The following is a 71923-nucleotide window of genomic DNA, read 5'->3' as shown; positions in this document are numbered from 1 at the left end:
CAATTTTATCCCTTAACTATCCTTTTGCTATTAATATACCTGTGGATGCTTTTACTATCCATCACCTTGAATGCCAACGTTACCTCATGTCTTCTTTCAGCTCTCCTGATTTCTTACGTAAGTATTTTTTTGCAACGCTTGCAGAGTTATTTAGGCCAGTTAGAAGAGTGGGTTGAACGATGGCAGATGGAGATTAATGCTGATAAGTGTGAGGTGCTACATTTTGGTAGGAATAATCCAAATAGGAAATGCATGGTAAATGGTAGGGCATTGAAGAATGCAGTAGAACAGTGATCTAGGGATAATGGTGCATAGTTCACTAAAGGCGGAATCTCATGTGGATAGGGTGGTGAAGAAATCTTTTGGTATGCTGGCCTTTATAAATCAGAGTATTGAGTATAGGAGTTGGGTTATAATGTTAAAACTGTACATGGCACTGGTAAGGCCGAATTTGGAGTATTGTGTGCAGTTCTGGTCACCGAATTATAGGAAAGATATCAACGAAATAGAGAGAATCCAGAGAAGATACTAGAATGTTACCTGGGTCTCAGCAACTAAGTTACAGGGAAAGGTTGAACAAGTTAGGTCTTTATGCTTTGGAGTGCAGAAGGCTGAGGGGGGACTTGATAGAGATATTTAAAATTATGAGGGGGATAGACAGAGTTGACGTGGATAGGCTTTTTTCCATTTAGGGTAGGGGAGATTCAAACAAGAGGACATGAGTTGAGAGTTAGGGGGCAAACGTTTAATGGTAACACGAGGGGGAATATCATTAATCAGGGAATGGTAGCTGTGTAGAACGAGCTTCCAGTAGAAGTGGTAGAGGCAGGTTCGGTAATGTCAATTAAGATAAAATTGGATAGGTACATGGACAGAAAAGGGATGGAAGGTTATAGTCTGACTGCAGGTCAGTGAGACTAGGTTAGAGTATGCGTCTGGCACAAACTAGAAGGGCCGAGATGGTCTGTTTCCGTGTTATAATGTTTATATACTTATATGGTTAATATTCGGTGGGACATCTTGTTGAGGCAGCGAAAGTGTGGAACGGGCTTCCAAAGGAAATGGCGGATGCGTGAACGATTTCAACATTGAAGAGGAGATTTTATCCGACATGAATGGGAGGGTGGTGGACGACATGGTCCAGGTGCAGTGTCCACGGGACTAGGGAGAGGATCAGTTCGGTGCTGCAGGATGAACAGAAGAGCCTGTTTCAGTGCCGTACTGCTCGATGACTCTGTGACCAAATGCCACTGCGGGATGTTCCCCAGCGGGGTAAGGGTACTCCCGTCAGGCTGGGTGTGGCGGGGCATCAATATGGGACCGCTGACCATTTCTCTCAGAGTCTGTTGTAGCCAGAAATAATTACCGCATTTTTGAGCAATTCTACTCACTGAGTAAAGCAGTGATTTGGCAAAACAACAAATAATATTCCACAAAGCATCTTGGATTTATCCTCTGAATTTGGCGACTCTTGATTTGGCCTTGAGTAAGCTCAGAAACTCTGGTGACTGAATCACTGAGCGACCGGCGCGATGGTGAAAGAACTTATCATGTAGGCAGCATCAGGAGAGGAATAAGGACAGTTGCCTTTTCGGGTCCGGACACTTTATCTCGACTCTTCACAAAATCCATGGCATACAGATCTTCGAGGAGGGGATCGCTGCGCACAATTAGCCATTTTATTCTCATGCACATAGAAAAGGGTTCGACAATTAGTGCCAAAATCCTCCCTGATTTACCATCAATCCGCTTTCCCCGGCACTCAGATAGTTGCGCGGCTCTAATCTGAAGCCAGTGCACGCCCGGAAGCTCAGTTCTTGATGCTGGTTCATAATGCTGCGTTCTTTCCAATGCGTCTCTCCTTGGACCGTCACTCTGTTCCTGATGTGCTGTAGCGGAAGTGACGCAATTGGCCCGTTGTAAATCATATTTCATGAAATGCCAAGGAACCCCGGCCTCCTGATTCTCCATGTTTCTCTATCTAAACGCGAGAACAGCGTGCTTCAGGAATAGGTCGGTTTAATTATGCCGATGCTTTGCTGTGTCCGTGTATTTATGCCCCATTACGCAGTTCATCTCTGTTTAGCTTTTAATCCGCACTTTTTCCCCGAATCAATTTCTTTCTCAAGTTCAACTTCGAAAATCATTTCGTGACTCTGTAACATATTTAATATCATTACTGCTATTTATTTGCATTAAAACCGGTGTTGATACAATATATTCTGTTTTCTCTGTCTGCTACAGCAGTTGACAATGTCTGTAATGCTGGGGTCATTGGTTTGCATTTCGCGCTGCATACTTGCCAACCTCTGTGTTTGCGACTGACTCCGCTAACAGTGCAAACAGTGAGGGTTTGCGCCAGAAATCATTCATGTTAATGTCCATTAAAATTCAATCTCCGCAAGCAAAGTGACAGTGAATCACATGAAAGGTGCGTCATCACGGGGAATTAACGAGACAGAGACTCCACTCGCAATGTGAGAGTGGAATCAGCGCTGATGAGGTGGACTCACCCACAGGATTACAGACTACTGTCGTCACCAGCGATGCGCAGATAATTACACGGAGTAGTTTGAAAACCTCGCAACAAGTGTTGCGATCCCAGCATCGGCCGTCTCTTGAGGCTTCATGACAGGTGTTGCGTTCAGTTCAATGAAATAAGGCGTGTTATTTCCCCACTGGCATTACGGTTCGTTGGAGCAGAAATATTTTTGCTAACTAGCGGTAATTAGCACCAGTCACTGTACAAGTTGTTTTCATTATTGGTGACCGATTTTCCCATAAAATACGACATTCTGAGCTTCAGTTACATTGAGGACGGAAACATCCAGACGCGGTGGACTCTCAACAACGTGTAATCGGTGAAGAGTTTTACCCTGCAGGCGCGAACGAAATTTGCTCTCTGGGCTTTGTTATAACTGTTTGAGTTCATTTACTGGCTATTTTCAACTTTTATGAAGTTTAGAAATTGACAACATTCCAAACAGAACAGCCTTGGATTAACAATGTTTCCAGACAGGGCTATTTGTTACACTGTCATTATAATTGTCGGTATCCCGGGTAAGTACCTTTCCATTACTGATACGGAAGCAGAGACCTCACGCCGCTCTCAACTACTGATGAGTGAGTGAGTGAGTGTGTGTGCCTGTCTGTGAGCTGCTGATTGTGCATCTGTGAACAGTGGCAGGCATGCAATGATGTTTGTCCAAAGGAGCAAATTATAGGAGGTTAGCGTGACGTGCTGGGGAATTAGCTCAAATGGTAGAGCGCTCGCTTAGCATGCGAGAGGTAGCGAGATCGATGCTCGCATTCTCCATCGACATTTTGTATTCAGAGGATTCGTCGCATCAAATCTCTGAACTTGGAATGCACAAAAGATGCGGTTGTGCGGAAAGTGCCTCTGTCAAAGGGCCGGGAGAAGATGTCGTAGGTTTGCTGATTGAAAGCAGATAGGAGGAAAAGCCGGCTGGCAGCTGGTGTTTCAGTAATGGATGAGCTGCAGGCGACGATTCCGGCATAAATCAGGTGAGTGGTTAGAAGGACATTGCCCTGGTTACTGGGTGAAAAGAGAAAGCTGAGTAACCTTTGATTTGAACGGGCGAGGACGATCAAAGAGCTGTGTTGGAATCGCAGTGTCCCGAGAATTGTCAGAAGCGCGGTGAGAGGCGTCATCCCGTGGCCTGTGGCCCCCAGTGCTGGAAGGACGAGATAGTTGCCACAGGCAGGCTTTTGCCATCGGTCGACAGATGCCGGGCTGAAATCTGCAGAATGATTGTCGGTAGGAGCCAACGTGGAGAAACTCGGTGTCGCTTTTCCTTCGATAGCTCAGTTGGTAGAGCGGAGGACTGTAGAGGAAACGGAGTCATCTTTAGGTCACTGGTTCGATTCCGGCTCGATGGATCAGGACTTCTTTTACTGCGCCCGTCATGAATTCCATACCACAGCCTCGCCATGATTGAAATTCCCCCGCGAACGTGGCATTTGTGGACAAGCAGCTGAAATTTCCTTTATACCATGTTAACATCATTTTAAAATTATGCTAAAATCTTTCGACATCTTTAGTAATATTATAATGAAATACTCTGAATTTAAGTGCATTAATGAATATAATCCATAAATGTGTTAAACACTAAACGTATCACATTTACAATGAAAAATTTCAGCTTCAACGTATGTGCATTGTCATTGTTTTCAAGATACAACACTGTCACAAATGGTCACAATAAAGACAGAATAGAAGTCTTACTTTTAAGAAACCACCAACGTCGTCCCGTCAGGACATTTCACTGTTGCATCCTCCCTGTCAATTGTGACTGCCTGACAGTGTCTACGTGTGTTGTGTGTTACGTTTGGTCATCGTTTGACTTGCATATTACAGATTTAAAAAACATTACAAGTGCAGAGTACTTTTAAGACCGGGTAACAATGTTCTGCTCAGAGCAATGGTTTGTCCCCGAAGCAGTAAAATAAAACAGAGGGAAGGTTGCTGCGGTGCAAGATCTTGGTTTCAGAATCTGACCTTGCAATCGAATAGTAACTCAGACTTTCGGAAAGAAGCGTAGATGCGCACTTCAATTACACTACCTCTCTCCTTGGAGATACCGCGCTTGGAGTTCTGTGAACAGTCTTGGCCGCCCTGTGATAGGAAAGCCAGAAGTCCGCTGAAAAGAGTGCAGTCGGTATTTACAAAGATTTGCAGGGACTCGCGGGATTGAGTTACAGGGAGAGGTTCGGCCGAGTGGCATTTTATTGCAAAAGGCAGAAATGTAGTTGGATTCCGAGCGACCTTTCCTCACATAGAAGTTGCTGTGTGCATTGAACAGCCTGACAAAGGAAATGGGCCTTACAGAGTCGTTACTAATATTTGAAGTACACATGAATAGTTTGACGAATCTGATCCAATCACGGAAAACGGTATCAGATGTCCACGTCGGTCAGTATGGAGATATTGGGCCGAAGGACCCGTTTCTGTGCTCCATCATTCTTGGACTACTCCTCGCTGCTGCATCGGTGAACGTGAAGAGATTAATGTGAGCATGCGCTACTGCCAAACGCTTTGTGCTGCGGTCACGTGTTCAAACAAGCAAAGCATTTTTTTACTTCCACTGATAAAGTCCAGCAGAGATGAACGATGGATTTTACCTCAATCGAACAAATGACTGCTGTATTTCTAAAAAAAAAAATGCTTTTGATTTTCTTTAATCTTATTTTTGGTCTTTTTTGATTCACTGCAGTTAACCTTGTGGCGATCATCATTCTCAGCCGAGGAAACTGCGGTCTCTCCAAATGTGTGACGCGGTACCTGGTGGCGATGGCTGCGGCGGATCTAATGGTGGTGATTATCGAAGTCCTGTTCTACCAGATGGGTCGAGTATACAGATTTCCTTACAGAGTCCTGGGCAACGCTCCGTTCTGCCTTGTCCACTACGTCCTGTGTCACGTGGCCGTTGTTCCGTGTGGTTTACTGTCGCTTTCACTTTCGATCGCTTTGTGGCCATTTACTCCGCTAATTTTAAAACGAAATACTGCATCCCAAAAATTGCGGGTTTGGTGATTGGCGCAATATCGATCGGTTTCTGTTTAAAAAACATACCATTTTATTTCGTATACATGGAATGGGCATCGTTGTTGGTGAGTGGTCACTGGGTCTGTTTCGATAGGCCCGTACTTCTTTTCTCGGGATCGTTTGAGGGGTTTTATTGGGTGAACCGTCTGTTGAATCCGCTACTTCCTTTCTTCCTCATTTTGACCCTCAATACTCTGACCGCCAGTCAGATACTGGCGGCGAGCAGAGTCCGCAGGGGACTGAAGGGACGGGGAAATTGCGGGAAACAGCGAGATCCGGAGATGGAGATTCGGAGACAATCCATCATTCTGCTCTTCAGCCTGTCGGCGAGTTTCCTTCTCTGTTGGGCGACAACCACTCTGGTCTTCATTCTCATGCGATGCCTCTACACAGACCTAGAAATGTCTATCCGGCTTTTTCAGGCACAGGTTTGGGGTTCAGTGATTCAGAATTTCAGCAGCTGCACAAATACTTTTATCTACGGAGTAACCCAGACCAGATTCAGAGAACAACTGAAAGTTCTTCTGCTCTCGCCGGCTACTTTAGTTTTGAAATATTTTAGGTCTGTACCGCTCAGATGATAGGATCAAATAATTTACAAATTTTGAAATAAAAAACCTGCACTGAAAGCATATTAGTGAATTGAACTGCCTGAAAGTGTTGCTGTTCCCAGCAGTTATGCCTTTATTTCAGAGGGAAAAAAATCCAAGTATAGATTGGATTGCTTGGTAATTTCCGTCCTGTAAAATGTATTTTACCTTGCACGTTATATCACACTGATGCCCGGAATTGAAAACACAAAGATCCACTGTCGAAGTGTCCATTTTCTAAACCTTCCTAGTGACCTGGCCGTGTCTGCCAATCCCGACGTCCATTCTCTTTCCTTCTCGTTCGGCGTTTTCCCTTTATTTAAAGTTCTGGTTTATCTCCTATACCAGTATGTTGCTAGGAGAATAATTGCCCTTTCTCTGTATGGCTGAAGCTTTCCAGTTTCAGCAAACATCGAATCCTACAGTACAGACGCGATGTAGTTCTTCATCGGCCCAACTTGTCTCTAATCTGACAACATATCGGGACACATTTCCTATTGGCCTGAGAGTATTTTCAAACTGTAAATATAAGTTAACCTTGCTAAAGCAGGTTTGCAGCACGGCCGTTTACAGTAATGATGAGGAAAACATGAGGAAAACAAGAAACAAGTTAAAAGAATTTTCGTTTTATAATTTCAATAATGTTAAAATGTATAACTTCACAATTCACAAGAGTGGGCTCCATCATCTCCACCCCTCTGACTCTCAACACATGAGCCCCTTAGGGCTGTGTACTAAGCCCCCTCCTTTACTCCCCGTATACCCATGATTGTTTCGCTACCCACTGATCTAATCTGCTAATTAAATTTGCTGACGACGCTAAAATGGATTGGACTTAAACAATAACGAGGTGGCCTCCAGGGAAGAAGTCATCTCCCTGACAGTGTGGTTGCAAGGAAACTAGCTCACCCTCAATGTTGCAAAAGCAAAGAAGCTGGTTGAGGATTACAGGAGGAATGGAGGCGGGATAATCCCTGTTGACATTATTGGATCTGGGGTCGAGAGGGTGAACAGCTTTAAGTTCCTCGGCATCCACATCACCGGGGAACTCACGTGGTCTGTGCACACCAGGTGTGTTGTGAAAAAGGCACAACGGCGCTTTTTTTTAGCTCAGACGGTTGAGGAAATTTGGTATGGGCCCCTAAATCCTAAGAAATTTCGAAAGGGGCAAAATTGAGAGCATCTTGACTGGCTGCATCACTACCTGGCATGCGAACTGTACCTCCCTTACTCGCAGGATTCTGCAGAGTGTGGTGCGGACAGCCCGGCACATCTGTAGTTGTGAACTTGGCAAGACTCAGGACATTTACAAACACAGGTGAAAAAACGCGTCCAAAGGATCATTGGGGAACAGAGGCACCCCAACCACAAACTGTTCCGGCTGCTACCATTCGGCAGCATCAAAGCCCAGACCAACAGGCTCCGGGGCAGCTTCTTCCACCAGGCCATCACACTGATTAACTCACGGTGAGTTTAGCAGTATGAAGGGAGATCTCGTGGCAAACTACCGAACATTGAAACCTCTCAATACAGAGGATTTGAAAGGACGTTTCCTACAGTGGGATAGTCTAGGACCAGAGATCAACGCCTCAGAATCGAAGGACATCCAATTAGAACACAGATGGAGAAAATTTCTTCAGCCAGAACGCAGTGAATCTGTGGAATTCTTTGGCTGTGCAGCCCAGGATATTAGTTATACTTCAGGCGCAGTTTGCACAATTAAAGACGACGAGGAGAATCCAGGAAAACAGTCTTGAAATGGATAATAAACGAGTCATAATGGAATGGCGGAGCGGTCCAGATTGGTAGAATGGCCAATGTCTGTATCGCGAATATTTTCGTGTTATTTTGCTCATCGTTGAGGAGACTGTAATAATGGATTCGAAAGTAGGAAATACGGGGCATTGCCAGCTAAGTGCGGAATGTAAATGGAAAAGCCCACATGAGGGTGCAGAAGTGGGGTCAGTAACAGAGTCTGTTGGGATTTCAACTTCTCGCAAAGGCACTGCGTGTTCCTGATCAGGTTAAATGAAATAATTCGAAATCAGAGTCATGATTTGTACCCCGTGACTGCCATTGCCACACACAAGAACGACCTTGATGAGGCTTGGAACTGTTTGTGGAATCCTGTGGAGATCACTTATGTATTAAACCTTGCTTGGGTATGTGGTGTGGTGATTCACTAGAAGAAGATTCCCCTAAAAGCAAACACGAGGAAATCTGAACTTCAAACAACAACACACACAAAATGCTGGTAGAACACAGCAGGCCAGGCAGCATCTATAGGGAGAAGCGATGTCAACGTTTCGGGCCGAGACACTTCGTCAGGACTAACCGAAAGGAAAGATATTAAGAGATGTGAAACTAGTTGGGGGGAGGGGAAATGCGAAATGATCGGAGAAGACCAGAGGTGGTGGGATGAAGCTAAGAGCTGGAAAGGTGATTGGCGAAAGTGATACAGAGATGAAGGGAAAGGATCATGGGACGGTCGGCCTCAGGAGAAAGGAAGGACGGGGGTAGATGGAGAACAGGTAAAGAACTAAGTATGTCAGGGATGGGGTAAGAAGGGGAGAAGGGACATTAACGGAAGTTAGACATTTTAATTACACGTCCCATTCCCATTCTGATATGTCTATCCATGGCTTCCTATATTGTCAAAATGAATCCAAACTCAGGTTGAAGGAATAATACTTTATCTACCGGCTGGGTAGCCTCCAACCTGATGGCATGAATATTGTCTTCTCTAACTTCCGTTAATGCTCCTCCTCCCCTTCTTACCCCATCCCGGACATACTTAGTTGTTTGCCTGTTTTCCATCTCCCTCTGGTGATACCCCCTCCTTTCCTACTCTCGAGGCCTCCCGTCCCATGATCCTTTCCCTTCTCCAGCTCCGTATCAGTTTCGCCAGTCACCTTTCCAGCTTTTAGCTTCATCCCACCCCCTCCGGTCTTCCATCATTTCGCATTTCCCCCTCTCCCCCACTACTTTCAAATCTCTTTTCTTTCGGTTAGTCCTGACGAAGGGTCTCGGCCCGAACCATCGAGAGCGCTTCTCCCTATAGATGCTGCCTGGACTACTGTGTTCTACCAGTATTTTGTGTGTGTTGTTGATCCCTGTGACAAGTCACTTTCGGTGATCATTCGTACGTGGATTTGGAACGGCGACGGGTAAAATCTACGCCGACTGTTATCTCATTTTACCACCGTGGTACCTATGGAATTCAATGTAATTGCCTTCTCTCTGTATTTGCCCTGGATTACAAATATCTCTCTCCCATCCCTTATTCCGTGAATGAACTTAACTTTCACACTTTGCCATCTCAAGATTCTAAGCATTGATCCAAACACCCCCCCACCCCACCATCCAAAACCGAGCTCAATATTTTGGGAGTTCTATGTACACATACATATACACACTTATCTTGCTTAAGTTATTATATTGTAAGTAGATACGAATAAAGATAGTGGTTTTAGACAATAGACTATAGACAATAGGTGCAGAAGTACACCATTCGGCCCCTCGATTCTGCACCGCCATTCTGAGATCATGGCTGATCATTCACTATCAATACCCAGTCGCTGCCTTGTCCTCATATCCTTTGATTCCCCTATCAATCAGATATCTATCTAGCTCCTTCTTGAAAGCATCCAGAGAATTGGCCTCCACCGTCTTCCGAGGCAGTGCATTCCACACCTCCACAACTCTCTGGGACAAGAAGCTCTTCCTCAACTCTGTTTTAAATAACTGACCTCTTATTCTCAATCCATGCCCTCTGGTACTGGACTCTCCCAACATCTGGAACATATTTCCTGCCTCAATCCTATCAAATCCTTTAATTATCTTAAACGTTTCAATCAGATCCCCTCTCAATCTCCTCAATTCCAGAGTGTACAAGCCCAATCTCTCCAATCTCTGCGTAAGACAGCCCTGCCATCTCAGGAATCACCCTAGTGAATCTACGCTGCACTTCCTCAATTGCCAGAATGTCCTTCCTTAAACCTGGAGACCAAAACTGTACACAATATTCCAGGTGTGGTCTCACCAGGGCCCTGTACAAATGCAAAAGGATATCCTTGCTCTTGTACTCAATTCCCCTTGTAACAAAGACCAAGATTCCATTTGCCCTCTTCACTGCCTGTTGCACTTGCACATTCATCTTCATTGACTGTTGAACTAGGACTCCTAGGTCTCTTTGCATTTCTCCCTTACCTAACTCTACACTGTTCGGACAATACTCTGCCCTCTTGTTCCTGCTTCCAAAGTGGATAACTTCACATTTATTCACATTGAATCGCATCTGCCAAGTATCTGCCCACTCACCCAGCCTATCCAAGTCTCCCTGTATTCTCCTAACGTCCTCTTCGCATGTCACACTGCCACCCAGTTTCGTATCGTCAGCAAACTTGCTGATATAGTTTTCAATGCCCTCATCTAAATCGTTGACATAAATCGTAAAGAGCTGTGGCCCCAATACAGAGCCCTGTGGTACCCCACTAGTCACCTCCAGCCAGTCCGAGAAACACCCATTCACAGCTACCCTTTGCTTTCTATCTGCCAACCAGTTTTCTATCCATGTTGAAACCCTGCCCTCAATGCCATGAGCTCTGATTTTACTCACCAGTCTCCTAGGTGGCACTTTATCGAATGCCTTCTGAAAATCTAGGTACACTACATCCACTGGCTTACCCTCGTCTAACATCCTTGTTACACCCTCAAAAAACTCCAACAGATTAGTCAAGCATGATTTGCCCTTGATAACATCAAAAACCTGTTCGTCAGAGTAGAAATAGGAGGATATTCCAGATGAATACGTGGCTTGAAAACTGGTGCAAGGGGGAGGGATTCAAATTTCTGGGGCATTGGAACCTGATTTGGGGGAGGTGGGACCGGTATGTCTGCGCCAGGGTTGGACTGGAACCAATGTCATAGGGGGAGCATTTGCTACTGCTGTTCACGAGGATTTAAACTAATGTGGCAGGGGTATGGGAACAAGTGCAGAGAGACAGAGGGGTGTAAAATGAGGGTAGAAGAAAAAGTAGTAAGGTGAAATGTAAAAGTGGCAGGCAGGCAAATCCAGGGCAAAAAGCAAAAAAGGCCACTTTTCAACATAATTGTATAAGGGCTAAGAGTGTTGTGAAAACAACCCTGAAGGGTTTGTGTGTGAATGTGAGGAGCATTCGGAACAGGACAGATGAATTGAATGTGCTGATAGTTATTAATGAATCTGATATAGTTGGGCTCACAGTGACATGGCTCCAGGGTGACCAAGGATGGGAGCTCAACATCCAGGGATATTCAATATTCAGGAGGGATAGACAGGAAAGAAAAGGAGGCGGGGTAGCATTGCTGGTTAGAGAGAGGATTAATGCAATATAAGGGAAGGTCATTATCCTGGATGATGTGGAATCGATATGGGTAGAGCTGCATAACACTAAGGGGTAGAATACGCTGGTGGGAGTTGTGTACAGGCCACCTAACAGTAGTAGTGAAGATGGAGATGGCATCAAACAGGAAATTAGAAATGCGTGCAATAAAGGAACAGTAGTTATAATAGGTGACTTCAATCTACATATAGATTGGGTGAACCAAATTGATAAAGGTGCTGAGGAAGAGGATTTCTTGGAATGTATGCGGGATGGTTTTCTGAACCAACATGTCGAGGAACCAACCAGAGAGCAGGCCATTCCAGATTGGGTATTGAGCAATGAGGAAGGGTTAGTTAGCAATCTTGTCGTGCGAGGCCCCTTAGGTCTTGTCGTGCATGACCATTGTTACGAAGGATGAACAGCTTTGATGGACAGAAGGGTGCAGGGTTGCCCATGTCCCCTCCTCTGGGAAAAAATCACAAACTGTTACTGTTACCACGCTGCTCATGAGAGGGAATGAGAGAGAGACACAGATAAGAGGAAAACAATTTGGAACTTCTGCTGCTGATAACACCGGGGGAGTGAGACCATATTATGACTCCTGTAAGACTCACGGCTCCGGAAAGGGCTGTTTACTTGGTACTATTCTGTTCATTAGAATTCCTCAGTGGTCAGCCGGAGTGGGCTGGTTTGATGGGCTAAGCCATTCAAAACTGATTGACACCTGAGACCCCGTGAGAAGGGATAAAAGTGAGGTCTGGGCAGACACCCCTCAGACGCACCAAGAGACACACTAGTGAGCACTGCTTAAGTGTTGGAACCCAAGAGAAAAGTGGGGGCATCTGAGACCGAACGGAAGATCGGTCAATTTTAACTCACAGTGTTTATATCGAGGCTGGTGGGGGCTTGTGTGTGTGTGTCCACTCTTGCCTGGGTGACGAGTCAACCATAGAAGAACGGTCTAGCTAAAGGACAGAGGGATCATACCTGAATGGCCATAACAACACATCAACGGATCAAGAAAATAAAGGAAGGTTTGAATGACTGCAGCTGCCACTTCTCTCTGTCTGTCTCTCTCTCTCTCTCTCTCCCCCCCCTCTCTCTCTCTCCCCTCTCCCTCTCTCTCTCTCACTCTCCCTCTCTCTCGCTCCCTCTCCCCCCCCCCCTCTCTCTCTCTCTCTCTCTCTCTCTCTCTCTCTCTCTCTCTCTCTCTCTCTCTCTCTCTCTCTCTCATTCTCTCTCTCTCTCCCTCCCCAACGATTATGACAACACATCGAACACAAGAACCAACAACTACCTCAGCCTACATGAACTGAACTGAACGTTATACTCACATATGATAATTCCTTATCCCCTCGACAACGATAGAGCTTGTTTATTATTGATTATTATTATACCCACACTTTTAGGTTTAGTATTGCTAACGTGCATTATCTGTATATTTGCATTGTTGATATTTATTCATACATTTTACTAATAAACCCTGTTTTGAAAATAGTGCCAGACTCCAACGGATACTTTTATCTTTGCTGTTAAGGCACCCAGTTACGGGGTACGTAACTCCATAATATGGTGGAATTCTTCATTCAGATGGGGAGTGACATTGTTAATTCTGAAACAAAGGTTCTGAACTTAAAGAAGGGTAACTTTGAAGGTATGAGACGTGAATTAGCTAAGATAGACTGGCAAATGATACTTAAAGGGTTGACGGTGGATATGCAATGGCAAGCATTTAAAGATCGCATGAGTGAACTACAACAATTGTTCGTCCCAATTTGGCAAAAAAAAACAGGGAAGGTAGTCCACCCGTGGCTGACAAGGGAAATTAGGGATAGTATCAAGTCCAAAGAAGGATCATATAAATTAGCAGAAAGAAGCGGCACATCTGAGGACTGGGAGAAATTCAATGACCAGCAGAGGAGGACAAAGGGCTTAATTAGGAAAGGGAAAAAAGATTATAAGAGAAAGCTAGAAGGGAGCATAAAAAACTGTCTGTAAAAGCTTTTATAGATATGTGAAAAGAAAAAGATTGGTCAAGACAAATGTAGTTCCCTTACAGTCAGAAACAGGTGAGTTATCATATGGAACAAAGATATGGCAGACCAATTGAATAACGACTTTAGTTCTATCTTCACTAAGGAGGACATAAATAATCTTCCGGAAATAGTAGGGGACCGAGGGTCTAGTGAGATGGAGGAAGTAAGGGAAACACATGTTAGTAGGGAAGTGGTGTTAGGTAAATTGAAGGGATTAAAGGCAGATGAATCTCCAGGGCCAGATGGTCTGCATCCCAGAGTGCTTAAGGAAGTAGCCCAAGAAATAGTGGATGCATTAGTGATAATTTTTCAAAACTCCTTAGATACTGGATTAGTTCCTGAAGTTTGGAGGGTGGCTAATGTAACTCCACTTTTTAAAAAAGGAGGGAGAGAAAAACCAGGGAGTTATAGACCTGTTCGTCTGATGTCGGCTTTGGGGTAATGCTAGACTCGTTTATCAAAGATGTGAAAGCAGCACATTTGGAAAGAGGTGAAATCATCAGATAAAGTCAGCATGGATTTGTGAAAGGAAAATCATGTCTGACAAATCTTACAGAATTTTTTGAAGATGTAGCTAGTAGACTGGATAAGGGAGAGCCAGTGGATGTGGTATATTTAGATTTTCAAAAGGCTTTTGACAAGGTCCCACACAGGAGATTAGTGTGCAAGCTTAAAGCACACGGTATTGGGTGTACGGTATTGATGTGGATGGAGAATTGGCTGGCAGACAGGAAGCAAACAGTGGGAGTAAGGACCTTTTACAGGATGGCAGGCAGTGACTAGTGGGGTACCACAAGGCTCAGTGCTGGGACCCCAGTTGCTTACAATATATATTAATGATTTAGATGAGGGAATGAAATGCAGCATCTCCAAGTTTGTGGATGACATGAAGCTGGGCGGCGGTGTTAGCTGTGAGGAGGATGATAAGAGGTTGCAGGGTGACTTGGATAGGTTAGGTGAGTGGGCAAATTCATGGCATATGCAATATAATGTGTATAAATGTGAGGTTATCCACTTTGGTTGCAAGAACAGGAAAACAGTTTATTATCTGAACGGTGGCCGATTAGGAAAAGGGGAGGTGCAACGAAACCTGGGTGTCATTGTACACCAGTCATTGAAGGTGGGCATGCAGGTACAGCAGGCGGTGAAAAAGGCAAATGGCATGTTGGCATTCATAGCAAAAGGATCTGAGTACAGGAGCAGGGAGGTTCTACTGCAGTTGTACAAGGCCTTGGTGAGACCGCACCTAGAATATTGTGTGCAGTTTTGGTCACCTAATCTGAGGAAAGATATTTTTGCCATAGAGCGAGTACAGAGAATGTTCATCAGATTGATTCCTGGATGGCAGGACTTTCATACGAAGAAAGACTGGATCGACTAGGTCACTAGGCTAATATTCACTGGAACTTAGAAGATTGAGGGGGGATCTTATTGAAATGTATAAAATTCTAAAGGGATGTTGGGGAAGTGCTAGATGCAGGAACATTGTTTCCGATGTTAGCGAAGTCCAGAACGGTGTCATAGTTTAAGGATAAAGGGGAAGCCTTTTAGGACCCAGATGAGGAAAAACGTCTTCACATAGTTAGTGGTAAATCTGTGGAATTAACTGCCACATGAAACAGTTGAGGCTGGTTCATTGGCTATAGTTGAGGAAGTTAGATATGGCCCTTTTGTCTAAAGGGATCAGGGGGTATGGAGAGAAAGCAGGTACAGGGTTCTGAGATGGATGATCAGCCATGATCGTACTGAATGGCGGTGCAGGCTCGAAGGGCCGAAGGGCCTACTCCTACACCTATTTTCTCTGTTTCTATAACCAGACTCTAGGTTCAGTCTGTTCCTGCTGTTGCGTTTCTAAAGTGTTATTTTTCCTAACAAAATGCTAGAATCTATCCTGCCATACCCTGTGATCGGAGCGTATAACTCTTACCCCACCAGGTGCTGTATTCAACTAAACCTCTTGTCATGCCAGCTAACAAAAACTGATTCTTGGAAAACTCAGTGAGTTAGAAGGTGCAAGATAATACTTTATAATGAAGTCAAATGTTACAGGAAACTTTACTGATACACTGTACATCTTTGACTGAGTCAAAGTAAGAATGATAAAGCTCAATTGTTTAATCACATATAGTGTACCGTTTTTTTTTTATTTTCGGGTGCAGTACTGCTTTGTAACCGGGAACACACACGCAGCATCCACCCAAATGTGATTTCTTAAGTTTGGCCGGGTGGGCAGGAGTGGGGGGTAAAGCTTTCAACTCCTAGTTTAAGCTGATAGCCGAAGCAAGAGTTACATAAGGTTAGATGAATAAGCGAATCGCTTCCCAAATTCACAGTAGGTGAACAGTCTCTCCCCGGTATCAAGTCAGTGATGCACATTTGGTTGATTTGGCTGAGAGAATCTCTTCCCAAAGTCCGAGCCTCTCCCCAGTGTGAATTCGCTGGTGTCTCAGTAGTTGAGACGACCAAGTGAATCCATTCCCACAGTCTGAGCAGGTGAACGGCTTCTCCCCAGTGTGAACTCTCTGATGTACCTTCAGTTGAGATGGCCAAGTGAATCGCTTCCCGCACACGGAGCAGGAGAACGGCCTCTCCCTGGTGTGAACTGCGTACCAGAGGGAAATGGAGTACATTCAAACAACTAAATATATCAGGGATGGGGTAAGAAGGGGAGGAGGGGCATTAACGGAAGTTAGAGAAGTCAATGTTCATGGCATCAGGTTGGAGGCTACCCAGCCGGCATATAAGGCGTTGTTCCTTCAAACTGAGTTTGGATTCATTTTGACAATAGAGGAGTTTATGGATAGACATATCAGAATGGGAATGGGACGTGTAATTAAAATGTCTAACTTCCGTTCATGCTCCTCCTCCCCTTCTTACCCCAATCCTGACATATTTAGTTGATTACCTGTTCTCCATCTGCCCCGCCACCTTTCTTTTTCCCGAGGCCTCCTGCCCCATGATCCTTTCCCTTCTCCAGCTCTGCATCACTTTCACCAATCACCTTTACAGCTTTTAGCTTCATCGAACCACCTCCGGTCTTCTCCTATCATTTCGCATTTCCCCCTCTCCCCACTACTTTCAAATCTCTTACTATCTTTCCTTTCGTTTAGTCCTGTCGAAGGGTCTCGGCCCGAAAAGTCGACAGAGCTTCTCCCTATAGATGCTGCCTGGCCTGCTGTGTTCCACCAGCATTTTGTGTGTGTTGTTGTTTGAATTTCAGAGGACCTCGTGTTTGTCACAGGGATATCGTCTTCAAGTGAATCACCACACCACATACCCAGGCAAGGGTTAACACAAAAGTGGTCTCCACAGGATTCAGCAAACAAAATCCACTCCTGTGGATTATTCCTGTTGACAGGCACCCATTCGGTGTGCACTGGATCGATAATCAAACCACCCTTGTGGGCACAGGAGAGTTCCAAACAGTGACCCTTGGCCATTAGTTTCCTTGTCTAAATCCTTTTGTTCTCTTTCTTTGTCTCCTTCTGACTGTGTCTGTGTCCTCGCTTAAAACTAAACAAACTGGGAGTAATGAAAACAATCTGCAAGTCAGACCGTCCCGCCTCCTTGATCTCTCTCTCTGTAAAAATCAAAAGTCAGCTGAGAAAGTCAGCGGCTGACGTCATTGTTAGTCCCCACCTCACTCAGGCTCTCTCTTAAAGTGACAGTCCACAGCAAACGAAACTTAGGGATTCATAACACATCCCCTCCCCCCAAATAATTTATTTTTGTTCTAAAAGCGAAGTTTTAACTGCAAGCTGCAGTATGTAAAATAATGAATGTACGGTTACCATGGAACACATTGCAGAATCGTATACAAATACCAGATTCTGCTTCACTATTAAAATTGTAAGGTCAGCATCTGGAAAGACAATCGGCAATGATATTGTCCGTGCTTTTCATATGCATTATCACAATACCATATTCTTGTAAAATCAGACACTAGTTTAACAATCATCTGGTTTTGCCCTTCACCTGAATCAAAAACACCAACATATTATGCTCAGTATAAACTACCAGAGGTTTCTTCTCAGGACAAACATCAAAATGCCGCAATGACAAGATGAGTGACAACAACTCTTTATCTAAGAACCATAGAACATTACAGCACAGAAACAGGCCTTTTGGCCCTTCGTGGCTGTGCCGAACCATTTCTCTGCCTAATCCCACTGACCTGAACCTGGGCCATATCAACCCAAACCCCTCTCATCCATATATCTGTCCAAGTTGTTCTTATATGTCAAAAGTGAGCCCGGTAAGGTGGAATAATTTATTTGCTGCTCGTTGAATTTTCGCGAAAAGTAAGATACAGGCTGTTCAACATCATCATCATCTTTCTGTAATAACACTGCCCCGGCAGCTTCATCACTGGCATCCACAGCTATAGAAAACGGCTTTGTAAAGTCAGGTGCCCTGAGCACAGATTGATGACATAAAAATGGCTTTCAATCGATCAAATGCCTCCTGACAAGGCTCGGTCTAAGCAAACTTTCACCCTTCTTCAGGAGATTAGTCAGAGGAAGGGCGATATCAGCAAAGTTCTTGCAGAACGTACGATAATATCCAACCATTCCCAAAAACCTTCGAAGAGCCTTCTTACCAGTCAGAATAGGAACTTGAGAAATTGCCTGGACTTTTGCCTGAACAGGGGCCCACTTGCCTTGACCTCCAACAACACCAAGATAGGTCACAGTGTCATGGCCAAATTCACTCTTTGCCAAGTTAACTGTAAGGCTGGCCTGGGAAAGCCTGTCAAACAGCTTCTCCACTGGAGTGATATGTTCTTCCCAAGTGTCACTCCCTGTGACTAGGCATCAATATAGGCATCTGTGTGTTCTAACCCTCGAATTACAGAATCAAACATACCCTGGAATGATCCTGTACTATTTTCCATTCCAAACAGCAAAACATTGTATTAATACGACCCAAAAGGTGTCACAAATGCAGAAATTTCTCTCCCTCTGTCCATCAATGGAACACACCAATAACCTGTCAACAGATCAATCTTTGTAAGAAATTCAGCCTTTCCAACCTTATCAATGTAATCATCCACCCTAGGGATAGGATAGGCATCTGTTTTTGTTACTGCATTTACCTTCCTACAATCAGTGCAAAATCTAACACTACATCAGGTTTGGGCACAATATCGCAAGGTGAGCTCCAATCTGATGCTGAAGGATTGATAATACCATTTTCCAGCATATAGTCAATTCCTTGCTCCAGCAATTTACACTTTTCTATGTTCATGCGATATGGGTGTTGTTTAATCGGTTTGGCTTGACCAATATCTACATCATGTACTGCGAAGGTGGTTTGCTTGGGAACATCGGGAAATCAATCTTTAAACTTCAGAATTAATTTCTTCAGCTGTTGTTGCTTTGGCTGCAGATGAGCCAACTTGTTATCAATGTTTTCTGGAACAACCGAGTTCATTAGCCTAACTGGGACCATGTTTGGCTTGTGAAAAGTCTCAGACGAGTCAATCGTTCCATTCTCAGGGTTGCCAGATTCATATGTTTTGACAACAGCACTCACAGATGGTGCCTGCTTATCAAAACAAGGCTTTATCATATTTACGTGTACCAGCTGTGTTAGCTTACGTCAGTCGTGTGTTGTAATAACATAATTCACATCATTAAATTGAGAGACTATTTCATACAGTCTATTGAATTTCACCTGAAGTGGATTCGTCAACATAAGGCAAGCACCTTATCCCCCACCCGGTATTTTCTTTCACAACCCTGCTTATCAAACCAACACTTCATTTTGTTTTGAGAAACCTTTAAGTTTTGTCTCGCTAGACTACAGGATTGTTGTAGTTTATTTTTGAACTTCAAAACACAGTCACAAGTTAACATGTACATCCCCAGCAATCCACCGCTCCTTTAACAAGGTCAAAGGTCACCTCACTCTGCGACCAAATACGAGTTCAAATGGAGTAAAGCCCAATGATTCCCGAACCGACTCTCTTCCTGCGAACGAACACAAATGTATTCCTTCATCCTAGTCGTTTCAATTTTCAACACAGTATGTCTTAATCATTGTTTTGAGGGTAGAGTGAAATCTTTCTAAAGCCTCTTGTGATTCCGGATGGTATGTAGATGATGTAATTTGTTTTGCTCCCAGTACATAAACTACCTGCTGGAATAACCCAGATGTAAAATTACTTCGTTGATCAGACTGGATTTCTTGAGGCAAATCAAATAAAGTAAAAAAAAACTCGGTAAGAGCCTTCGCCACAGTTTTAGCTTTAATATATCTGAGAGGTATTGCCTCTGGGAATCTGGATGCAGTACACATAATACTTTGTAGTTACTGATGGCCAGCTTTAGTCATTGGCAATGGGCCAACACAATCCACTATAACATTGGAAAAGGGTTCACCGAATGCAGGTATAGGCCGCAGTGGGGCCACTGGGATGACCTGATTAGGTTTACCAACAACTTGACAAGTGTGACAAATCCCAGCATTAATTTCTGGTTTACCCTGGTTATCCCTGCTACTCTGTTGGAAACTCTTATTCGGGGTAAAATTAACCTTATGAGTTAAAGCAAACTGATCTGCTAATCTAGCAGACTCCTGCATAGTGGCAGCATCATTTCCATCTAAATACGTCTTTATGTCATTAGGGATGCATTTTTTGAATTCTTCAATTAAAACCAACTCTTTCAAGCTGTTAAAATCATCATTTACATTTTTATATGTGCAACAGTTTGCAATACACACAAATTTCTCATAAGCAAATTCCATATAAGTCTGGTTCACAGATTTCCTCAAATTTCTAAACTTTTGCCTGTCTGCTTCTGCGATCAACTCGTAAGCTTTGAGCACAGCCTGCTTCATGAGGTCATAATGTGTGGTGTGTGGCCAGCTGGTTAAGTTGTTGAACTCGCGATCTGAAGGTCATGAGTTCGAGCCTCAGCCGAGGCAGCGTGTGTGTCCTTGAGCAAAGCACTGAACCACACACTGCTCCGGCACGTTTATAGCCCAGTGGCGATGATTGGGGGGTGGGGGGGGGGGGGGGGGGGGGCGCATAAATAAATAAATAATCAGCTGCTGCAGCAACTGTCAAAGCTGTATAGACTTGTTAACCCTTCCCCTTAATTACACTTTGTAAGAGAATTTTCTGTCTGCTTTTCTGCCTCTCTAGCCTGAATCTGCCTCTGCCTTTCCGCAGACACCATCTTGAATTTTTCTAACTTCTACTGGAGCTCAAGCTCACGAGGTTTACTTTCAGGAAACACCTCCAACTCCTTCACTTTAAACACTCCCTCAGACACATAATGTTCAGCTATTATCCTCTGCATCAGTGCCCCCCTCAAAGTCAATTTCACCTTTGCAAGTTTTAACGTTTTAGCAATACTCAACAACTCAATCCTTCTAGTGTCTTCTAATGCCTGAGAGATTGACCCTTCCAGATATCTATGAAAATCCATTGCTGCTGATTTTCCAGACACAAATAAATCAAAAGGGATTTCCAAATGATATCAATAATAAATCAATCCTTAAATTTGTTCATTTCCCAGACGTAGCCCCATTTTGTTACAAACCGTAACACTTATAAATGAACCACCAGCAACAGATTACTCCCAGTGGCCACATATTTTAATTCCACATCCCATTCCCATTCTGATATGTCAATCCATGGCCTCCTCTGTCAAAACGAATCCATACTCAGGTTGGACGAACAGCTAGGTAGCCTCCAACCTGATGGCATGAACATTGACTTCTCTAACTTCTGTTATTGCCCCTCCTCCCCTTCTTACCCCATACCTGACATATTTAGTTGTCTGCCTGTTCTCCATCTCCCTCTGGGGCTTCCCCCCCCCCCCCAACACTTTTCTTTCTCCCGAGGCGTCCCGTCCCATGATCCTTTCCCTTCTCCAGCTCTGTATCCCATTCGCCAATCACCTTTCCAGCTCTTAGCTTCATCCCACTCTCTCAGGTCTTCTCTTATCATTTCGCATTTCACCCTCCCCCAACTACTTTCAAATCTCTTACTATCTTTCCTTTCAGTTAGTCCTAATGAAGGGTCTTGGCCCGAAACGTCGACAGTGCTTCTCCTTATAGATGCTGCCTGGTCTGCAGTTTCCCATCAGCATTTTGTGTGTGTTGTTTGAATTTCCAGCATCTGCATATTTCCTCGTGAGTGTTATGTGTATATATGTGTGTAAATATAACTCCCAAACTATTGAGCTCAGGGCTTGGAGTCTTGAGATGGTAAAGTATTTAAGTTCAGTTCAACCATAGAATACGTGATGAGAGAGAGATATTTGTATTTCCAGGGTAAATGTTGAGAGAAGGCAATTCTTTCGGATTCATGGTGGGAAAATGAGAGAACAGTTGCTGTAGATTTTATCCATCGTCTTTACAAATGTACATAAGAATTATCACCTAAAGTGACCTGTCATAAGGGGTATCATCTTCAAATGAATGACCACATCACAGCCAGGCAAGGGTTAACACATAAGAGGTCTCCACAGGATATCCCAAATCAGATCCACTCCTATGCATCAAATGAGGGGACAACAACACATTCGATGTATGGTGAACTGATAATTAACCCACCCTTATGAGCATAGGAAACTTACAAACAGTGACCCTTGGCCTCTGGTTTACTGGTTTTGAACCTTCCATTTTTCCTCCTTCATCTCCTTCTGACTCTGAGTGTCTGTGTCCTCGGTTAAAACTAAACAAGCTGCGAGTGATGTAAACAAGCTGCAAGTCAGACTGATTCGCATTCTTAATCTCTCTCTCCCTCTTGAAATGAGTCCACAGCAAACAAAACCCAGGGATTCATTACAATGGCCACTCCCCATTGTCAACTGACAGGTGTGTCAGTAGGTGCAATGACTGAGTGAATCCCTTCCCACATTCTCAGCAGGTGAATGGCCTCTCTCTAGTGTGAACTCGCTGATGTCTCTGTAGGGTGAATGACTGAGTGAATCCCTTCCCACAGACTGAGCAGGTGAACGGCTTCACCCCAGTGTGAACTCGCTGATGACTCTGTAGGTGAGATGACTGAGTGAATCCCTTCCCACATTCTGAGCAGGTGAATGGCCTCTCCCCAGTATGAACTCGCTGGTGTCTCTGTAGGTTGTAAGAGTGAGTGAATCTCTTCCCACAGACTGAGCAGGTGAACGGCTTCTCCACAGTGTGATCTCGCTGGTGACTCTGTAGGGTGTATGACTGAGTGAATCCCCTCCGACAGACTGAGCAGGTGAACGGCTTCTCCCCAGTGTGAACTCGTTGGTGACTCTGTAGGGTGGATGACTGAGTGAATCTCTTCTGACAGACTGAGCAGGTGAACGGCTTCTCCCCAGTGTGAACTCGTTGGTGACTCTGTAGGGTGGATGACTGAGTGAATCTCTTCTGACAGACTGAGCAGGTGAACGGCTTCTCCCCAGTGTGTACTGGATGGTGTTTCTGCAGGTCAGATGACTGAGTGAATCCTTTCCCACATTCTGAGCAGGTGAATGGTTTCTCCCCAGTGTGAATTCGCTGGTGTCTCTGTAGGGTGGAAGAGTCAGTGAATCTCTTCCCACATTCTGAACAGGCGAACGGCTTCTCCCCAGTGTGAATTCGCTGGTGTCTCTGTAGGGTGGAAGAGTCAGTGAATCTCTTCCCACATTCTGAACAGGTGAACGGCTTCTCCCCAGTGTGAATTCGCTGGTGTCTCTGTAGGTGGGATAACAGAGTGAATCTCTTCCCACATTCTGAACAGGTGAACGGCTTCTCCCCAGTGTGAACTCGCTGGTGACTCTGTAGGTTTGATAACTGAGTGAATCTCTTCCCACAGACTGAGCAGGTGAATGGCTTCACCCCAGTGTGAACTCGGTGATGACTCCGTAAGTCGGATGACCAAGTGAATCCTTTCCCACACACTGAGCAGGTGAACGGCCTCTCCCCAGTGTGAACTCGCTGATGACTCTGTAGGGTGGAAGAGTCAGTGTATCTCTTCCCACATTCTGAGCAGGTGAATGACTTCTCCCCAGTGTGAACTCGCTGATGTCTCTGTAGGGTGGATGAATGAGTGAATCTCTTCCCACAGCCTGAGCATGTGAACGGCTTCTCCCCAGTGTGAACTCGCTGGTGTCTCTGTAGGGTGGATGAATGAGTGAATCTCTTCCCACAGACTGAGCATGTGAACGGCTTCTCCCCAGTGTGAACTCGCTGGTGTCTCTGTAGGGTGGATAAATGAGTGAATCTCTTCCCACAGACTGAGCATGTGAACGGCTTCTCCCCAGTGTGAACTCGCTGGTGTCTCTGTAGGAGGGAAAACTGAGTGAATCTCTTCCCACAGACTGAGCAGATGAACGGTTTCTCCCCAGTGTGAACTCGCTGGTGACTATGTAGGTGGGATAACTGAGTGAATGTCTTCCCACAGACTAAGCAGGTCAATGGCTTCTCCTCTGTGTGAACTTGCTGGTGTCTCTGTAGGGTGGATGAGTGAGTGAATCTCTTCCCACAGTCTGAGCAGTTGAACGGCTTCTCCCCAGTGTGTGCTGGATGGTGTTTCTGCAGTTCGGATGACTGACTGAATCCTTTCCCACAGACTGAGCAGGTGAATGGCTTCTCCCCAGTGTGAACTCGCTGATGTCTCTGTAGGGTGGAAGAGTCAGTGAATCTCTTCCCACATTCTGAGCAGGTGAATGGCTTCTCCCCAGTGTGAACTCGCTGGTGACTTTGTAGTTGGGATAAATGTGTGAATCTCTTTCCACAGACTGAGCAGGTGAACGGCTTCTCCCCAGTGTGAATTTGCTGATGTACCAGTAGGCGGGATGACAGTGTGAATCCCTTTCCACAGTCTGAGCAGGTGAACAGCTTCTCCCCAGTGTGAACTCGCTGATGTACCAGCAGAGTGGATGACAGAGTGAATCCTTTCCCACAGACTGAGCACGTGAATGGCTTCTCCCCAGTGTGAACTCGCTGGTGACTCTGTAGGTTGGATAACTGAGTAAATCTCTTCTCACAGACTGAGCAGGTAAACGGCCGCTCCCTGGTGTGAACTTGCTGGTGAGCCATTAAGACAGATGACTGAGTGAATCCTTTCCCAGAAATTCAGCAGATGACCAGCCTCTGCCCGGTGTGCTGTGAACTGATTGTTGTGTTCGCAGGTGGGATGTCCGACAGAATCCCTTCTGACACACAGAACGTGAATGGCCTTGCCCAGTGTGAACTTCCTGATGAACCTTCAATTGTGATAACCGAATGAATCCATTCCCACTGAGTAGGTGAACGGCCTTTCTCCTGTACAAAATGATGTTCTTGCCAGTTGGTCAAATGATCGAGTGAATCCCTCCCCACAGTTTGAGCAGGAAGGATGGTCAATTGAATCCCTTGCTCCTTAAATATCTAGACAGAGACAACCAAACTGGTGTGCTGTGTTTGAGCTTCCTGGAAACCAATTTCTTCTCGTTTTTAACCTGTAAAAAGATTTACAAAATCCATCAATGGGTGTCGGACAACATTACAGATGAGATAACTTGAGTTGCCAAGCTTTGATCCGGTACCACACTGTTACAATGAGGTTCAACCCAAGTTGGACAGAGAAATCATCTTTTGACTGGGCAGAATGCTGGTATCTGGAATGACTATCAAACTCTCTGATGCTCTTCCTGTCTGTATAAGAAGGGGGCATTTCTGCCATCTCCAATTTGTTACCGGCTCAGTTTGACTCTCTCCATTGGTATTATTCCCTGTTTCTGCTGAGCAGCATGGGTGCCTGGCCCCACAGTAACTGAAACAGTCTCACACAAATAGGTTTTCTTGATGTGCAACTGGGATCTTCTTTTATGTATTATTAACTTAAAGTGCCACAGTTTTAACGCCACATAAAAATTCCTGCTGAAGTGACTGGTTAGTCCACACAGCTGTTAAAAGTACTTAGAGTGATTTTTTGTATTATTTCAGGTTGCTGTCACAGTCATAGAAAATTTTAACACAGAAACAGGCCCTTTGGGCCATCTAGTTAGTGCTGAACTATTTAAACAGCCCACTCCCACACCTCTGCCATCCAGGTACCAAACAAACCTCTTAAATGTTGAAATCGAGCTCGCATGCACCACTTGTGCTGGCTGCTCATTCCACAGCCGGATGACCATCTGTGTGAAGAAGTTTCCCCTCATGTTCCCCTTAACATTTCACGGTTCACCCTGAACCCATGGCCTCTGGTTGTTGTCCCACCCAATCTTCGTGGAAAAGGCCAGCTTGCATTAACACTATCTGTGCCCCTCTATCACAATCAAATCTCACCTCAATCTTCTGCATTCCAAGGTATAAAGTCCTGATTTGTTCAATCTTTCCTTATAACTCAAGTTCTCCAGACATGGCAACATCCTTGTGAATTTTCTCTGAAATATCTGAACTTCGTTTACATCTTTCCTGTAGGTAGGTGACCAAAACTGCACACAATACTTCAAATTAGGCCTCACCAAGGTCTTCTAGAAGTCAACATAACATCCATCTATTGTTATCAGTACTTTGGTTCATGAAGGGCAATGGGCTGAAATCATTCTTTCCATCCCTATCTACCTGTGATACCACTTTCAGAGAATTAAGGACTTGTATTCCCAGGTCCCTTTCATCCACAACACTCCTCCGTGCCCGACCAGTCACTGTGAAAGACCTCCCTTGGTAGGTCAGACCAAAGTGCAAAAACTCACACTGGTCTGCATTAATTTCCATTTTCCATTTCTCAAACCATTTTGCCACCTGGCCAAGATCACACTGCAAGCCATGATAGTCTTCTCGCAGTCCGCTAAACCCCCAGTTTTGTTGTCATACACAAATTTGCTGATCCAGTTAATCACACTATCATCCAGATTACTGATATAGATGACAAACAACAACAGATCCAGCACTGATCCCTGTGGCAACCACTAGTCACAGGCCTCCAGTCAGAGAGGCAACCATCTGCTACCACACTCTGACTTCTCCCAAAGACAGTGTCTCATCCAATTTACTGTCTCGTCTTGAATGCTGAGTGACTGAACCTTCTTGACCAACCTCCCATATGAGACTTTGTCAAGTGCCTTGCTAACGTCCATGTAGACAACATCCACTGCCTTGCCTTCATCCACTTCCCTGATAACTTCCTCAAGAGACTCTATAAGATTGGCTAGAGCCATGCTGTCTATCCTTTATCAGTCCACACCTATCCAAATACTTACAGTATATACCTGGTTCCTGCACCCAAATTGCAATAACTTTCCCAGTTCTGATGTCAAGCCCACCAACGTATCATTTCCTAGTTCATTTTTACAGCCTTTCTTGAACAGCAGAACAACATTGTCTGTCCTCCAATCCTCCAGTACCTCACCTGTCACTAAGGATGATTTAAATATCTGTGCTAAGGCCCCAATAATTTCTGCACTTGTCTTCCGTAGGGTCCAAGTGAACAACTTGTCAGGCCCTGGGGATTGATCCACACTAATTTGCCTCAAACCCCTCCACCTCTGTAATCTGTACAGGGTCCATGAAGTTGATGCAGCTTTGCCTCACTTCTATAGACTCTGTGTTCATCTCTTGAGTAAATACGGATGCAAACAAAAATCTCCCCAAGTCTATGTTATCACTTTATATGGATTACCATTCTGATCTTCCAGAGAATTATTTTTTTTTCCCTTGCAATCTTTTTGCTCTTAACATATCTGCAGAATCCCTGAGGATTCTCCTTCACCTTGTCTGCTGGGGCAACCTCATGCCTTCTTTTATTTCTTTCATGAGTGTTCACTTGAATTTCCTGTATTTCATAACTACCCCATTTGTTCCTATCTGCCTGTACCTGGTATGCACCTCGTTTTTATTGATCTGGGAGAGGAAAGCCAAAGAGGTGATAGATCTGCATGGTGGGAGGTGGGGGTAAGGAGGGTTAAACTAAAGTTGCAGGGGGAATGGGAGTCTGAATAACAGAACAGATTGTGGAGAGGTTGTGGAAACAGATGTTGTTCAGGCCTCAGACACAGTCAGGAATGAAAAAGTTGAGCATGGTGCAGTGAATATGCTGAGACCTGTATATTTCAATACAAGGAGCAGCGTAGGAAAGGTGGATGTGTTCAGGACATGGATCAACACCTGGAATCTACACTAGGACCTGGCAACTGTGGACTGGGACAGGCTGCTTTATGGCAAAGGTGTGCTTGGTAAATGGGAGGCCTTCAAAGTGAAATTTTGAAAGTAGTAAGTGGGTATGTCAGAATAAAAGGTAAAGATAGAAACTGTAGGTAAACTTGGATTGCACGAGATATTGAGACTCTGGTAAAGCACAAAATGGAATTGCATAACAGGGATAGGCAGTCAGTTTCTTATGGAGTATAAGAAATGCAAGAGAACACATAAGAAATCAATCAGGATGGCTAAAAGATGGCATGAGGTTGCTGTCACAGAAAAGGTGAAGGATAATCCTCAGGGATTCGAGTGATAGATTAAGAGCAAAAGGATTGCAAGGCACAATCCGGAAGACCGGAATGGCAATCCACGTGTGGAACCAAAGCAGATGGGGGAGATCTTAAATATTTTTCAAACTCTATTTACTCAGGAGATGGACAAAGGGTCTGTGGGAGTGCGGAAAAGTGGCATTAACCATTTCAACCCTGGGAAAAAAAACACTTCTCTGGCCACTCACACGCTCAATACCCCTCATCATTTTATACACCAAAAAATGTCTCCAAATATAAACAAGGAAATTATACATTGCACAATCTACTTTCCATGATTCAGTACATTTACATGGCCAGGTGTGTAAAAAGGACCCAACGAATATCAGGGACAAACAGGCCCAATTCACCACAACCACAAACTGTTCCTGCTGCTACCATCCAGGAAACGGTACCACAGCAAAAGGACCAACAGGCCCCGGGACATCATCTTCCACCAGGCCATCAGACTGATTAATTCATGCTGATACAATTGCATTTCGATGTTATATTGACTGTCCTATGTACAAACTATCTATTATAAATTACTATAAATTACACATTGCCCATTTAGATGATGTAAGGTAAATATTTCTACTCCTCATGTTTATGAAATAGGAATTTAATAAAGTCAATTCAATTCACCCTCTCCACTATCTGATCTGTCATTCTGGCTCCCATTCCCCCTACAACTTATTTTAACCACATCACACCCTCCCCTGCTCACTACAACTAGCAAGCCTTACCACTAGGATATTCGTCCCCTCTTGTTCTGTTCCTCTGACTAACGAATCCCCTATCAGTCTTTTGACTTTCCTCTGCCAGGTAATTCCCCCCACAGCTTCTGAAGTGGTCCACTTGTTGTTGTGTGAAATGGCCACAAGAGTACTCTGCGATGCCTATTTAACCTCATTCCCCTTCCTGACTCTCACCCAGTTTCCTGTGTCCTGCACCTTGGGTGTAACTCACCTCTCTTCATGTCATATCTATCACCCCCTCCAACTGCTGGATGATATGGAATTCACCCATTTCAAGCAGCTCATTGAAGTGCAGGGTTACAAGCTGCAGCTGGATGCACATCTTGTAGGGGAGGGCATTAGGGACACTGCAGGTCTCCCCTCCTTCCCTCGAATACCCCTCTAATTTGTAATAACCAGTGTGCAGATAAATCTTGGACTGTGTATTTTTTACCCAGTGACAAGATGTGCACAGTGAATTTTATATAGAGAGGTATTCATTTTCACAGCTAGCAAATCACTGTCAATAGGAACTTTGATCTCCTCTGGGTTTGATCGAGTTCATCTGCACTCTCACACAACCTATGTAGCAGGCCTGTAACAGGAAATGCAGGAGTTTCTCACCAAAGCTTTTGCACATTGTCCATATGTGGTTTGCTTGCTAAATTACGCTTTAAGAAGTCAGATTTCCAAATATCACTCCACTTCTTCCCACTTGCAAATTCTCCAGCAACTTTTGCATCACCAAAATGCAAACAGGCATCACTAGTTTCTGTGTTCTACATAAATATTCCCCCTGAACCCGTCCCCAATGACTGACGGTGGTGAACTCAGTGAATGAAATCCCAATGAATATGAAGGGATGGGCAGTAGTCTGTCTCACTGGAGTCTGGCACATTTGTGAAGTGAAAGCTACTTGTTGCCCAGGGCAAAGGTGTTTGATATCATAATGTACCCAGAGAGAATGGGACAAAACATGTTCTCACCGGTAGAAAAGTCCAGAGCAAGAGGAGGTAGAGGAAGCAACACACACAAAATACTGGAGGAGCTCAGCAGGCCAGGCAGCATCTACGGAAAAGAGTACTAATGCTGAGTTCCACCGGCATTTTGTGTGTGTTGCTTGGAATTCCAGCATCTGCAGATTTTCTCTTGTTAGTGATTGGAGGTAGAACAAAGGTGATTTTCTCAACTGCTGATGTAAAAGATTGTGTTCCCTTTCTCCGAGTTCCTAATCCTTGCATTTAGATAGCTGGAGCTCAGCTCTGTCTGAGAGATCCATCGGTTCCCATTCCCTCATCAGCCAGAAGCTCCCCGGGGCCCGTGTACGGATCGTGGGGCTGAGAGAGAGGGAAGAGGACAGGACTGTCCCGGGATTGCTGCCCACGGTGTCCGAAATTCAGAGGAATTATCCTGAAGTCGGTATTTAAGATAAAAACACGGTTAATCGCTCGTACCTGCAACCGACATTTTCAAATCCTTCTGTGCACTGCGCGCCTGCGTGAAACTCAGGGACGGCCTCAGCCTGACGCCTGCGCATTTCATCGGCGCTTCAGCGCCGGCGAAATTCTGAACGAATTGCCCTATGGGTAATCACGGTGCCATTAAACATTTCTGCAAGCACCAGTTCAATGTCCATACCTCATTTTTTTTTTATCTTGGGTATAGAAAAAATCTGCAGCTGTTTTAACGCAGAAAGCGGCTCCCATAAGCAATATACTCAATATGAACGTGTATCTAAAGCCAAAGTAAAATGCAGATATAAAACATAGGAGATTCTGCAGTTGCTGGAAATACTGAGAAAACATTTTCTATGTATTCCTCTCCAAAATTTCTGCCTTATCTGTTGATTTCCACCTGTGTTTTGCAGAAATTAACCACCTTTTTTTTCAATCAACCAGTTTCCAAATGCTTCTAATCTTTCACTTTTAACCACATCGTTCTGGTCTTATTCGTCCTCCTCCTTTGGACACCATCTCTCTCTGGAGCCCCTGACTCAGGCTGGCAAATCTTCGGTTTCTGACTCTGCATATCGAAGATTCACTCGCTAGTCTGCTGTCAGACTTTAGAGGTGAATTGTGTTACGAGAACGCATGTTCGTTTACTGTGAGTGTCGCTTTAAGTGCCTGAGTGAGGCGGGGCTGTGACGTCAGACACAAGCTGCGGCAGCCTGAGGGAGCGGGAGCGGGAGAGGGAGACAAGTTGTTGGAAATTCAGCGTGTGACTGCTATAGGCTGCAACTCTTCCATGCCCAAAAGGTTGAGTTGATCTGATCATCGGCACGCAGTGCACAACGGATGTGTGACTGTCAGTTCGTATCATCCATATGTGTGGATTTGCTGGAGTATCGTGTGGTATCACTTTTGTTGGTCCTTACGTGGAATCGGGGTGTTCTGTGGTCACCACTTGAAGACGATTTTCCTGTGACTGTCACCTGGTGATATTTCTAAGTGGATTTCGGAGCTAATCGACGGATAAGATCTTCGGCGACTGTTATTTCGTTTACCCAGCGTGGAATGTGTGTGGAATTCTTCGTAATTGCCTTCTCTCTACATTCCCTTTATTAGTAACTACGCTATACAGCAATATAAATGCAGATATATCAAACAGGTTAGCAATGATTGTGTGTGTGTGTGTGTGTGTGTGTGTGTGTGTGTGTGTGTGTGTGTAAATAGGAAAGCCAAACTTCTTCACGCCTCGGGGTGAATGGATACCGTCTGACGGTGATGAGTGAAGTTCGGTTCAGTTCGTGGGATTGAGTCGAGTAGTGATGGAGAGAGAGAGGGAGAGTTTTGAGTCTTCAGGTAAGCTGACGCCGTCGATAGTCCCGTCGTCCTCCGAAATCCTTTGGATGTCACCGACTGTGACACTACAAACGGGACCGTTCTTCTGTGGTGGAGTTATTAACCCAGGCGAGGGATGGACACACGAATAACTCCCCACCGGTCACAGCCTTTTCACACTGCGAGAGCCACGGATCGATGCTCCGGATCGATCTTCCAAAGCCCAACTTTTTCTGTGGACTCAACAAAGCTCATTCAGTGTCCAAAACCATGTGTCTGGAGGTCTATCAGCGGACCTCCTACTTATCTCACCGTGCTGAGCCCCAGCTGTCCATCAAACAGTTCCTCCCTTCTCTCTCTGTAAGAACACAGAAGCTGACAGTGTCCTTGTAAAAGTGTCAACAAGCTTGCAGAGAAACCATAACACCATCGCCGAGGTCTTCCCCCCCCCCCCGTCTCTCTCTCCCTCCCTCCCTCCCTCCCTCCCTCCCTCTCCCTCTCTCTCGCTCTCTCCAACAAGGTGTTCGGTATTGAACAACTCCCTCTCTCTTTTCAAAAACACAGTTCATAGGGGTAATTCAGGACCCCGTCACAATACTAATAAAGATAATTGTTTTAACATCGAAACCAGACTCCGTTAGTGATCTATTGCTGCTGGTATGTAACAATTGCAACAACCCAGCTGTCTGAGGCATAGTCCTTTAAAATTGGTGAAAATGGCCCAAAATATTGAAAAGAGCAGGGAAGAAGGAGTTTAACCAACTTCGTCCGGAGCCCTGAAGAACGTCACAACCACAGTGAGCTCATCGTCTTGTTCAGCCCGGAGAAAATCATGCAGGAAATTCATGCAGGTGGATAAGAGGATGAGAGCCATTGGTCGTGTGGATAGCCAGAGGCTTTTTCCCGGGGCAGAAACGGCTAACACGAGGGGGAATAGGGTTAAGCTGCTTGGAAGTAGGTACAGAGGACATGTCAGAGCCAAGTTTTTTAAACAAAGAGTGGCGTGTGTGTGGAATGCACCGCCAGTGACGGTAGTAGAGGCGGATACAATAGGGTCTGTTAAGAGACTCTTGGATAGGTACATGGAGCTTAGGAAAATAGATGGCTATGCGGTAGGGGAATTCTAAGCAATTTCTAGAGTAAGTTACATGGTCGGTACAACATTGTGGGTCAAAGCATCGGTAATATGTTGTAGATTTCTGTGATTCTATTAAACTCAAGGGAAATCTCCTATCCCACAGAGTGGTGACTAGTTGCAATCTGTCATCTCAGGGAGAGTGAGAGGGGAACGGCAGGGATAGATTTTCATATACTGAAATGGAACAGAAACATGGGCAGGGACAAGATGGGCCGAGTGGCCTCTCAAGCGAGACACGGGATTTGATACAGAACTGATTTATCTTTCACAGATCCACAATATTAAACACAAGTCTAGTTTAAGGCTAACATCAACAGAACAGACTCCTCCAATGCTCCGAGACCAGGGTTCAGTCCTGGGTGCGATGAGCAGCCGCAAGAACTGCAGAATCTGACAGTAACAGTCCCTCATGAACCTGCAGCTGCCTTCAGTCACCGTGATGGTTAAACATTTAACACGGAGCTGATTTGAACTTCCTCCCTGATGTGAAGTTGCTGGTGTTGCTGCAGCTGGGATGATTGAGTGAAACTCTTTGCTCACTCCGGACAGAAATGTGGCCTCTATTTATTGTGAACTCACCGGAGCATCACAAGGTGGGTTAACTGAATGAATCTCTTCGCACACACGGAGCAGGTGAACGGCCGCTTCCCAGTGCGAAGCTGTTAGTGTATCTGCGATGGCCGACTGAATCCCTTCCAGAATCCCTTCCAAAATGAGAGCCAGTGAATGACGTCACAGTGCTATCAACGTCATGGCGATGTATCCAATCAGATCACGGGCATGGACACATGTTCGGGCTCTCCTTGTAGCGAGTGAGGCGCTGTCTTCTCCAGCATCTCCGCCTCCACATTCAAGAACCGGCGGCATTCAAGCGCTGGTGAACTGACAGATACAGCGGAACTATCGTGCTGTTGTGGTTGTGATTCCCATACACAAATCCTTTGTATTTTCTACACTGTTAAAAGCTTACAAAGCACGTCGGTGGGTGAAGGACAACATTTCCACTCAGATTATTTAGTTTCCATGGTGCCTTCTGAGAAAAACACTGTCACAACTCAAAACAACTTGGGGGGACAAGACTTCATCTTCTAACTGGCCACAGTTCCGGCATCAGGAACAATATCAAACTCTCTGCCTCCCTCTTTGTATCAAAATGGATCATTCCTCCCCTTCATCAGTCTGTGACTTGGCTCAGTCTGTCTGTCTCCTTCGCATTCTGAGCATGCTACTGAGATCACATTTTATTTACACGGCTGTGACTAGAGACTTTCTGATTATTATGTCCCTCCCGGCATTTGACGGAGGTAAACTCAGAGTTAGCAACGGTATTGAACATCGGGAGTAGGTGATTATGCTTTTTCGTTGGAGATCGATAAACTGCCGGTCGTGTGTGGCTGTATGAGTGGGTCGTTTTCAGACTGGAAGGGGGTAGCGTTTGGAGTACCCCAGAGATCAGCCCTGACCACAGTTGTTCACAGTTTAATGTCCTGGCGGAGGCAGCGAGATGAGAGATGTCCCAGTCTGCTGGTGAGGCAGAAAGAGTGGAGTTGGGGGAGGGGAGGCTATTCACATGCAATTTCGTAGCTTTGCAATCAGTACATAGTGCACTGTGGGGCTGCAGTGACGGGATCCAATCTGCTAATTAAATTTGCTGACGGCACTACATTGATCGGCCGAATCCCAAATAATAACGAGGCAGCCGACAGAGAAGAAGTCATCACCCCGACACAGTGGTGTCAAGAAAACAACCTCTCCCTCATTGTGACAAAAACAAAGGAGCTGGTTGTGGATTACAGGAGGAATGGAGACAGGGACCAAATTCAACATTTCCAAGTCTGTTATTGACACAAAATGCACATTTTAATAGTGATCATGACGCAATGTATTTTATATATTGTTGATGACATAAAACATATTTATAGATTGTTACTGACAGAGAATCATATCATTTGTGTTCCGTGTGTTATCTGAAAGTACTTGCCTGTGATGCTGCCACAAGTCAGTGTTTCTCTGTACCTCTACCTTCCCATACGTGTGCACTTGGCAATAAATTCAACAGGACCTGAGAAATCTCAGTGAGATTTGATTAGTGATGATCATCTTGGCAGCTCGGTAGGTCGAATGTATGAGACAATACACTGTTGAATGCAAAACCCTGAGCATTGTCGATGATCAGTGGGATCTTAGACTCCAAGTTCATCGCTCCCTGAAAGAGACTGCACAGATTGATCGGGTGGATAAGAAGGCAAATGACATGGTTGTCTTTATTAGTTGAAGCACTGAGTTCAAAAGTCGGGAAGTTGTGTTGCGGCTGTTACGAGCCTGCGTTCCTACTGTGACTGTTTCTTTAAGAGCGCCGGCGTGAGGAGGCGGGACTATGACGTCAGTCACAGGCTGACAGCGCTGATTGTGGACTGAACCATAAGAGAGAGAGAGCGATCTGCAGACAGGCAGTCGGCCAGTCTAAAGAGAGAGAGAGACTGGAAAAGCTGATCGCTTCAGTTAGTTGCAGCTGAGGCTTTGAACTCTCCTATGCCCGCAAGAGTGGGTTGATCATCGGTACACGGAAACACAACGAATGTGTGTGGCTGTCATTTCGTATAATCCATAGGAGTGGGTTTTGGAATATCTTGTGTTAATCCTTGCCTGGGTATGCCGTGTGGTAACCCCTGGAAGACGGTATTCCTCTGACAGGTCACTTTCGCTGATAACTCGTATGTGGACGGATTCAACGGATAAGAACTTCGTCGACGGTTATTTTGAAGTAACCGCCTTTTCTCTACATTTCACTCCGGATCACAAATATCTCTCTCCATTTATTCCGTGGATTACTGAACTTTCCTTCTTTACCATCTCAAGACTCTAAGCTTTGTTTCCTCAGGCTCGATAGTCTGGGGAATTATATTTACACATATATCCACTGAACACTGTTAACTTTCGTTAAGTTACTATGTTATAAGTAAATACTAATAAACCGAGTGTTTTAACCATCAAATCCAGACTCCAGTGTGAAATTTATTGCTGCTGGTTCGTTTCTAAAACTTCACAGTTCGTAACACAGCTTTATAAAACTAGTTAGACCACATCTGGAGTGTTTCATATAGTTCTGGTCGCCCCCATTCTCGGAAGGATGTCGGGGCTTTGGAGAGGGCGGGGAAGAGTTTTACCAGGACACTGCCTGGATTAGAGGGCATGAGCTATAACGAGAGATTGGACGAACACAAAGTACACTGCTGATGCTGTGGTCAAATCAACACGTACACACACGCTGGAGGAACTCAGGACTGACGAAGGGTCTCGGCCCGAAACGTTGACTGCTCGTTTCTTCGGATGCAGCCCGACCTGGTTGGACAAACTTGTGTTGTTTTCTCCGGAGCAGCGCAGGCTGGGGTGAGACTTGATGGACGTTTATAAGATTACGAGAGGAATAGACAGAGTGGACAGACGATATATTTCTCCTGGGGGTTGAAATGTCTAACACATTTAAGGTGAGCGTCGATGTGAGCGGCAAGTTTGCTTCTTTCCACAGAGTAGCGGGTAACTGGATCTCTCTGGGGTGGGAGACCAAAACCGGTCACGTGATGCAGTTTACCCCCCCCCCCCAATTAAACCGTAGGTGGGCAACATCGCGCTGCCGTTTCTGTGGCCCCGCCCTCCTGATGACGTACCACACTTCGCGCATGCTCACTGTCTCCGGGTGTGCGGTGTATTCCTTAACGCTCGGTGCTGAAGTCTGCGGGATCGAGAAAGGCTTCTCGTCTCGTATATCGGCGAGCCGGGGCTCTGGATTACTGTCTCCGGGCTGAAGATATCACTTTCCTAATGGTGAGTATTGAGACCGATCCCGAGCAGGGAGGTCCGATGTTGTCCGTGAGCCCCGAACTGAGGGCCAATTACTCATTTATTTTCCAGTTATATGGGCTTGGCAAAAATGTGTCGACTTCACTTAATCTGCATTGAACGATTCAAACCAGGAGCCCAGGCTTTCTATTTCCGCAGAATTGAAATGGGAGACCAACCAACAGGTCACGTGAGGCTGCGTGCTGCAGATCCGCCCCGCCCTCCGCTTCGTGACGGAGGATCACGTGGTGTGTTGATAACAAGGTTAACATGAATAATATCAGGAACGATCGGCTTCATGTATGAGGAGCATTTGATGGTTCCGGACCTGTGCTCGATGGAGTTCAGAGGGACGGTGGGGGTGGTGGAGGGATGTATGGTTAAGTAAACATACCGAATGCTAAAAAGCCTGGATACAGTGTACATGGAGAGGATGTTTCCATTAGACAGAGAGTCTGTGATCTGACAGCACCATCTCAGAATAAAAATACCTCCTGTTAAAATTCAGCTGAGAAAAATCTTTTGGCCAAAAGGTGTCTGAAGTGTGGAATTTGTGAAGTTTGGTAGAGGCTGCCGTTTGGGTATATTTATGAGGGAGATTAATACATTAAAGATTGTTAAGTAGCTACAGGGTTACAGGAGGAAGGCAAGAATATGGTGTTGGAATAAAAATCAACCATGGTTGAATGATGGGGCAGATCAGAAGGATTGAATCATCTGAATCTGTTCCTTCTGCCTGACCATGACTGAATGATGGCTCCTTCTGATTCCATATCGTTTTGTGACGTGTGTGGGACAATAAAAGATTGCTCACTGAGATCATTACTGTATATTTGCCTTCAATATTTAAATTTCAGTGAGTTTTGTTCTTAATAACATGAATCGGAAATGTTTGGTTCTCTTTGTTATTGTTAATATGCTTCAATATCTTTCAATTTAAAGTTAGACCTGCAGTGAGAGATTTATTGGAAGAAAAACCCCAACTGGAGGAAAACCACGACTGATGACGAGGGAGCAGCAACAAGTGAACCAACCTGAGGACTGGGAGCATCAATCAGAGAGAACCCAACTGACTCGGAGATTCCAGTGATTCAGTCAGGAGAAATTTTGGTGAGTCTTACTTCCTGCTCTTTAGACATTTCATACCTGTACAGTGGAAGGTAGCAAATAGCTGGAGTGAGACTGAACATGTCCAGAAGTACCAGTTATGCCTCTGTCAGACCCAGTTGCAATCACTCCAGGTCTGGTAATGTGCATCCAGCAACCCTTTGAAACCACTCCCATTATGTGGAAGTCGAATCTGGATAAAGTCACTGAGAGACTGTATAAGTACAAACTCTTTATTCCAAGCATCGGGCTTACTCAGTTAGTCGCTCAAACAGGAACAGTTGATGACTGTTCCCGCCCAATCCACTAACTGACTAACAATTCCCCTTACACCACTGATATATCCGTCCAGATACCCTCCACACAAGACATGCTGGAGCCAAAGTTATTTACTGCATGAGAAGCTGGAGCTCCTAAAGACAGAGAACAAAACAGTCATAATGGCTTACACACACAGAACAGACTGAAGCTGTCCTATCTCTACACATGAGTGCACAATTCAGATAAGCATCCTGAAACCCTAGCTAGCTACCCTCAAGAAGAAATATGGCTCAGCATGGCTTAGCACATCTGTTGATTATCAGCAGTTTCTTTCAGAAAAACAGGCTGCTATTTTTTAACAAAGTGTTAACCCTTTTACACATTTTGTCATTCCCTCCTTTTGATCATTACATGATCAACAAAGCAGTAATTTTTTTGCAGGGAAAGCAAATGAGTACAACATTGACTTATCAGTGGGAAAAAAAAACAGTGTACAACAGTATTTATAACAATGATATGGACAACTATTAGGTCATAATGCAATATCCTGTTCCATGTATTACTGAACATACCTTCAAAGACCACCACTTCGATCCTTCAGTGAACCGATGTAAATCATGCTCTGCTTTCTATCTAGTAGCTATCAATCACCTTGGCAGTGTGCTTGGAGAGGGATGTAATGTTAGTAGATTCATCAAGGATATAGGTGCAGCATTCTGTGTCAATAATAGCACAGGTTCCCCCTTTCTCAGCTGGGTTAAAGTCTACAATTTTGTTGGACTGTTTGCCAGATTGCAATCATTTCGGTGGATATTTCTGTTACTTGGGCCTGTGTTTCTGTCAGGGTCCCTGCAGTGTTGTGGCCAGCTCCTCAAGTGCTGTAGGTAAATTGATGGTCTCTCGTGAATTCCTGGCTACTCCATAGGCGAGAAAAGCGATCATCCAAAAGCACTCAATCTGTTATTCCTCTCTGCTGCTGGGCACCTGCAACTAAGACCAGGATTCATGTTTCCCAGTGTAGGAAATTCCATTTGATGGGAACTTGAGATACCATCCCTCAAAACACTGACAGCCACTGTCATCTCTGACTGGACCGCAGTTCCTCACCTCACTTCCCCGGGTGTTATTTGAGAAATCCCAGGCTTAGAGTTCCTCACTCTGGTTGAGTGGAATTACTGACATTGGAAAAATAGTTTTACCATGCTGTGAAATTGCAGCACAAACGCAGCAGGCCCCTAGTTCTGCCTATATGGCACAGGTGTGACAGAGAGACAGAAAGGTGTTAACATGGGGGCCCACAGATATTGTTTGAGCAATAAGGCAAAACACAAAGACCACTATCAACGAATACATTTTCCTTAAGTCCGAGAGAGCCCTTCTCCTCAGTTCCTTCTGTAACACATTTTCAGTATGTTCAATGTATCCATCGAGATTGCCCCTTCGGTTTCACAGCCGTGGGAGTGGTCAGTAGCACCTGATATGGTCCTGTCCACTGAGGTCAGAGTTTTCCTCAATCACAGTTCTTGATTAAGACAAAATTCCCAGGTTCTATGGTGGGATAGTCACTCCTCTCTGTGGGGTAGTTCTCTTCCTTGTAAGCCTGTCATACCTGTGAATGTAATTCTTGGAAAATTTTGGTTAGTTGGCATACATATTTCCCAATCTCTTCCCTTCAGATATGCATATCCAATTTTGCTGGTAGACTTTCTGGGAGCAATGGTACACAAGGCCTTAGTTCCCAGGGTGTCTTCATGGGCCATCTGGAAATGATTTCAGCTGGTGACAACCCTGTTTTCCCATGTGGGGTAACCCTCATGTGGAATCAGGCTAATGGTAGGACCTTCAACCAAGTGAGTCCAGTCTCCGCTGTTAGTCTGGCCAGTTTACTCTTCAGAGTGCCATTGGCTCTCTCCACTCTGCCAGCGGCCCGTGGGTGGTGTACACCGTGGAATTGTTGCTTGATAGCTAGTTCATTTGGTACCCCTTCGTATACTTTCACCACAAAGTGTGGGCCATTGTGAGAGCTCAGCATCTCTGGCAGGCCATACTTGGGAATTATTTCCCATAATAATAACTTCACAACAGACATAGTAGTATTATTGGTAGTTGGAATAGCTTCAATGCATCTACTAAACACATCTATAATATCTAAGCAGTATCTATAGCAATGTACTCTAGGCAATTCAATAAAATCAACTTGTAGACACCTGGCAAGGGACTCGTACCCAGCGTGCAGGGTACAGGTTACCAACCATTCCCCCCTTTCCCGGGTGTGTCAAATCATGTATATGATCGACCAATATTGGTAAAAACTGTGTAGGAACACAAACCTGTCCCGCTGGAGTAATACAAATAGCTAGGTTGGGTTCTTTCTAGCACCCCATCTGGGACCACAATTTGCGCTGCTGCTCAGAGATGTCCCCATGAAAAGTATGTACCTCCCATTTCTGGCAAACCTGTTCTGCTTATGTCACAGAGGGTTGCCTGATGGGAACCCGAGGAGACTACAACTACTAGGATTGTGCCACACTTTTCGCTGTCTCATCCGCTAAAGCATTGCATTTAGTGACTCAGTCAACATGTGGGTGTGGGTCGCTCATTAAATAACAGCCAAAGCTCGAGGTAGCTGTAGAGCGGTGAGTAAGTTGTTTACAAAGGTGACATTACTAATGGGGTGGCCAGAGGAAGACAGGAATCCCCATGTTCCCAGAGAGCCCCGTAGTCATGTACAATTCCAAATGCATAACGGGAGTCTGTGTAAACGTTCCCACTTTAGTCTGTTGCTGGGATACAGGCACGAGTCAGAGCAAACAGCTCAGCCTTCTGGGCGGAGACAGCTGCTACAAAAGAGGCCTTCTCAATTACTTCACTGTATGTCACTATTGTATAGTCAGAATATCATTTTCCTGATGGATCCACAAAAGAGCTTCCATCCTCAAGGAACGTTACCTCAGGCTAGAGGGGGTTTTGAGGAAGGGATGGGAGAGTCTGTCCTTCTTTCACGGTGATCCAGACCGGGGGCAGTTGGTGCAGTCAACTTCATTGCCTGAAATTGAGCAGAGATTGTGTGCAATGTCTTGGGTTCAGTCAATTTTAAAAGAGAGTCTTACCAGATGTCCCGTCTTCACCTCAATGTCCTTCCAGTATCGGAGTTGGCCCACGGCCAAGTCTTGCCAGTCTCCCTTGGTGCTGGAGGCTTGTTTCCTCAGGGTGAAGGCAAGGAACTCTGGGCTCTTTGACTTGAACCCAGGGCAAACCCTAACGATGGTACGGGGAGCCACCAGTCCTGTCTGCCACCAAAGGAAATCCGGAACTTCGGCCAGTAATGTGCTGCCCTCTTTTCCTTAATCCTGTCCAATCACCATGACTGGGAACTTCTCTCGCTCGAGGGGTGCATAATATTGGCTTTCCTCAATGAGCACCCCCTAGTGTCATAGCACAGAATCACATGAGGGTCGGCCGCTGACGGAAGGGGTTCAAACGCGGTGGAGTCCAGATTAAGTGCCCACCACTGGGGATTCGGAAACTGGGGAAGCTGTCGGTTGGTCACTAGTCCCAGGGTGATGCCCTTATCTGTGTCTCCACTCCTCCTGTCCTCCACAATCAGCTCCTTTGTTTTTGTGATAATGAGGGAGAGTTTGTTTTCTTGATACCAGTCAGATATTGTTCAGACCTCAGACAGAGTCAGCAATCAAATGGTTGAGCATGGTGCGATGAATGTGCTGAGCTGTGTATAGCACAATGCAAGAAGCATTGTAGGAAAGCCAGATGAGGTCAGGACAGGGAATTATGATATTGTGGCCATTATAGGGGTTTGGTTGCACCCAACAGTCTGAGGGATTTAGAGGAACAAATTTGCAGAGCGGTCACAGACCATGCCAAGAAACAAAGCTTGAGATTGTAAGCGATTTTAACTTTCCATATATTGACTGGGACTCCCATACTGTAAAAGGACTAGATGGGGTAAAGTTTGTCAAATGTGCCCTTAATTGGTACGTAAAATTCCTGATGTAGAAGTGTGCAATAAGCTGTTAGGCAATGACCAGGGCTGGTGACAGAAATTAGTGTTCATAATGCCATGAAATTCAAAATAAAGATGCAAAAAGAGAGGTCTGGACCATGGGTTGAGATTCTAAATTGGAGAGAGGTCAATTTTGATGGTATCAGAAAGGATCTGACAAGTGTGGATTGGGACATGCTGTTTTCTGACAAAGGAGTACTTTGTAAGTGGGAGGCCTTCAGAAGTGAAATTTTGAGGGTGTAGAGACTTTATGTGCCTAACAATGTAACAGTTGAAACGTAACTGGTGCAGGGAATCCTGGCTTTCTGGCTATATTGAAGCCCCGGATATTTCGTTCCTTTAAATGCCTCAGACTTTTGGGTGCTAGCAAGACTCATTAATCATCATCCATGCCCTGAGCTCATCTGAACATTTTCATTGTCTTCTGTTGGTTTCTCGCTTCCCAATAGATTTTGCTCTTTTGTTTGCCCTCTCTTTGGCTTTTATGTTGGCTTTAGCTTCTCAATTCAACTATGGTTATGTCCTCCTGGTTTCCAATGTTTTCACTTCCTTGGGATATGTCGATCACTCAGCTCCTGAATTGCTCCCAGAAATTCCAGCCATTGCTGCTCCATTGTCACTCCAATCTTTACCCTTCCAAACAAGTTTGTCCAGCTTCTCTGTCATAGAATAATGGAGACGTTCAAAATAGAAACAGGCCATTTGGCCCATATAGTCAATGCCAAAAAAACATTTAAGCTGTCTATTGCAACTAACTGCACCGAGACCATCGCCCTCCATACACCTACCATCCAGGCTTCCATCAAAACCTCTTTGAAATGGTGAAACCGAGCTCGTATTCACCACTTGTGCTGACATGTCATTGCACACTCTCACGACCATTTCAGTAAAGAGCTTTTCCATATGTTCCCATTAAGTTTTCACCTTCCCCATTTACCCATGACCTCTGGTTGCCATCCCACCCAACCTCAGTGGAAAAAGCTGCTTGCATTTACCCTATCTATACCCTCATAATCTTGTATACTTCTGACAATTTCCCAAAGCTATGTACAATGTCCTTGTTCATGTTTAGAGCCTTTTTTACGTGTATAGGATGATGAGGGGCATTGAGTGTGTGGAGAGCCAGAGGTTTATTCCCAGGGCTGAAATGGCTAACACGAAGGGGCATAGTTTTATGTTGCTTAGAAATAGATACCGAGAGGATGTCAGGGGTAAGATTTTTACCCAGAGAGTGGTGGGTGCGTGGAATGCACTGCAGGCTATTTGTGTGAGAGTATTTCAGTTACAGTGGGGCCAGGAGCCCGTGCTGCTCAGTGGGAAGAGGGAGCAATACCAATGACGAGAGTCAAACTGAGCCAGGTCACAGATTGGAGATGGGAGAGATGCCCCATTCTTAAAGAGACAGGAAGAGCATCAGAGAGTTTGATGGTCATTCCAGGTACCAGCACTGTGCCCAGTTAGAAGATGATTTCTCTCTCCAACTTGGGTTGAACTTCACTGTAAGAGTGTGTTGCCAGATCACACCATGACAACTCAAGTGATCTCATATGAAAAGTTGCCCCACACACATTGATGGATTTTGTAAATCTTTTTACAGGCTAAAAACAAGGAATTTATCTACGGGAATTTTGAACACAACATGCCAATTTTGCTGTCTCTGTCCAGATATTTAAGAAGTGGAGCAAGGGATTCACTCGATCATCCTTCCTGCTCAGGCTGTGGGGAGGGATTCACTTGGTCATCTGACCGACTGGCAAAGCGGAAATTTTACACGGGGAGAGGCCGTTCATTTGCTCAGACTGTGAGAATGGATTCAGTGGGTCTTCTCAACTGAATGTACATCAGCAAGTTCACACTGGACAAGGCCATTCACCTGTTCTGTGAGTGGGAAGGGATTCAGTTGGTCTTCCCACCTGTGGACACACCAGTCAGTTCACACTGGGCAGAGGCTAGTCATCTGCTGAATTTGTGGGGAAGGATTCACTCGGTCATCTGACTTCATGGCTCACCAGCGAGTTCACACTGGAGAGCGGCCTTTCACCTGCTCGGAATGTGGGAAGGGATTCACCTACTCATCCCAACTGAAGATACATCAGCGAATTCACACTGGAGAGAGGCCATTCACCTGCTCAGACTGTGGGAAGGGATTCACACAATTAGCTGGCCTACAAGCACACCAGTCTGTTCACACTGGGGAGAGGCCGTTCACCTGCTCAGACTGTGGGAAGGGATTCACTTCGTCATCTCAACTGAAGGTACATCAGCGAGTTCACACTGGGGAGAGGCCGTTCAACTGCTCAGACTGTGGAAAGGGATTCACACAGTTAGCTAACCTACAAGCACACCAGTCAGTTCACACTGGGGAGAGGCGGTTCTCTTGCTCAGACTGTGGGAAGGGATTCAATTCATCATCTAAACTGAAAGTACATCAGCGAGTTCACACTGGGGAGAGGCCATTCACCTGCTCAGACTGTGGGAAGGGATTCACACAGTTAGCTAACCTACAAGCACACCAGTCAGTTCACACTGGAGAGTGGCCGTTCAACTGCTTAGAATGTGGGAAGGGGTTCATTCGGTCATCTCAACTGAAGGTACATCAGCGAGTTCACACTGGGGAGAGGCCGTTCACCTGCTCAGACTGTGGGAAGGGATTCACACAGTTATCTGGCCTGCAAGCACACCAGTCAGTTCACACTGGCGAGAGGCCATTCACCTGCTCAGTCTGTGGGAAGGGATTCACTCTATTATCTTGCCTACTGACACACCAGTCAGTTCACACTGGAGAGTGGCCATTCACCTGCTCAGACTGTGGGAAGGGATTCACACAGTTAGCTAACCTACAAGCACACCAGTCAGTTCACACTGGAGAGTGGCCGTTCAACTGCTTAGAATGTGGGAAGGGGTTCATTCGGTCATCTCAACTGAAGGTACATCAGCGAGTTCACACTGGGGAGAGGCCGTTCACCTGCTCAGACTGTGGGAAGGGATTCACACAGTTATCTGGCCTGCAAGCACACCAGTCAGTTCACACTGGCGAGAGGCCATTCACCTGCTCAGTCTGTGGGAAGGGATTCACTCTATTATCTTGCCTACTGACACACCAGTCAGTTCACACTGGAGAGTGGCCATTCACCTGCTCAGACTGTGGGAAGGGATTCACTCGGTCATTTCAACTGAAGGTACATCAGCGAGTTCACACTGGGGAGAGGCCATTCACCTGCTTGGACTGTGGGAAGGGATTCACTCAATCATCTCAATTGAAGGTACATGAGCGAATTCACACAGGTGAGAGGCCATTCACCTGCTCAGACTGTGGGAAGGGATTCACTCGGTCATCTCGCCTACTGACACACCAGTTAGTTCACACTGGAGAGAGGCTGTTAACCTCCTGTTAATGTGGGAATGTATTCACTCAGTCATCTAACCTTATGTAACTCTCACTCCGGCTAGCAGCTTAATATAGGGGGTGATAGCCCCCTAGCTCGGCCAAATGTGTGTGGATGCTGCGCCACGTCCCCTGTTACAAATCAATACCCCAAAATAACAAACAGTACACAAGATGTGATTCATAATTCTTACTTTGACTATAGGGTTAGTAAAGTAAAAAAAAAGGGCCCACTCTCCCCATTTGTGGCTTCTCATCTCTCCACAGCAAAAGCCCATGAAATTCTCTCATTCAGACTCACAAGAAAGAACATTTCTGTCATTGGATAGCCCAGCACTCCAAATCCCTGTTATCTCTAGTTGTATCCTAAACATTGCTGCTGCAGAGAAACCACTACCTCAGCAGTGAAACCTTACAGTGTGTTACACTTACAACACACTACCGGGTTCACACAGGGGAGAGAGTTTCAATAAGCTTCATGCTGGATATTTGTCCATCACCATTGCTGAATGCTATTTTGAGAGTGATTGTAAGTGTTGAACTCTGCAATTATTGCTGCTGCTCACCACACCCAGTTCTGCACCTTGGTCACTGGGCATGGGAGGAGTTTCCTCTGCTGCATATTCACCTTTAATGGGACTAGATCTGTGACAAATGAATCAGTTCTATCTTAAGCACTGTCTCTGTTACTTAGTGAATTTATAACACACCTAGTGTACAGTAGAGAGTCAACTCAGGCCGGCTGAACCCTGCCAGTGATTCTGTTCCACAACAGATCTTTCAAATCCTCCCGTTGTTCACCTCTCACTCTCCCTGGGATGAGGTCCAAATAGTCATCACTCTGTGGGTGAATATGTTTCCCTTGAATTTCTTGCAGACTGAAGAAGTCGAGCTGACTGCGCATCTGTCTGAGATGTTCTTTGCCCCTCTAATCTCTGGGCTGAGGAAGAATGACATTGGGAGTTAACCTCCTTAATCACGACTCATGTCCACATTATGTGTCACTTTCCCCACTTCTAAAATGTTGTTAGCGAACACCACTGTCCTCTAAAGACTGAAAGCAGAGTGGGAAGTCATCAATTGGATTTTCAATGAAGCTGGGTCAGAAACCAGAGGCAGGTCTGCACAGAGCAGAATTTGGGGCCCTGGACGATGTTCGGGGTAAGAACGTATGATGAGGAGAGGGGATTCAGCAACAGGGCATGTCAACGAATGACATTTGGAAGCATATTGACAGAGAAAGTAATTAGGTTATCTGACTGACGACACAAACACTACCTGTGGTGAGGTGTTCCACTGATTGAGGAACATGTGTGTTAGGAATGGTTTTATCTATTGGGGGAGTTATTCCTGCTTGTTTATCCTGTAATATTATAAACAGATGGATTGACCTATCTGAAATAATGTATTGATGATCATATAATTTGCAAGATTTTGGCTCTAAAACTGGATCAGGCTTGAATTTATGGTGTTTTCATGAGGTGATGGAGGGCATTCATGAGTTTGTATTTTAAAGCAAGATTTTGGTGAATGATATTTGCCACTTGATTGTACCTGCGTAAGTAATCAGATTGAGTTAAACTGCTGCAGGATCCTAGAATGTGTTGGACTGTGTCTGGTTTCTCTTGGCCTTTTCTGCACTTACTGCTTTGTTTGTTTGTATTTCATGAAGTTTCGATTTGTTTTACTTTTGTTACCCACCTCGTCCTGTATTTCCGCAAGGAACTCCTCTGTTTCTGGGAAGAAGTCTCCAACTCTCAGTCAGGTGATCGATGCTTCCTTGTCACCATCTCGTCTGCTCAGATCATTGGGATGTCTCCCATGGAGGGTCATACACATTTCACTGGTTAATGTTTTCTTCCAGAGTGATGATTTAATTTTCTGAGCCAGCTTGTCATTTAAGTTTTATGGTCTGTATTTCTTATCATAATTGCATATACACACATGGAGTCAGTTCAGTTCCTCCGCCATATCCTTATCTCCATTTACAATTTCTCCAACATCATTTTCTTTCGGTCCTATATCTACCTAACCTGTTTTTTACTCATTATATACTTGAAAAAGATTTTAGTATCCTTTTTGATATTATTTGCTATCTTTCTTTCATAGTTCTTCTTTTCTCTATTAATGACCATACTTTTCTTTCGTAAGTTTTTAAAAAAACTTCCCAATCCTCTGTCTTCACACTAAGTTTTGCTTCCTTGTATGCCCTCTGCTTTGCTTTTACTTTGGCTTTGACTTCTCTTGTCAGCCACGGTTACATCCTTTATCCATTCGAAAACTTAGTTTTCTTTGGAATATATCTGTCTTGCACTTTCCTCACTTCTCGCATAAACTCCAGCCACTGCTGCTCTGCCGTCCTCCCTGCTAGTGTCCCTTTCCAGTCAACCTTGGCCAGTTCCTCTCTCATGCTACTGTAATTTCCTTTACTCCACTGAAATACTGACACATCTGATTTTGGCTTCTCTTTCTCAAATTTCACAGTGTACTCAATCATGTTGCCATCACTAAGGGTTCCTTCACTTCCATCTCTCTAATTACCTCTGTTTCATCACACAATACCCAATCCAGTACAGCCGATCCCCTAGTGGGCTCAACAACAAGCTGTTCTAAAAAGCCATCTCGTAGACATTCTAGAAATTCTCTCTCTTGAGATCCAGTGCAGAACTGATTTTCCCAATCCACTCTTCCAGTAGCGATCTGATTTTTCCAATGATTTTCCTTGCTTTTGACCCCTTGTCAAAAGTTCTGCTAATGTGAATAGATCAGTGAGTAAAAGACGACCTGATTTCCAAAAGGCATAAAGTTAGAGATGACACATTTCTTTAATATTTAAGCAAGATTACATTTTTATTTCAATCTATTACAGTTTCAAAATAACAAAAAAAGGAAAAGGGCCAGAAGCAAATGTTTGGGCGCCCTACATTTTCAGTAGCACCCCCTTTGGCAAGTATCACAGCTTGCAGACACTTTTTGTAGCCAGCCAAGAGTCTTTCAATTCTTGTTTGGGCAAATTTCTGGGTTCAGACATTAGTAGCAATGTACTAACTGTGGAAATTACAAACCACAATATTATTAGAATCACAGAGCCAAGCAGCAATGAAACAGGCCTATCAGCCCTTCTAGTCAATGCTGACCTGTTTTTGTTGTTACTGCCCATTTCCAACTACCTGCATCAGAGCCTCCATACACCTCCCACCCACGTCCTCACCCAAATCCCTCTTTAGTGTCTAAATCAAACCCACATCCTCCACATCCACTGGCAGCTCATTCCACACTCTCACCAACCTCTTCACCAAAGTGAAGAATTCCCCTTCAGATTCCCTGAAAATAATTCACTTTCACACGGAACTTATGTGAAATGTCAGGATGAGAGGGTGGACGGGGCAGAGAGGGAAGACAGTAAAGGGAGGGGTGGTTGAGTGTGGAGAGGGAAACAGAGCGGAGTGTTTATACTTAATATTTTTTGAGAAAAATTAATTGTTTTAACTTGCTGCAAACCTACTCTCCATATCCTGTATATTCTTAACCAGATTACTGATCCAGATGACAAGTAGCAATGGTTGATGTTCAAAGTAAATTTTATTATCAGAGTACATAACTTTTATATAGTCAGATACCACATAAAACCCTGAGATAGTTTTTCCTACAAGAATACTTAGCAAATCTTTAGAGTAGTAACATGATCAATGAAAGATCAAGTAGAGCACAGAATTCAACCAACTATGCAAATGCAAATATAATTAAATATCAATGAATAATGAGAGCAATGGGGTGTAACCCTGGGGAACCTCACTGGGCTCGGGCCTCGAGTCCAATAAACAGCCTCTCACCATCACTCTCTGCTTCCTACCATCAAGACATCTGTGCATCCAGTTAACCAGCTCTCCCTGGACCCCGTGTGATCTAACTTTCGACAGCAACTTACCATGCTGAACCGTATGAAAGAACTCACTGATGCCCATATCGGCCACGATCCTGGGTCAGAGATGTCACCGATCAGAGGGCATAGATTTAAGCAGAGGATGAAGAGGTTTAGAGGGATCTGAGGAAGAGATTTCTCACTCAGAGGGCAGCTGAAATCTGGAACTCACTGCCCGAGGTTGTGGTGGAGGCAGGTCCCTTCACAACATTTACGAAGAGGATGAGCATTGAAACTGCCGAGATACAGTCGGCTGTGAACCAAGTGCTGATAAACGGGACCAGTGTAGACAGTGAGTGGATGGTCAGAACAGGTATGGCCGGCCAAAGGCCTGTTTCCGTGCTGTGTGATCCACCACTCCGGGCATGGTAAATTAACGATGGTGGCACCGCAAGGCATTGATTTCAAAAATCCACACCCCTCCTCAACCTAAAATAAACCAGACTGCAACCTTTGTCACCACTGGGAGTATCTGTTTCTGTCAATCTAACATAGAGATTGATCACTTCTGCTAAACAACTGGCAATTGATGAAGTTCCTGTGTCTTCTTCCATTACTGTTGCCGGCATACAGCAAAACTAACCCTCTCACTATGACAGAATCAGTGATTAAATCCGGCCCCAAACACTGTGATTTCATCCCTGCACATTGTAACTTGAACGATCTCACTGACGGTCTGATGGAGACACAAACCCTGCCCTCTGCACATGTGATCACATCTCCCCTGCTTCTGACATTTCAAATACCCTCAGAATGGTTTTCTGATTCAGTCTGAAGGTTATGGTACATTCAGCTCGTCGTCAGACCTGACAAACCATGTCTTCCCACAGCTGGTTCCACCTGTTTGTGTGTCCTCTTTCCTCCACCTCCAGGGAAGCTGCATCTCCACCAAACTCCTCACTTCAGACGACTGTCTATATCCGTGACACAGGAAATCACATCTCTGTCACTCTCCTGATACGGTATCTGACCTGCTCACCTCCGGGTCTCCTCCCTCACCAAGCTCCTTCCTCAGTCACTATCTGTGAGATTATATAAAAACACAATTACTGTAAAACGATCTATCAGACAGCTCCTGTACCCCTCCACCCCGGACGATGGTTTGCTGATTAAAACTCTCTCTCCTCAGCCCGTTCCCTATTCCCTTTCCCTTTGCAAACTCCAGCTATGCCAGCTGATCCGAATCCACTGTGAGGACATTTATATCTCACAGGAGGATGTAGAAACCCGTGTCGTTCTCTGATACAGAGGTCACTGACACCCCACCGCCATCCCAGTCTGCACCAACAGCCCATGACGGTGACAGCTCTGCCAGACACTGGGGCTTTGTAACAAACACAATATTAGCAGCAAGATTAGACAGTAATTCATTTGCAGAGAGAATTGCTGCTTCCTAAAAGGACACGCGAGCGTCCGATACAACGGAGCAGATCCTCCCCTGTTTACAACTTTATTTGACCCGGGTCACGGAACGTCCGATCATCCCACTTTCTCACAACAGCAACCTCACCCCGCATCCCCCCCCTCGAATACGGTCCCCCAAAACGTCACTCCTCTCACCCCACACCCACAGTCCACCCATAACCTCTACCCACACACACAGAGACAGATACCTTTCACCCCATATCCCTCCTCGCCTGGGAACCACAACTAGCTGATCCCACAGCCCGGGCTCGGGCGCAAAGCTAAAACCGGGGCTGCGGGACCGGAGAGCCCGGAGCCTCCAGCCGTCCGGCAGAGCTCGTTCCCGACACTTTTCATAGAAACATGGAAAACCTACAGCACAATACAGGCTCTTCGGCCCACAAAGTTGTTCTTCCACGGCAGCCCCCGAATTCCACAAACCCGAGATCAGTACCATCTTCACGGAATCCTGAACAGAAGAACCGCCGGCGACAGCTACGGTCGGCCCTGCGCCTGCGTTTAGCAGGAGGTTCTGGGCTGCACCAGCCGTGGCCAGATGTCCCTATCGGGGGACCAGTAGCCGGAGGCGGGAGGGACAACGGAGAGGTAAATCACAAACAAGACAAAGTCTACAGATGCTGGAAATTCAGAGCTACACGAACAAAATGCTGGAGGAACTCAGCAGGCCGGGCAGCATCTATCGGAAAGAGTCAACAGTCGACGTTTCCAGTTGAACCCTCCTTCAGCACTGAGATGGGATGGGAGAAATATCTGAATAAAATCGGAGCGGGCGAGGAAATGTCTCGCTGGAAGGTGACAGGTGAAGCCAGGTAGGTGGGAAACCTCAAGAGCAGAAGAAAATAGAGTCTAATAGGAGAGGAGAGTGGAGAATAGGAGAAAGGGATGGAGCAGTGGATCCAGAGAGAAGTGATAAGCAGGAGAGAGGACGTGAAAAGTCAGAGAGGGAGTGGGAGGGAGGGGTGTGAGGGAAATTTGTTCACCGGAAGGAGAAATCGATATTTATGCTATCGGGTTGTGTGTGTGTGTGTGTGTGTGTGTGTGGGGGGGGGGGTTGCCCAGACGGAATATAAGTTGCTGATCCTGGACACTCAGGGTGGACTCGACTTGGCACAAGATGGGCTGACACGTTGGAACAGGAATGGGAATCGGAATTGAAATGTTTGGACACCGGAAGTCCCGCTCGGAGCGGATAGTTCAAAGGTTAATTTATAATCAAAGTAGGTCTCCATAAATAACTCTTTTTTTTTTTCGCCAGAGATGTACGAAACAAAGAAAGAGCATGAAAGTCGTTCAGAGAGAAAAATGAAACTCCCACCCCCCCCCGCATAAAAGAGAACGACTTCCCGATCATCAACCCCCAAATCCACCCCTCCGGCACAAAAGGGAACAATAATATCGACCCCCGGTAAAAAAAAACACCCCTACCCCGCACAACTGCGGAGGAGCCGTTGTCACCAGTGTCGAGGCGGCCGCATCGGGAGCAGCGAACACAACGGGCGACCCCGGAAGATTCACAGGTGAAGTGTCGCCTCACCTGGAAGGATGTTTAGACAACGGAGAGAGTTCGGCCGTCCGACACTTTCACTGTGACACCCCGAACTCCACATCAAATCCGTCCAAACGAATCTGGGTGAACTTTAATGACGAATAAATATAATTCCTCACAACGATCAGCTGTCTGAATGATTCCCTGACTCTGAGAGGAAGGGGTATCTATGGTCCACACTGTCAGGGTGTTGAGTTTACCAGGAGACAAAGACTGCAGGGACGTGAGGTTTTCTGTTGACTAATACACTGTGTGTGGACCCCGCTGGCAATTCTGGTGTTGTGACCCGAATCGAGACAAACACCACGCTGCCCACTCCACCAACAACACGGCACAGCCGGACACATAACAGGGGACTTTACATCCCACAACACTGGATTCAGTGATGAAACCCGTGATTAATGTTGTTCTCCCACTGAAAAGTCCGTCAATGTGCTTTTGAATGCGAGCGCTCTCCCACAGGTGACGTCATACAGCTTCTCACCCCACGCGCCTGACGTCACACACGCGCTGCTGTGCACGACCTTTATCGGTTTAACAGCTGGGCTAATGATCACGTGACCAGCCCCTTTCCTCCCCTCACCGCTGTCAACGCAGGATTCAGGATCTGTGCTATACCAATTCGTGCGAAGCGATGTCAATCACTGATTATACCCAGTCGCGGAGGCGGACAAGCCGAGTGGGCGTTACCCCTCTGAGTCCGTCTCCCGCTCGAGCGCCGACAGCCTCCTCAGAGCGGAGAAAACCTCAAAGTAAATGTCCGCTTTCTGATTTATTTCCATTTCCCTCCGAGGGCAGTTGGGGCGTTTGTGAAGCGTCTCCTGCGGCCGGAGTCTGATGTATCGCTGAGAGGTCGGAGGAGACAGCTCGGCCCGTCGGTTCGATGCCGGTTCCCCTGGTAGTGAGAGAGAGGGGGGATTTTATTGAAAGAATGAAGATGGTGTGAGAGGGGGCGGACAGTATGTTTGTCCCGGTGGGGATAGGAGGGGCTCATCCGTAGAAATGTCTCAGCCCACGGTGGTGTCGAGCAGAGGGATTCACCACATTGGGGGCAAACACCAGCAGACTGTTGAACTGCAAGAGGGACCGATGGGCCGGGCAAAGTGACAATTATTTGGGATTTGTTGAGATTGTACCTGGAATATGGTGTAAAATCCCGCTCCCCATACTAACACGGGTTAGACAGACCAAAGAACAAACTGCCGGAGGAACTCAGTGGGTCGGGCAGCATCTGTGGAGGGAAATGGACCGTCAACATTTCGGGCCGAGACCCTCCCTCTGGACTAAGTGTGGACGGGAAATAATCAGAGAAAAGAGATGAGGGTTGGGGATGGGGCAAGAGCTGGGGAGTGAGAGGTGGATACAGGTGAGGGGGGAGGTGGGGAGGTGGTATTTGTTATAGAGAGTGCAATGAACATTCACCTGACTGATCCCTAGAGTGGTGTGGTCATCATATGGAGAAATATCAAATGCGATAATTCTTTCATTTGGAGAATCGAGGACTGAGAGGAGAACACATTGAAATGCACAACATCATTGCCGGTTGAACCAGGGATCCCAGTCTCTGAAACAGGAATAGACTATCCAGGACTGAGATGAGGGGAAATATCTCCACTCAGACGGTGGTGAATGTCTGTAAATCCCCACCACAGAGGGCGGTGAAGACTCGGTGATCGTCCCCACGTAAAACAGAGGGCGGCAAATGTGTGGAGACTGAAGGGATGGAGGAAATGAGGACTGGGCAGAAACATGTGGCTAGATGGGAGAGCAGACGCCATCTTGCTGATGGTTAGAGGGGCTGAATGGCCTCCTGCTGTTTCTCACTTGATGTTTCAGTGTTCCTGTCCAGCAAGGCTCCGGAGGAATGTGAATAGAAATTAGTGTTTATAAACACAGAACTGATTTAAATGAAACGTGAACATTTCCTGTTTGGGTCTGAATTATGTTTTGGACCTGGATGGGAATGGAGCCGGTGACTCTGACCTGGACATGAAGGGAAAGAGATCGGGGAATATATGGTGTGGAAAAATAATCATGTATCTGGGGTAAATATGGAATAATGTGGGGAATGCGGTGAATGGGTCGGGCAGCGTGTGAGGGGCGAGGAGCAGAGTCACTGGTTCAGGAGGGAGACCCTCCATCCGTCACCTGATCCCGGTTCCTGTTCACGTTTTTCTGCAGATCGGTAGCATCTGCGGGTCACTGCTCTACGTGTATGTGTAGCTTCACCTTTCCCCGTTCAGACAAGTCAGTGAGATCCGGATCTGTCACGTCCTCTCGTTATGGGTGGACAATGTATTTTTTTCTCTGCAATACTTTCTGCATGTTTCATTCCACTGTTTTGAGATGCTGAAGTGCAGCCGATGTTTCTGGGTGTCTGACCCACTTATGTGAGAACTTAGCCTTTTCTATTTATCTGAGCTTCTCATAAATGTGTAAAGTTTAGTTCAGCTTCACTTCAGAATTTCCAAAGCAACACCCAGTCAGTCAAATTGCTCCACACAATTAAAATAGCTTATTACTTTTTTTTCTATTTTTGTACTATATATATATATTCTTCTTTAAAAATCACAATTGTTAAAAACTATTGTTATGAATTAGGGTCCTACTACTACCGCAGCAACAACAAATTTCATGACATATGCCGGTGCTATTAAACCAGATTCTGATATTGATATGGGAGACCCACCACCGGTCACCTGATCCCAGTTACCGCAGATCGTAATGTGAGATTGAAGCCTTTTCCATATATTTGCATTCCTCAGAAATGACAACAGTTCAGTTTCCTTCTGTGGTTCCAGAGCAGAAGCTCAGTCTGTCTAATATTTCCACACAATTAAAATGGGGAATTTGTTTATTATCATCATGTACTGAGCTGCAGTGAGAATCTTGCCTGATGTACCATCCACGCAGATGGATACATTTCAAAAGTACATTGAGCTGATATACAACACAATAATCACTGTAAGAAAGCATTGTGGCTGCAGAGAAAGTACAGTGCAGATAGACATATGGTGCAGGGTCACGTCGAGTTACATTGTGAGGCCAAGTCCATTTTATCATTCATTTGGCTTATAACTGCAGACAGGAAGCCGTTCTTCAGCCTGGTGTTACGCACTTTAAGGCTTTTTTATCTCTTCCCCGATTGGGGAGCGGGTTTGCAGCAAGAATGTCCAGGTAATGAGGTTCTTTGAGTACATGGCCTGCTTTTCCGAGGGAGGGCAAGTGTAGGAAGAGTCCATGGAGGGGAGGCTTGTTTCTCTGATGTTCTCTGCTCTCCAAAGTTCTCTGCAGTTCCTTGCAGTCATGGGCAGAGCAGTAGCCATACAAAGGCATGAAGTATCGATATGGAGCTCAGAGACCTCGGCGTTCACCCTGCCTTGTGTAGCTGGATCCTGACTTCCTGTCAGATCACCAGCAGGTGGTAAGAGTGGGCTCCATCTCCTCTGTCTCTCTGACCCTCAGCACACATACCCCACAGGGTTGTCTCTTTGGCCTTCTCCTTTACTCTCTGTGCACCCATGATTTGTGTTGCCACCCACAGCTCCAATCTGCCAATTAAATTTGCTGACAGCAGTACATTGATTGGCCTAATCTCAAATACCGATAACAATCAATCAAATGCCTTCTGACAAGGCTCGGTCCAAACAAACTTTTCACCCTTCTTCAGGAGATTGGTCAGAGGAAGAGCGATAGCAGCAAAGTTCTTACAGAAGATACTGTAGCGGTGTGCTACACGCAGCGCTAAAATTACGACATGGAGTCGGTAACTGCAGTCGAAGGAAAAACTTTTAAGCCTCGCTCAACCTGCCCCCCGTGGCGCAGAGGCTCCAAAGCCCTGTGCTCGCAAACCCCCGTAGGCTATCTGATTGTGAGTCGGTTCGGATGTGCCAGGAAATGTGTCGCCACATAACGCCCCCCCCCCAGAACCGACGATACACCCCCCAATGTCCACAGTCTGGGCCAGAACCTGCTTGGGAGATCGGCCTCTGCGCCGAGGTGCCGGAAACTTGGCCGGTTGCGCCAGGTCCACATGGGCCGGTTTGAGGCGGTCCACCGTGAAAACCTCCTCCTTCCCCCCAACGTCCAGCACGAACGCGGACCCGTTGTTCCGGAGCACCATAAACGGCCCCTCGTATGGCCGCTGCAGCGGTGGCCGATGCCCGCCCCTCCGTACAAACACAAACTTACAGTTCTGCAGGTCTTTGGGTACGCAGGTCGGGTGGGTATGGGGGCAAGGTTACCGAGCTTCTCGCGAAGTCTGCCCAGGGCTGCTGCGGGTTCTTCCTCTTGCCCCCGTGGGGCTGGTAGGAACTCCCCGGGGACGATCAGGGGCGCGCCGTATACCAACTCGGCCGACGAGGCGTGCAGGTCGTCCTTGGGTGCTGTGCGGATGCCGAGTAGGACCCAGGGAAGCTCGTCCGCCCAGTTGGCTCCTCGCAGGCGGGCCACGAGGGCCGACTTCAGGTGACGGTGGAAACGCTCCACTAGCCCGTTCGACTGTGGGTGGTAGGCAGTGGTGTGGTGCAGCTGAGTCCCCAAAAGGCTGGCCATAGCTGACCACAGGCTGGAGGTGAACTGGGCGCCTCTGTCGGAGGTAACGTGGGCTGGTACACCAAAGCGAGATATCCAGGTGGCGATCAGGGCTCGGGCGCAAGATTCGGAGGTGGTGTCGGTGAGCGGGACCGCCTCCGGCCATCTTGTGAACCGGTCCACAATAGTCAGGAGGTGCCGCGCTCCGCGCGACACTGGCAGGGGGCCCACAATATCCACATGAATGTGGTCGAAACGCCGGTGGGCGGGATGGAACTGCTGCGGTGGGGCTTTGGTGTGCCGCTGCACCTTGGCCGTCTGGCAGTGCATGCACGTTTTGGCCCGTTCACTGACCTGTTTGCGGAGTCCGTGCCAAACGAACCTGCTGGAAACCATCCGGACAGTTGTCCGGATGGAGGGATGCGCCAAGTTATGAATGGAGTCGAAAACGCGGCGCCGCCATGCTGTCGGGACGACGGGATGGGGCTGGCCGGTGGCGATGTCACAGAGTAGGGTCCTCTCACCCGGGCCCACGGGGAGGTCCTGGAGCTGCAAACCGGAGACTGCGGTTCTGTAACTCGGAATCTCCTCATCCGCCTGCTGCGCCTCTGCCAGCGCCTCAAAGTCTACCCCTTGGGAAAGGGCATGAACGGTAGGGCGAGAGAGCGCATCCGTCACGACATTGTCCTTACCTGAGACGTGCCGGACATCCGTCGTGTATTCAGAGATGTAGGACAGGTGGCGTTGCTGGCGGGACGACCAGGGGTCGGATGCTTTCGTAAACGCAAAGGTAAGCGGTTTGTGGTCCGTGAACGCGGTGAATGGCCGACCTTCTAGGAAGTACCTGAAATGCCGGATTGCCAGGTAGAACGCCAACAGCTCCCGGTCGAAAGCACTGTACTTGAGCTCGGGTGGTCGCAGGTGTTTGCTGAAAAACGCCAGGGGTTGCCAGCGACCTGCGATGAGTTGCTCCAGCACCCCACCGACTGCCGTGTTTGATGCGTCCACCGTGAGGGCGGTAGGGGCGTCCATTCTGGATTGTACTAGCATTGCGGCGTTCGCCAAAGCTCCCTTCGTTTGAACGAAAGCGGCGGCGGACTCCTCGTCCCAGGTAATGTCCTTGCTCGGACCCGACATCAGGGCGAACAGGGGGCGCATGATCCGGGCAGCTGAAGGGAGGAAGCGGCGGTAGAAATTGACCATACCTACGAATTCCTGAAGGCCTTTGATCGTGCTGGGTCGGGGGAAGTGGCGGACCGCATCTACCTTAGTGGGCAGAGGGGTTGCCCCGTCTTTAGTAATCCTGTGGCCCAGGAAGTCAATGGTATCGAGTCCGAACTGGCATTTGGCGGGGTTGATTGTAAGACCGTACTCACTCAGTCGGGCGCAGAGTTGACGGAGGTGGGGCAGATGCTCCTGATGACTGCTGCTGGCTATGAGGATGTCATCCGAATAGATGAAAGCGAAGTTCAGGTCGCGTCCCACCGCGTCCATTAACCGCTGGAACGTCTGTGCGGGATTCTTCAGACCGAACGGCATGCGGAGGAACTCGAAAAGGCCAAACGGGGTGATGAGAGCCGTTTTGGGGACGTCGTCAGGATGCATCGGGATTTGATGGTACCCTCGGACGAGGTCTACCTTGGAGAAGATCCGTGCGCCGTGCAAAGTCCTGAATGTGCGGCACAGGGTAGCGGTCCGGTGTGGTAGCCTCGTTCAGCCTGCGGTAGTCGCCGCACGGTCTCCAGCCCCCCGTCGCTTTGGGCACCATGTGCAGGGGGGAGGCCCATGGGCTGTCGGACCGCCGGATGATCCCCAATTCCTCCATCCTCTGGAACTCCTCCTTCGCCAGTCGGAGCTTGTCCGGGGGAGGCCGCCGAGCGCGGGCGTGGAGGGGTGGTCCCTGGGTCGGGATGTGGTGCTGTACGCCGTGCCTGGGCATGACCGCTGTGAACTGCGGTGCCAGAACCGATGGGAACTCCGCCAGGACCCCGGTGAAGTCGTTGTCGGACAGCGTGATGGAGCCGAGGTGAGGGGCTGGCAACTGGGCTGCACCCAGGGAGAACGTCTGAAAGGTCTCGGCGTGTACCAGTCTCTTCCTGGGCAGGTCGACAAAAAATCCGCACCCAGAAGCGGTTGGGCTACGGCGGCCAGTGTGAAGTCCCACGTGAACTGGCTGGAGCCGAACTGTAGCTGCACCTGACGGGTGCCATAGGTCCTTACTGTGCTGCCATTCACGGCCCTCGGGGGGGCCCCGGTGCCCTGCTGCGGGTGTCGTAACTCGTCGGAGGTAAAACGCTGATCTCAGCCCCAGTATCGACCAAAAACCGGCGTCCCGACTTTCTATCCCACACATACAGGAGGCTATCCCGATGGCCAGCCGCCGTAGCCATCAGCGGCGGCTGGCCCTGGCGTTTCCCGGGAACTTGCAGGGCGGGCGACAACGGCGGGCTTCTGCGCCCCACCGCTGGTGGTAGAAGCACCAGTGTACCTTGGGCCGGGGATTGGCGGGCTCTGCGGCCGGGCCTGGACTGGTTTGCTGCCGGGAGCGTGGCTGGGAGATCTGTGCGATGGACGCCCCGCTCACCTTTTTGCCGTTCCACAGCAAGTCCGCCCGGGCTGCCACCTTCCGGGGGTCACTGAAATCCGCGTCGGACAGCAGCAGGCGTATGTCCTCGGGCAGCTGCTCCAGGAATGCCTGCTCAAACATGAGGCATGTGTGTCCGTCGGCCAGAGGCAACATCTCATTCATTAAAGCCGATGGAGGTCTGTCGCCCAAGCCATCCAGGTGCAGTAAACGGGCAGCCCGCTCGCGCCGTGAGAGTCCGAAAGTCCTGAGGAGCAGGGCTTTGAATTCCGTGTACTTGCCGTCTGCCGGGGGCGACTGTACGAACTCCGCGACCTGGGCCGCTGTGTCCTGGTCGAGGGAGCTCACCACGTAGTAGTAGCGGGTGTCTTCTGAGGTGATCTGGCGAACGTGGAATTGGGCTTCGGCTTGCTGGAACCATAGGTCCGGGCGCTGTGTCCAGAAACCTGGCAGTTTCAACGAAACCGCATGAACAGAGGCGGCGTCGGTCATTTCTGGTCCAAAAATCGTTTGGAACGTCGGGGTCACCAATTGTAGCGGTGTGCTACACGCAGCGCTAAAATTACGACACGGAGTCGGTAACTGCAGTCGAAGGAAAAAACTTTATTCGAAAACTTCAGCCTCACTTTTAAGCCTCCCTCAACCGGCCCCCCATGGCGCAGAGACTCCAAAGCTCTGTGCTCGCAAACCCCCGTAGGCTATCTAATTGTGAGTCGGTTCGGATACGCTAGGAAATGGGTCGCCACACGCTGTCTAATCTTGCTGTTAACATTGTGTTTGTTACAAAGCCCCAGTGTCTGGAAGAGCTGTCACCGTCATGGGCTGTTGGTACAGATTATGATGGCGGTGGGGTGTCAGTGACCTCTGTGTCAGAGAACAACACGGGTTTCTACGTCCTTCTGTGAGATATAAATGTCCTCACAGTGGATTCGGATCAGCTGGCATAGCTGGAGTTTGCAAAGGGAAAAGGAATACGGAAGGGCTGAGGAGAAAGCTTTAATCAGCAAACCATCGTTCAGGGTGGAGGGGTACAGGAGATGTCTGACAGATCGTTTTACAGTAATTGTATTTTTATATAATCTCACAGACGGTGACTGAGGAAGGAGCTTGTTGAGGGAGTATACCTGGAGGTGAGCAGGTCAGACACGGTATCAGGAGAGTGACAGAGATGTGATTTCCTGTGTCACGGGTATAGACAGTCGTCTCAAGTGAGGAGTTTGTGCAGAGATGCAGCTTCCCTGGAGGAGGAGGAAAGAGGACACACCAACAGGTGGAACCAGCTGTGGGAAGACACAGTTTGTCAGGTCTGATGATGAGCTGAATGTACCATAACCTTCAGACGAAATCAGAAAACCATTCTGAGGGTATGTGAATTGTCAGAGGCAGGGGAGATGTGATCACACGTGCAGAGGGCAGGGGCTGTTTTTCCATCATACCGTCAGTGAGATGGTTCAAGTTACAATGTGCAGGGATGAAATCACGATGTTTGGGGCCGGATTTAATCACTGATTCTGCCACAGTGAGAGGGTTAGTTTTGCTGTAAGGCAGCAACATTAATGGAAGAAGACACAGGAACTTCATCAATTGCCAGTTGTTTAGCAGAAGTGATCAATTTGTATATTACTTTGACAGAAACAGATACTCACAGTGGTGACAAAGGGGTGCAGTCTGGTTTATTTCAGGTTGGAGAGGGGTGTGGAGTTTTGAAATCAATGCCTTGCGGTGCCACCATCGTTAATTTAGCATGTCCGGAGCGGTGGATCACACAGCACGGAAACAGGCCTTTGGCCGGCCATACCTATTCTGACCATCCACTCACTGTCAACACTGGTCCCATTTATCAGCACTTGGTTCACAGCCGACTGTATCTCGGCATTTTAAATGCTCATCCACTTCGTAAATGTTGTGAAGGGACCTACCTCCACCACGACCTCGGGCAGTGAGTTCCAGATTTCAGCTACCCTCTGAGTGAAAAATCTCCTCCTCAGATCCCGCTAAACATGCTCATCCTCTGCTTCAATCCATGCCCTCTTATCTGTGAAACCTCTGTCCCAGCATCGTGGCCTATTTGGGCATCAGTGAGGCCTTTGATAAGGTTCACATGGTAAGTTGCTGTGGAAAGTCAGATCACACGGGATCCAGGGAGAGCTGGCTCACTGGATGCACAGTTGCCTTGATGGTAGGAAGCAGAGAGTGAGGGTGGGAGGCTGTTTATTGGACTCGAGGCCCGGGCTTAGTGAGGTTCCCCAGGGTTACACCACATTGCGCTCATTATTCATTGATATTTAATGATATTTGCATTTGCACAGATTGTTGAATTCGATGCTCCACTTGATCTTTCATTGCTCCTGTTACTATTCTATAGATTTGCTAAGCGTTCCTGTAGGAAAAACAATCTCAGGGTTGTACGTGGTGACATATATGCACTCTGATAAATAACATTTACTTTGAACATCAACCATTATTGTCATCTAGATCAATAATTTGGTTAAGAATGTACAGGATATGGAGAGTAGGTTTGCAGCAAGTTCAATTACTTTTTCTGAAATATATTCAGTATAAACTCTCTGCTCTGTTTTCCTCTCTGCATTTGACCACACACTCTCCTTACCGTCTTCCCTCTCTGTCTCGTCCTCCCTCTCACCCTGACATTGGACATACGTTCAGGGTGAAAGTGAATTATTTTTGGGGAATCTGAAGGGGAATTCTTTGAGTGAATTCTGAGAGTGTGGAATGAGCTGCCAGTGGAAGTGGAGGATGTGGGTTTGATTTAGACACTAAAAAGGAATTTGTGTGAGGACGTGGATGGGAGGTGTATGGAGGCTCTGCTGCAGGTAGCTGGAACTGGGCAGCAACAACAAAAACAGGTCGGCATGGACTAGAAGGGCCGAGCGGCCTGTTCCTGCGCTGCTGCTCTCTGTGACTCTAATAATATTCTGATTTGTAATTTCCATAGTCAGTACTTTGCTACTTATGACTGAACACAGACATTTACCCAAACAAAAACCGAAAGACTCTTGGCTGGCTACAGAAAGTGTTTACAAGCTGTGATACTTGCCAAACGGGGTGTTACTCAGTACTGACAATGCAGGGCACACAAACTTTTGCTTCCGGCCTTTTTTCTTGTTTATTATTTTGAGATTGTAAAAGATGGAACTAAAAATGTAATCTTGCTTAAAATATTAAAGAAATGTGTCATCTTTAACTTTATGCCTTTTGTAATCAGGTCATCTTTTACTCGCTTAGCTATTCACAGGAATAGAAATTTTGACCGGGGTGCCCAAACTTTTGTATGTCATTGTATATATCCTGTGCCTTCCAAATTGCTTCCAGAAATTCCAGCCATTGCTGTTCTGTTTACGTCCCTGCCCATGTTCTTTTAAAATCAATTTTGACCTATTTTTAATCTCATGCCTCTCTAATTCTCTTTATTCCATATCTGACTTTAGCTTCTCCTTCTCTAATTTCGGGGTGAATTTGATCATATTAAGAGCACTTACCCCTAAGGGTTCTTTGGACTGAAGTGACCTAATTAATTCCGGTTCATTACAATAATCCAGTATATCTGATCCCCAAGCGGGCTCAACCACGAGCTGCTCTAAAAAAAACCCATCTCGTAGGCATTCCAGGAATTCCTCCTCGAGACCAATAGCATCCTAATTTTCTTAATCACCTGAATGACAATCCCCCATGACTCTGGTAACATCGCCCGTATGGCACACATTTTCTATTTCCCATTGTAATTTGTGGACCTCATTCTTACTATTGTTTGAAAGTCTCTGCACAATTCCCATCAGGGTTTTTCTTAACATTTGCTGTTCCTTAATGCTACCCACAGATTCTACACCTTCCAACCCTTTACTAACTCTTGCTAAAGATTTTATTTAATATTTCACCAACAGAGCCACACAACCCCACTACGAGCTTGTTATTGGCTTGTTCTTTCAAGAAACATAAGTATCTGGGAAACAAGAGGACCTGCAGATGCTAGAAATCTAGAGAACTACACACAAAGTGCTGGAGGAGCTCAGCATGTCAGGCAGCATCTATAGATGGGAATCAACATTTCAGGCCAAGACCCTTCACCGGGACTCTTGATACCCTCGTATCTGGAATATCAACAAGCAAAGAAAATAGAAAGTAGTGCGGATTAGGGAAAACCTTTGACAAAATTTAGTCCAAGGCTTTAAAAAAAACTACCAAATAGAGCTCAATAATTAACAAATACAATACAGGCAATAAACATTTTCATCAATGAGAGAAATGATTCTTAAGGAGTCCATTTAGAATGTGCTGACACAGAAAGAACGTGCAAAGCAACTTGCAGGGCAACGTATAAACCAATTTGCAAAATCAGGATGAAACAATAGCTTGCTGATTAAAGAAGCGATACGGGTAACGGGAAGACATGCTTAACGGTTGAACAATAACGGTGTTAATGCGCTGAGGCTGATAAGTGGGCCAAAGGGTTATCACATTTGTAATTTTGTAATGAGATTAAGGAAGAATGTCTGCACCTCACATGGGTGCAACTCACAAAGTCGTAAACAAGTAGGGTATAAAAAACTGTGCAAAGTGTAATTCGGCACTCAATCTAGCAGGAGCTGGTTGGGTCCGACTCTGCAGACTCGAAAAATAAAGTTTACCGTTCTGCAAATTGCTGAGACTCAGTGTGTTTCTGACAACGTGGGGGCTCGTCCGGGATCCACACTCCGGCCGCGGTGGACACGAGGAAGGACATCGGAGACGGTGCACCCCGCCGAGTTTGGCGGTCCCTGACTCCTTGCTCGTCGCTCCAACGCGGCTTGAGCGAGTGATATCCGGACAGCGCAGAGCGGTAAACGGGGAGAAGGGGACAGTACCTGGTACTGGAAGTCCCCAGGACGCACCGGGTAAGTGCCTACTATTATAGCAGAAGGGTGCGGGAATAAGTATGGACGGAGAAGACCGGGATCGCTACCCGGGGGTCCTCCTGATAAAAGTCCTTGGGACGCACCGGGTAAAGTGCCTACTGTTGCAGTAGAAGGGTGCGGGATTAAGTAAGAGCGAAATAAGATGGGAGGGGGTGGCTCTAAAAAGAAAGAGGAGACGGAGAAGACCGGGACCATACCCGGGGGTTCCTCCTGATAGCCCCCTCGGTAGAATGTTTGAGAATTGGGGATGTGGAAGACTAAAAGGGAAACAAAAGAAAAAAATGATACAGTACTGTTTAATTTGGTCGAAACAGCCGATAGAAAAACCTGCGGTCTGGTGGCCGCGGCTTGGGTCTGAGGAGGATTGGGTACGACAAGCCTTAAACATTTACGTTAATTCAAAACCAAATGTAAAACCGGAAGAAATTGCTTATGCTTTTTGTTGGGCTCCCTGGCCAGGAGTAACAACAAAGAATTTTAAATTGGGCATTAAAGGGGAGCGGAAGTGGGACCCACTCGATCATTTACCCCCTCCCTATGTCCAGCCTTCTGCGCCCCTTGCGGGAGCAGAGGGAGGACGTGAAGAAAGTGAAAAAACAGAAGAAATAGACCCGGAGAGGGAAGAGAGGGATGTTAGGGAAAAAGCAAAAGCAAGGATCGAAACAAGGAGTGTGACAGGAGCAGATAAGAAAAAGAAAGACGAATTAAAAAAGGAAGAGTTACAGCTGTGTCCCCTTCGAGAGGTTCCAATGGGAGGAGCACGAGGAGGGACAGGATTTGTAAACGTCCATCTGACAAGTACCGAAGTACGAGGATTTAAGAAAGATATGAAAACTTTATTAGAAGATCCAATGGGACTGGCAGAACAGTTGGATCAATTCTTAGGACCTAATGTTTACACTTGGGAAGAAATGCATGCGATTATGGGAACGCTATTTTCTGCACAAGAGAGGCAAATGATACGACAAGCTGCAATATCAATTTGGGGAAGGGAACAGCCGAATGAGTTACCGGGGGACCAGAAATTTCCAGTAAACGACCCACAGTGGGACAAACAAGCAGAAGAGGGAAGACGCAATATGCGACAGTGGCGAGAGTACATCATTAAGGGAATAAGGGAGGCTGTGCCAAAAGGTCACAACTTTGCCAAGGCGTTTGGAAACTACCAAGGGAAAGATGAGAGCCCAACCGACTTCCTCGATAGGGTGCGGAAAAATGTGCAACAGTATGCGGGGGTGGACCCTAATTCGGCAGTAGGGGAACAATTCATACGAATTGAATTTGTATCAAAAGCATGGCAAGACATCCGGAAGAAGCTTGAGAAACAGGAAGATTGGAACGAAAAAACCACTAAGTGAATTGCTTAGACAGGCCCAAAAGGTCTATGTCCAGAGAGATGAAGAAAATCAGAAAAAGGCAGCGAAAGTAATGGTTCAAACCATCCGCCAAGTAAACTCAGAGAACAAAGAGAAAAGGGAAGCAAGGCCAGAGAGAAGCGACTGTACTGAGGGAAGTAGGATGAGGAGGGCGGCACGATGTTTTTACTGCAATGAGGAAGGCCACTTTAAGAGGGAGTGCCCAAGATATCGAAAAGAAGTCCGATCTTATGCCCTCATGGAAGAAGAATAGGGGTGTCAGGGGTCCCAACCCTTGGGGACGAGATACAAGCAGGAACCCCTGGTAAATTTAAAATTAGTTCCTCAAGGGTCAGAAGTAACCTTTATGGTCGACTCAGGAGCTGAAAGAACTAGTATAATCCAAGCCCCTCCGGGAACCAAGATTGGGACCAAAACCATTGGGGTTTCCGGAATAGGAGGAAAAACTATGCAGGTCCCAATAATAGAACATGTACAGATAAAATGCGACGACCGGGAAGGTATCCAGGATGTGTTATTACATCGTATGTTTGAGCGGAATTTAGAGGTCAGAAGACGTGGAAGTCGCTGGAGATTCGGTGAATCGATGACTGCATGTTTTAAATTGTTGAATATCAACTTGAGACGATACATAGCCTCCAACGTCCATATGCTTGAAACTGGAAAGGATTTCTTAAATGTTTGAAAGATTCTAATTATTGCTTAGTTGTTAACTGTTCAACACTTAATGGTACGACGTGTTCTGCAAACGCTTATAATGTGAATGCATCGAGATTGTAAAATATTGCACGAGGACAGGAAGTTTGCGGGTTCACTAGAAAAACAAGGAGAGGTAATTCGGTCGTAAATGAACGGAAAGCAGTCGTGTCTTTGTTAGGTTTGTATTAACAGGAAGTATGAATTAATCCTCTGTTTTATCACAGGGTATGACTGTCTGGAAAAGTCTGGTTCTTTGAGTGAAATGCATTTCCAGGTACTGAGTTGAATTTCAGAGAGTGGGTCTTTCCGAAATTATATGAAGTGTTAGTGTATTTGGGCCGCAACCACCCAGATCTTTCTTTCCTCTGGTCCTTGAAATATTCGATAAGGGATTACATCCTTGTATTTAACTGTTTATTCTGTATGCGCCAGTTATCTACAACGGTTTTGAACGTAGAAAAGCGCATGTTTGCACTTTGTTTTGCATGTACGTGTGTATTTATATTGTGTTCTTTTACTTGTCTACCTTGTTATTGATTTCAGAGGGAGTCGCCGATTTCACACCGGCCAGGTAGAATCCTGGTAAAAAGGTATCCATGTATGATAAACCCACTGTTCAAAGGGAAATTGGTATTAGGATAAATGCATTTGTACCGAATTAGGAATTTGATTTTGGCATTTCGGAATGCTAGTTCACTTGCCTGGTCAGACTTTAATTTGACCATCCTGCAGCACTTAGATAAACGCTGAATCTCAGAATGCAACTGCACGTTATACTGCATCATCCGATATCTTTGGATAGCTCCACCAGATGCTGCTAAATGTCGACTTTGGGGCCTCCATTGGAAAAGGTTGTTACGATGTTAATGTAGCATCCGCCCTGTTCTATGTAACGGGTGTTCAAATTATACAGTATAACGTGCGGTCCCATCCTGAAATTCACCATTTTGCTGACATCAGTAAATTATCCAAGTGCTGCAGGATGGTCAGATTACAGTCTGCTTTTCTGAGCACTGTAACAGCAGAGTCGAGATAAACTGGTAAACTGTACTAACCTTTATACCTTCTTGCGGAACATCGCTGGTCCCTGTCCTCCAGGCAGAATTCCCTCCAATTACTATCTAATCTGCCAATTTGCTAATTCTGACTCCACGAAACCAGGTTTCCCAAGCTAGAAAGCCATCTAAGTTTCTGAACGTACCGACCATGCCGAGCCCGGTCAAACACCTTACAAAGTTAATACATCCCACATCGACTTCGGACTTAAGCGGTATTTTTTTTTCAATTTCAAAGAAATCAGTCATGGACACAAATGATTACATCCATTACAAAACCATGCTGCCTATCCCCAAACAGAATACGTTTCCCGAGATACTCATTGATTCCCTCCTTAAAAATCCTCCCGAATAGCTTGCCAACAACTGACGGAAGACTCACTGGCCTGTAAATCTCAGGACAATCCTCACGGAATTCTTAGAACAAAGAAAAAAAAAAACATTTGCCACTCTCCAATCCTCCGGTACTACTTCTGTAGATAGTGAGACCACAAATATCATGCCCCAATTCGCAGCAATATCTTCGCCCGAATGATTATGTTAATGTTTTATAAGATTCCAGAGCATAATTGTTACCGTCGGTATATCTGTGTTTTGTTACGCTTAATCCGCATTAATCAAGGTCCCGCTCACTGTTGAATATATAAGCAAAGTATCATTAAGGACCTTCACTGCTTCCTTGCACTCCAGACGAATGATTACCATTTTATCTCTCAGCTCTCAGACCCTTTGTCTCGTCACCCTCCTGTTCTACTCCTACCTTAATGCGACTTTCCAAGGACGCCTCAAGTCCGTTTCTAAGTTCATTATTCGTTTCTGTCCAGGCTACATTGTGACATTGCATAGCCGTGCCTGATCGTTTCTTCTTGACCCTCAAATATCTTTCCTTTTTCTTCTTGACGAGGTGTTCAATATCGTTGTCAACCAGGTTTACTCTACACTACCGTCCTTACTTCGCCTCAGTGAGACAAGTCTTTACTCAACCCCAATGCAAGTCGACGAAGAATCACCTGTTGTGCAGTTCAAGGAGCAAATCCTCTCCCGAATTCGGCTCCCAAGTTGTTACCCAATAGCACCAAGTAAATACAGTCTGCATCCATCCCGGTGTAGTTATCGGACATTTCGAATAGTTGACCCGCGAAGAGATCTATTACCTGATCCTTCTCCTTTTCTGGTGCAGGATCCAGGAGGGACTGTTTTCCGTTCCGCCTGTCCGATAATTGTGCTAGGACTCATTTCTGGACGCAGCTGCGAAATTCAGTCATATCTAAACCCTTTAACGCGAGGAAGTGCCGATGAATTTTATTGAAATTTAAGCTGCCTGTGACAACAGCTTGTTAATATGGCACCTGTCCAACATATATATCTCCGCATCTCCGCGCGGTTTCTGTATCTATGTGTATGTATACAACACACACACACACACACACACACACACACACACACACACACACACACACACACACACACACACACACACACACACACACACACACACACACACACCGACACACACACACCACCCACACATACACACGCACACCACACACACACCACACACACACACACACACACACACACACCACCCACACAAACACACACACACCACCCACACGCACACCACCCACACACACACACCCACACACACATACACACCACCCACCCACACACACACACACACACACACACACACCGACACACACACACCACCCACACATACACACGCACACCACACACACACCACACACACACACACACACACACACCACCCACACAAACACACACACACCACCCACACGCACACACCCACACACACATACACACCACCCACCCACACACACACACACACACACACAGACACAAACACACATCACCCACACACACACACACACACACACACACACACACACACACATATATATATTTTATTTTAGTTTATTTATATATATTTAATTCTTGGTGATGGGGTGCGTGTCTGTGGTCTGTACTAAATGCTCACAAACTAGTGATTGCTCCCTTTCTGCTCTGAGATCTACTCCCAGTCTATCAATAGACAGTCACTCCACGGTTCCTTCCCTTTCGGATTCTGCGTGCCTTCATACTCTCCCCGTGTTTCAATAGGACTCCGTTTACTGTCTTTTATCGGATTCCATTTCGAAATATATGAACCCGGGGAAGTCCAGCAGCCATTCCTGCCCTTGCGGTCTAGCGTAATCTCTCAGTTGAGTGCTGGAAGGATTCATGTCAATATAAAAAGGAAAGACAATCTAGCGAACAGTCCAGACCGGATCTAATATTCGAAAGGGGAACGGATCAGGTGACGGATCTCTCCGCAGGTCACCATTTCAGAACGACAGGGCAGAACTCTCCTTCATTTACCGTATACGGGGATATGACCAGGGAGAATGAGATGTATTGAACTGGAGATCTGCGATGTGTCGTGCCAACTGGCCAGAACGTGGAATGGTATATAAGGAAATGATGTACTGAAGGAAATGCACAACAGATATGTGGAGTTTGTTCAGAAAACACTCACATGGGTTCAGTATAGAATTGTCTCATTGAGGCAAAGGATGATAGCGTAAAGTAACCCTTGCTAACAAGAAAAATGGAACAGCTCGTCAGGAGGAAGAAAGGAAGATACTTAAGGTTTAGTATCAAATAGGGTTATGGCGAGTCACAATGTAGACAGAAAAGAATTTAACAATGGACTTCAAAGTTAGAAGCGGAGTAAAGATGCACTAAGATAAGTGAAGAACAGGAGGAGATCTGAGAGAGTGTAGGCAGATCAGAGGTAAAAGCAGAAAACTTGTGTCTGGAGTCCAACGAGGCGGTGAAGCTCCTCACTGAATACATTGATCAATGTGAACACAGCGTCAAAAGGCAGATGCTCGAACATGCCGACGCTGAAAAGAGGATGCGATGGAAACTTGGAAAACATGATAGATGATTCCTCGATACCGGAAGGGATATACTCCAGGTAATAGATGATACCCCGATACCGGAAGGGATATACTCCAGGTAATAGATGATACTCCGATTCCGGAAATGATATACTCCAGTTGATAGATGATTCCCAGATACAGGAAGGGATATACTCCAGGTGATTTTGGAAGGTGATCTCAGATATTGTTGAGCTTTTGGACAGGATATTTGTGTCTTCGCTGGCCACGGAAGTAGAACTAGATGATTGGGGGGTGGAAAATGTTATTCATTTGTTGACGAAAAATAATAGGGATTCTTCTTGGAATTATTGACCAGGGAGTCTTACATCAGTAGTGGGTAAAGTACTGGAGGGGATTATTGAAGAAGGAATTTATGAGTATTTAGAGAAACGTAATCTGGTTAAGGACAGAAAACATGGCATGTTGTCCTTTATGAGTCAGATTGAATTATTTGAAAAAGTGAAAATAAAACAAACAGAAGAATCAGATCAGTCGATGTGGGTGCATTAATTACGGTCAAGTATTTGATCAGTTCCCCAAAGTGGACTCATTCAGAAAGTCAGGAGGCATGGGATCGAGGGAAACCTGGCTGCGTTGATTCAGAATTGGCTTACTAACAGAAGGCGGATGATGTCGCAGACAGAGTGAATTCTGGATGGAAGACAGCGGCAGCCGTGTTCCGCATGCAGAGTCGAAATTTCGGTACACTTTATGACTTTATTTCGAGTTTGCAGTTAAACTGCTGAAATAGGGCTGAGGGAAATAGTCGATTTAATCGGAACACAGAGCAGCAGCTGGATAATTTATGGAATTAGGACTGACGACGTAAGGACATCGCAGAACGATTGGACTGTACCTCCACTTGTCTAAACTGACCTGTCATTCACGTATTACAGGGCAAATGCTACATTGACTTCTAAGCACTGCAACTTAAAACCAACATTTCGAAGTGTTCAGCCGCAGCTTTTGCTGTTCATTAAGATATCCAGCCTTTGCAAAATGACTATTTCAAATTCCCAATTGAAGTACACACCATTTTATCATAATGCCAATTTACCTCTGAATCGTGGTTTTATCGTATCGAGTGTAGATACGCTCATATTTCGATCTATTTAACCCTGAATCCACATGGCCGGTGTGGAATCCGTGTCTCCATCTGAAATCAATGATAAATGAAACACACAAAGTAAAATCGCAGCGAAAGCAAAGCAAATATCCAGGCTTACACTTATCTTCCTTCAAAACCATCACAGGCAATTGGGGAATGCAGAATAAACAACTTCAAAAGTTTCCATCTTCCCATGCAATAAGCATCCATTAACTCAGTCTCCATGCTTTAGTGTGTGCGAGGCCAGAGGGATCGAACAGTATCAAAGACTGTCTAGATTGGTCAGTGCAGTGAGACACTAAAGTTCTAACCCAGATATACAGTCAGTCAGCCACAGGGAACCACTGCACAGAAACAGGGTTTCCAGCCGGTTCAGTCAGTGAGGAAATATTTAAACTGCCTACTGCCACCGACCTCACCCTATTGGAGTATAAATGTTGCAACTTGCTATTTGCTAGAGAATGAAATCTTAGGAATGTAGAAGACAATGGTGTGTTAATAAGAGGAAGCTAAGAGATGTAGATTATGTAGTCTGAGTCTGCTACTTGCTATACATGTAACCAATTTAGCAGG

At 46.1% G+C, this 71923-nt stretch overlaps 3 protein-coding genes and 1 non-coding gene across 6 annotated transcripts; 2 read left to right on the top strand and 2 right to left on the bottom strand.

Moving 5' to 3' along the window:
• Positions 1–3243: 3243 nt before the first annotated feature.
• Positions 3244–3316, top strand: trnaa-agc (transfer RNA alanine (anticodon AGC)). Its single transcript has one exon. It is a non-coding gene; the product is annotated as a tRNA-Ala (tRNA).
• Positions 3317–15760: 12444 nt separating this feature from the next.
• On the bottom strand, positions 15761–17191 carry LOC132388790 (zinc finger protein 664-like). The gene has a single exon (XM_059961199.1). It carries the CDS (start codon positions 16186–16188, stop codon positions 15916–15918), a length of 273 nt encoding a protein of 90 aa, XP_059817182.1. The 5' UTR covers positions 16189–17191; the 3' UTR covers positions 15761–15915.
• A 728-nt stretch (positions 17192–17919) lies between these two features.
• LOC132388789 (oocyte zinc finger protein XlCOF6-like) lies at positions 17920–30235 on the bottom strand. Of its 2 annotated transcripts, none has more exons than XR_009510339.1 (2): positions 30167–30235; positions 17920–19699 (listed from the first exon to the last, which is right to left on the bottom strand). XR_009510339.1 is itself a non-coding variant. In XM_059961198.1 (2 exons), the coding sequence occupies exon 2, from the start codon at positions 24581–24583 to the stop codon at positions 22436–22438; it is 2148 nt and encodes a 715-aa protein (XP_059817181.1). In that variant the 5' UTR covers positions 24584–24984; positions 30167–30229; the 3' UTR covers positions 22209–22435. The 2 variants fall into 2 exon arrangements, 1 of the variants encoding a protein (XP_059817181.1); XM_059961198.1 differs by lacking the exon at positions 17920–19699 and adding an exon at positions 22209–24984 and having other exon boundaries at positions 30167–30229.
• A 5405-nt stretch (positions 30236–35640) lies between these two features.
• LOC132388799 (zinc finger protein 227-like) lies at positions 35641–51558 on the top strand. 2 transcript variants are annotated; one of them, XM_059961222.1, is made up of 3 exons: positions 35641–36455; positions 37417–37580; positions 43457–51558. In XM_059961222.1, exon 3 carries the CDS (start codon positions 43860–43862, stop codon positions 45252–45254), a length of 1395 nt encoding a protein of 464 aa, XP_059817205.1. In that variant the 5' UTR covers positions 35641–36455; positions 37417–37580; positions 43457–43859; the 3' UTR covers positions 45255–51558. The 2 variants fall into 2 exon arrangements, with proteins under 2 accessions (XP_059817205.1, XP_059817204.1); XM_059961221.1 differs by having other exon boundaries at positions 37413–37580.
• The last annotated feature ends 20365 nt before the right edge of the window (positions 51559–71923 follow it).

The sequence above is a fragment of the Hypanus sabinus genome, unplaced genomic scaffold, assembly GCF_030144855.1.
Source record: "Hypanus sabinus isolate sHypSab1 unplaced genomic scaffold, sHypSab1.hap1 scaffold_412, whole genome shotgun sequence".
In the NCBI taxonomy this organism is placed as follows: Eukaryota; Metazoa; Chordata; class Chondrichthyes; order Myliobatiformes; family Dasyatidae; genus Hypanus; species Hypanus sabinus.
The sequence above is the reverse complement of the archived record's forward strand: the minus strand, read 5'-3'. Positions and strand labels throughout refer to the sequence as shown.

Bases quoted from the DNA above. Each gene is read 5' to 3' on its own strand.
- LOC132388799 (XM_059961222.1), top strand. From the start codon at position 43,860: ATGGCTCACCAGCGAGTTCACACTGGAGAGCGGCCTTTCACCTGCTCG.
- LOC132388790 (XM_059961199.1), bottom strand. From the start codon at position 16,188: ATGTACTCCATTTCCCTCTGGTACGCAGTTCACACCAGGGAGAGGCCG.
- LOC132388789 (XM_059961198.1), bottom strand. From the start codon at position 24,583: ATGGCTCACCAGCAAGTTCACACCAGGGAGCGGCCGTTTACCTGCTCA.